Genomic DNA, 72089 nt, shown 5'->3' on the forward strand with positions numbered 1-72089 from the left:
AGCGATGATAAAACCGACCAAGTCCTACCGCACCACCCGAGGCTTCCATCAGCAGCAGTGCCGCCAGGCCCTAGGATGTGTTATTGTTTGTACTCTGCTGACCGGGTCAGCGCAATTCCTACTCGTATGTCAACCTCGCCAGAGCCTGTTAGCCAGAGCTCCCCACGGCCGGCCCAAAAGAGGTCCCGAGACTCCATTATAACGGCTCTTATCACTTCCTGCACCTCTAGCTCCGAGCCAGTGGGATACTGGGGTACACCGAAGATGACCTGTAAATGGGATTAAGCCAAATAACATCACCCTTAGTGATATCTGCTGAATGTCCCCATCGCCCGTGTAAGGGGAATGCTTGGCACGTTAAATGACTGGAAGGTTCCTTTCATTTCCGTCGCGGCCCCGTGCCACTGCTACTGCGGCCGGCAAAATCCCACTACCGGAGTATTCCGCACACCCCTCCCCCGGTGCTGTGACAGGTACGCTACCCAGGATCTATCGAGAACTGAGAACCTGCCCAGCAAGAGCCAGCGAGCAAACTTTCTACTCCCTGCCAGAATCTCTCGTCTCCTTACAGGACGTTTTGTATTTCCTCATGTCTCTTTCCGAGAAAACAAACCAGACGGGCCGGCTTGGAACGGCACCAGGCGAAACGGAGGGTTGGCAAACGCGCAGTGGGTTTGGGCTATGGAGGCCTCCGGTTTGGGTGATGCGAAGGAGGAAAAATAATCCAATTCAGGGCGAGAAACAGTCCCGAGGATTGCAATAGACCATAAATGACACACAGGTGTTGTATTTACCAAGCATCTAGTACAATACACTGCACCGAAGTGGGGACTAAGGTACATATCTGTAATTTATTTATATTAAGGTCTATCTCCCCCCTTTGCCCCCAGACTGTAAACTGATTGTGAGCGGGGAATGTGTCTATTTATTATTATATTGTACTCTCCTAAGCACTTAGTACAGTGCTCTTCATACAGTAAGTGCTCAATAAATGCAATTAAATAAATGGATACATATTACTATTACTAGGCCACTACTATTTTTCTCTTCTACTACTCTTACCATCAATGGTATATTTTGAGCACTTATTACTACCGACCTATTGATGGTGTCAAATGCTTTCATAAGGTATACGCCCACCTAGATAAGATCAATACCTTTGAAAATGAAAGAGACCTCTACAGAAGGTCTATGAGAACTCAATGATCAATGGTATTTATCGAGCACTTTCTGTGTGCAGAGCATCGTACCAAGTGCTTGGGAAAGTACAATACAACAGTATTATAGATGTTTTCCCTGCCCAGAAGGAGCTCACGGTCTATGGAGAAGCGGCATGGCGTAGTGGATGGAGCACGGGCCTGGGAGTCAGAAGGTCATGGGTTCTAATCCTGGCTCCACCACTTGTCTGCCATGTGACCTCAGGCAAGTCACTTCACTTTTCTGTGCCTCAGTTACTTCATCTGTAAAGAAAATGAGGATTAAGACTGTGAACCCCATGTGGGACAGGGACTGTGTCCAGTGTGATCTGCTTGTATCCCAACAAGCAACTCCCTACTCTATTAAATTGTACTTTCCCAAACACTTACTACAGTACTCTGCATACAGTGATTGCTCAGTAAATACTACCGACTGATTGATTGATTGATTCAATATCTGGGACAAATGATGTATCGTTGTATATTTTCTCTCATATGCAGAGCCTCATATCTGATGATAGAAGATGAATTTGGAAGAGTATTGAAGTGTTGAAGTAACTTAACTACTCATAAGCATCGCCAACAACTTTTACAAAGTATGAAGGGCTTTGATTTCTTTATCTGGATGGGGTTCTTGTTCTGCATTGATCATACATCCAAATTTCATGTTATAAGATTTCTGGATTTCACTCCAAATCATTAGAATGAGATCTGGTAGGAAAAATCAGTTTTCTAATCAAATTGTCAGAGATGTGAGCAATTTTCAGTCCAGGAATAGTTTTTCAACAGAATCTGTTTCTGCCCCTCCCTATGTGATGTACTAAAAATCACATGTGTAAGAAGTAAGGAGAATTCTGAATTCTGAACAAGTTCTACCCGGATAGACTATGACATCTATGGCATAGCAAAATAGATCTGCTTGCATTCTTTTCCTCATTTTCTCCCTTTGGTCTTTCTGTCTCTCCTTTCTTTTCTCCTTTCTTTTGCTGTCTTGGTTTTGTCTGTCTCTTCCACTCTCCTTTAACCTGGAGAATGCTTCATAGCTCATCATTTTTTTTTTTTACTTCTGGCATGTATTTTATTAACTTCCATTTTACTTGGAAACAAAACAGACCACTATTGTAAAAGAAAAAAAGATTTGCTTTAATGACAGATTTAAAGAATAATTAAGGAATCTGGGAGAACTTTATACAGAACTGGCCTGAAAGGACACTAATAAAAGCTGTCACACAAAAGTTAACTTCAAAATAACCTTATCCCCCACAGTTTGAGATAGCTGAATGATGTTTTAGTATGTGGCTGTCATCTGCTATGAAATTAAGGGGAAAACTGCAAAATACAAAATGGAAAATGTTTCCACAGTGATTATCAATCCCTTAAAACAAGTAGTAAAAGTGCAGCCAGGAACTATTTCTCTGTTCATCAGAACTGTGTCTTTGTCAGTCTGCAAATGGTGGAGGTGACAAGTTCAGAGTGGGTACCCAACATAGTCAATCATATTTATTGAGTTCTTACTGTGTGCACAGCACCGCACTATACACTGTGCACTATGCACAGAATTTAGCAATAAAAAGACACGTTCCCTGCCCACAATGAACGTATAGTCCGGGGGCTGGGGGTAGACAGGCATTATGATAAATAAATAATTGCAGATACGTACATAAGTGCTGTGGTCCTGGGTGGGGGCATGAATAAAGGGAGCAGCAATTCAGGGAGACACAAAAGGGAGTGGGAGAAGAGGAAAGGAGGACTTAGGGAAGGCCTCTTGGAGGAGGTGTGCCTTCAATAATACTTTGAAGCCGGGAATGTAACTGTTAGACAGTTAACAACAAAGAAAGGAGCCAGGAGAGCCAACTAGAAAATGGTAAGTGAAGCGTTTTCTGAGGAGAGCTGGCACTAAAGGGGGTGGGAGAGGTGGGTTGTGCGGAAGAGGAATTTTGGCTGGCTTACGAAATTGTCTGGGTGTGCTATGGATCCTACCAATCCCGAGGCGGAGGGGTTGAACTGTGGTCCAACATGATGCCACCTCCTCTGACCATAATCACGTTATGCCAGCTCACACTGGCCTGGTATCTGTCCCCCAGTGCCACCCCCAGTGGGTGGTGGGGTCCAGATTCAGAGATCAACATTCATGAAGAATCCTTCTTCCGCTCCACAGAGGATCATCTCCCCACCATGGTAAGTTCTGGATGTCCGCTGATCCTGGGCCAATTTTGTCGCACAAAGCACTGTTCCCACAAAGCACCTTAAGCGAGATGAGTGCATTTTACAGCTTGTGTCAGTCTCTTTATAACCCAAATAATCTCTCCTTCATTTCCTACCTCACCCCAGGAAGATCTGATGATTTGGAGCACTGTCCCGCGTCCTGACCCTTGAGAGCATTGACCTGCGCAAGTGTAAATGAGGTATGCTTCCTGGGAGATTGTATCGATAATTCATTCATTCGAACGTATTTATTGAGCATTTACTTTTGTTAGGGACAGTACAGGACAACAATAAACAGTACAACACAGCAATAAACAATAATAACGATGTGTGGTATTTGTTAAGCACTTACTTTATTTAAAGCACTGTTGGAAGCGCTGGGGAAAAATACAAGATAACAAGGTCGGAGATAGGCCCTGTCCCTCACAGAGATCACAGTCTAAGTATGAGGGAGAGCAAGTATCGAATCCCCATTTGGCAGATGAGGGAACTGAGGCACCTAGGAGTTAAGTGGCTTGCCCAAGGTCTCCCAGCAGGCACATGACAGAGTCAGGATTAGAACCCAGATCCTCAGACTCCCAGACCAATGCTCTTTCCACTAGGCCACCTTGTGGCTTGACCCTGGGGTCTTGCTGGTATGCGACGCTGAGAATGCAAGCGACTATCTGTTCTCCTCACCCCCAGTACTAAGGCCCCTTCCACAGGCCGTAAGATAGAAGGACAGGATGGGAGCCAGAAAATGCTACTGGCCAATCAGGAGGACGTGTCGGTTGGGTTCCTGGGCTAGGGCAGAGGGAAGACTACTGGTCTGACACCCCTAAAATATTGGTCCTGTCTCTGTAAGGTCAATAAGGATCATGTCTGTATTAGGTTTGCCTCCTGCAGATTCAATTGCATACAGAAATGAAACTTTGAGTCAGCCCAGAAAGGTTCCTGCCTATTAATGGTTTGAAAGACGTCTTCATATTCCAGATCGGACAATTCCCCTATTGTAATTTACTTTATTATAATAATGTTGGTATTTGTTAAGCGCTTACTATGGGCCGAGCGCTGTTCAGAGCGCTGGGGTAGATACAGGGTAATCAAGTTGGCCCTCGCGGGGCTCACAGTCTTAATCCCCGTTTTCCAGATGAGGTAACTGAGGCACAGAGGAAGTGAAATGACTTGCCCACAGTCACACAGCTGACAAGGGGCAGAGCCGGGATTCGAACCCATGACCTTTGACTCCCAAGCCCGGGCTCTTGCCACTGAGCCACGCTGCTTCTCTCTGTTTCCCTCACTGGACAGTAAGCTCCTAGTGAGCAAAGATAGCGTTTACCAACTCTATTGTATTAGACTTTCCCAAGCACTTCATCCAGTCCTCTGCACACAGTAAGTCCTCAATAACTATGGATTGATTGCTTTGAAAGCCATGTTTTTTGAGAGTAATACCCAATCAGTGATATTTACGTGCAGAACATTGTACTTAGTACTTGGGAGGGCAAAGTATAACAGAATTAGCTGAAATATTCCTTGCCCATAATGAACTTACAGCCTAGAGGGAGAGAGAGACATTCATATGATTAAATAAGAAATTAGAACTTGTCATTCAAAGATATATACTTAAGTGCTGTGGGTTTGGGGGTGGGATCAATATCAAATGTACTACTTGCAGAAGTCAGATGTAGTTTTCTTTAAATCAATCAATCAATTGTATTTATTGATTTATTGAGTGCTTACTGGGTGCAGAGCGCTACACTAAGCACGTGGGAGAGTATGATTGTACATTCCAAGCGCATAGTACAGTGCTCTGCACATAGTAAGCGCTCAATAAATACTATTGAATGAAGGAAGGAATAATACAACAGAATCGGTCGGCACGTTTCCTGCCTACGGTGAGCTAAATTTAACTCCCTCTGTTACCGAATACTGAATCCTCATCTCCCCCCGGGTCTCCAAATGCCGTGCTTAGTTCGATGGATCTGGGGGTGCCAGGGTTCTGGAGCCACCGGAGATTCGGGGTACCCACTCAGTCTGTCGATCGTATTTATTGAGTGCTTATTGAATGCGGGGCACTGTACTGAGCGGGTGGTAACTAGCTCTCTTCCTCTCTTCAAAGCCCTGCTGAGAGCGCGCCTCCCCCAGGAGGCCCTCCCAGACTGAGCCCTCTCCCCTCCCCATCGCCCGTACTCCCTCCGTCTGCTCTACCCCCTTCCCCTCCCCAAAGGACTTGTATATATTTGTCCATATTTATTGCTCTATTTTATTAATGATGTGCATTTATCTATGGTTCTATCTATCGATTTTGATGGTAGCGCTGCCTGTCTACTTGTTTTGTTGTCTGCCTGCCCCTCCAGTCTGTGGGAGAGCCCGTTGTTGGCTAGGGATTGTCTCTATCTGTTGCCGAATCGTACTTTCCAAGCGCTTAGTACAGTGCTGTGAACACAGTAAGCGCTCAGTAAATACGACTGAATGACTGGTAAAGTACAGTACAACAGTATGACAGACACATTCCCTCCTGCCCACAGTGAACTTGCAGTCTAGAGGGGGAGACAGATATTAATTTAAATATATAAATTACAGGACTCAGTAGGGCGCTTGCCCCGTGTCTGCTGTGTGACCATGGGCAAGTCACTCGACTTCTCCGGGCCTCAGTTACCTCATCTGTAAACTGGGGACTGAGTCCGTGAGACCCACGTGGAACAGGGAGGGTATCCAACCCACTACGCTTGCATCCACCCCAGCGCTCGTGACAGCGCCTGGCATAGAGTACGTGCTTAACCAATACCATAATTATTATTAATGACCATTAATCACTTACCAGCCATCTCACCTATTATGACACTACTCCAGTTTCAGCCTTCCTGCCCCTTAACCGGTCACTCCTTGCTCCGCATCAGATGGACCGAGCCCGAAACCTTAGCGTCCTCCCTATAAATAAAAGCGCAATAGAATTCCTCTCTGAAGTAAATCATCTTTTCATATAAAATCTTCTGAGGACCATTGCTGGAAGAGTAATAGAGCAGCCAGCCCAACACCTGCAGGGTTGGTAATAATTTACTTAGCCTTACTGACTCCTAGGCAGGTTCTTCACTTGATGAATGGTTCAATTAAACATCTGCTAATCACAACATTATCTCATCTTAAGGTGAAATACCTAGTCCTCCAGCCCCGGTTTCTCACTGAGATAATATCACAGATTCCCTGATTGGCAGAGAAAATGCATTTTATGACCGAAATAAACTTTGGGGAAACAGTGGCCTCCACACCCCATCCTGTTCAAAGATTCCCGTGCCCTTCCCCCAACAACACAACCTTCCCATAACCTCAGGCTCCTGAACTTTCTTGTACATTTTAGGCCCTGATAATAAAGCAACATCTGCAAAACCTACAAGTGCTTTACTGGAGTTAATTGAGTAAATTGAAGCAAGATGCAGTGCGGGGTTGATCTATGATCCTCGGTTGAGGACCTAGACGGGAGACAACAGATTTACTGCAAAGACATGGGCGGCCTTTTGTTCGGGCCCTGGTTCACGGGAAGTTTGAGGTCATGTGGGATTAAAATATCTTCAGAAACAAATGGAATAATTTGACTGAAATATAAGGAACACTGTGCCAGCTTATGCCAGGAGACCAGGTGTGATTTATTCATCTTCCTCCCAACACATTTTTCTGATATCTGCCCCATTAGTTTAAATTTATAGATTATCGAGGGGTTCCGTACCCCCATCTCTTTGCCTCCGTGGAGCTGGAGAGTGAATCCGATGCCGTTCAAAGCAAATCGAACAACGTGGTGCACTTCGGGGCCTCGGGAACCTGTACAGGTGGTAATCTCTCGTGAAAGCTTTAAAATACGCCAGCTAAATGTATTCAAGAATTCCTTATTAATAAAAAAGACATTAAACGGGTTAAACACTTTTCTTATAATCCGAACAAGTCATTAAGTTTAAGCACAATTCGCCACCTTGAAGCAATTGGTTACAACGTAATTTGTTTTATGGTCTCACAGATGCAAGGTATTTGCTGCACTATAAATACATAAAAGTAGTTCATCTGAACAATGTCTGGTATGATTGGGCCTCGTGGCTTGCCCGGGGACACTCCCCTGCTCTGTGTATCTCACTTTTGGTGGGTTATTGCTCCTTTTGTAGTTTCTGGGCTGCTTTATTAAATCCCAAATTCCTTACAAAACTGTACCATTCTAATAACTCAAATCCGTGCGGGCCATAAAACTGTCTAAACGTACCCGACACCCGGGGAATCGGACCCATCGACTGGAGATGATGTCACTGGGGCTGATTAGCTGGAGCTGGTCACGCGACAAGATTTTATTACGAGTGTCATTTAGATTTTTGACAGTTTTACAAGGCTTAATGGCTTTTTATTAAATACGTTGTGTGGCGAGGAAGCTGACGGTTCGGGATACCCTGAAAATGCAGAGCTGTGGAATGACCTGAGAAGCACAGTGAGGGCAGAGCAGGAAGCAGCGTGGCTCAGTGGCAAGAGCCCGGGCTTGGGAGTCGGAGGTCACGGGTTCGAACCCCGGCCCTGCCGCTTGTCAGCTGTGTGACCGTGGGCAAGTCACTTCACTTCTCTGTGCCTCAGTTACCTCATGTGGAAAATGGGGATTAACCGTGAGCCTCACGTGGGACAACCTGGTTCCCCTGTGTCTTCCCCGGCGCTTAGAACAGTGCTCTGCACATAGTAAGTGCTTAACAAGTACCAACGTTATTATTATTATTCCATCTGTACCCCCCCACGCCCCCGCCAAACCCGGGACAAAGTTCCTGGAATCGTGGGAGTCCCGGAGGTCAACCTTCCCAACCCTCTAACTCTAGCCCACAGAACAGAGTCGCCCAGGGGAGGGAGCACAGGCTTGAGAGTCAGAGGACCTGGGTTCTAATCCTGGCTCTGCCCCGTGACCTTGGACCGGTCACTTCACTGCTCTGGGCCCCGGTTACCTCACCTGGAAAATAGGGATCAAGACTGTGAGCCCACTGTGGGCCCAGTCTGTGTCCAACCTCATTATCATATATCTGTGTGACTGTGGGCAAGTCACTTCACTTCTCTGGGCCTCATTTACCTCATCTGTAAAATGGGGATCAACTGCGAGCCTCACGTGGGACAACCCGATGACCCTGTATCTCCCCCAGCGCTTAGAACAGTGCTCTGCACATAGTAAGCACTTTACAGATACCAACATTATTATTATTCCCCAGCACTTGGCTCAGTGCCTAGAATGTAGTGAAGGCTTAACAAATACCATTTTTTTAAAGGAGAAATTGCATTCTACTACTTATGCCTAGACTGACGCTTCTGACGTAGAGAAGCAGCGTGGGACTAGACCTGGGTTCTAATCCCGGTTCCACAGCATGTCCTCTGTGTGGCCTTGGGCAAGTCACTTAAACTTCTCTGGGCCCCAGTGACCTTTCCTGAAGGTGGGGATTAAGAGCGTAAGCCCCAGGTGGGACAGGGACTATGTAAAACTGGATTAATTTGTGTCTACCCCGGAGCGTACAACAGTGCTTGGCACATAGTAGGTGCTTTACAAGTACTATTATTAGTAGTAATTATTATTCTGACATTACACTGCATTCTATCTATCCAGATGCATGTTACGGGAAGACCGTTCCCTAATTCTACAACAACCTTCGATCTGAAATTCACATTTAAATCACAAGTTATGGGAAAAGTGACTGGATGGGAACAGGAGAAGTTACAAGTGATAATAATAATGTTGGTATTTGTTAAGCGCTTACTATGTGCAAAGCACCGTTCTAAGCGCTGGGGGAGATACAGGGTAATCAGGTTGTCCCACATGAGGCTCACAGTCTTCATCCCCATTTTACAGATGAGGTAACTGAGGCACAGAGAAGGTCACATAGTAGACAAGTGGCGGGGCGGAGAGCAGAATAAGTGATCTGACTAGAGCGTTTCGTTGGTTTCAGTTGCTAGAGATTCAAGCAGCCCAGTTTCACCCCTCTGCTTTCACTTAGAGTCTTAAGTTTGAAAAGAAAGTAAAATCTCAGCGTTTCACTGACTTCCAGGCATGTGAAACCAATTTGCTAGAAATAATAGTGAAAACCAAAGTGCCTGTCTGAAACCTGTACCTAATGTTCCCAAACTTTCAAAACCTTCAGCAAGCTTTTACTTCACAGTGAAACCTGAAACTGCGGGCAAACATTTTGCCGCTTTCCCTGTGACTTTCCCCCAGAACTCTGACTCGCGCCTTCTCTCCTCTACCGGGTGGAATACGTTGGACTTACTATTTCCGGTGGAGGGTATGAAGTTCACTGGGATTCTCTAGGTGATATTTCTGCCTCGAATTCTTGACACTGAACTTGAGTGTAATGATGCGATCATTTCTCCCTCTGCTCCTCCCTCGCTCGCCCCTCTAAATAATTATGGTATTGGTGAAGCACTTACTACGTGCGAGACTCTGTACTAAGCGCTGGAGTGCATACAAGCAAATCGCGTTGGACCCAGAACCTGTCCCACGTGGGGCTCACAGTCTCCATCTCCATCTGACAGATCCTCTGCAAAACTTACATATTTGGGCAGTTTATAATCCAGACTGGACATGCAAATCCCCACCTAGCAGCCCCCTAAGGTCTTTGCAAGTCCCCTTTATCATCAGATTTGTTGGACTCTGAACTTTGCTTTTCTGTTGTTTTGTATTAATTTTTTTTTAATATTTCCATCCACATTCCCCCACCTTATTTTTACACTGCAAGACCCTAGAGGGCCAGGGACCCATATCTCTCACCTGTGTATTTTCCCCAGTGCTTAGTACAGTGTTGTGTACAGAGGAAACGTTTAATAAGTACCACTCCTTTTCCTGTGGTTTGGGGGAGGAGATGGAGTCAGAAGGGATGGGCAGAGGATTGAGAGACGGACGAGAGGGTGCTGACTTTTGTTGCCCAGTCTCTTCTATAGGAAGGGAGTCAAATTTGAGATCCTGTGAAACACAACCGTATTAATGCTGTTGATATTGGTATTTGTATGTATGATTTAAGGAGCAATATCTTGAGGTTTTTAGAGTAAGGCTATGCAGGTCCAACCCGAAATTAAAAGTACCTACTGGAAATGTATTTCCCCAAAATCATGCTACCTTTTTCTACCTCTCCAACCACCGCCTCATGTCACTACTTGCCATTTGGGTATCTGAGGAAGAACGAATCACAGTGGGAGAAAGGGGACTTTTCTTTTTACCGAAATGAAAACCACTGATGTGGATGCTCGATAAGGATGCAATAATAACGATAATGTTAGTATTTGTTAAGCGCTTACTATGTGCAGTGCACCGTTCTAAGTGCTGGGATAGGCACAGGGGAATCAGGTTGTCCCACGTGGGGCTCACAGTCTTCATCCCCATTTTACAGAGGAGGGAACTGAGGCCCAGAGAAGTTAAGTGACTTGCCCACGGTCACACAGCTGACAAGCGGCGGAGCCGGGATTCGAACCCATGACCTCTGACTCCAGAGCCCGTGCTCTTTCCACTGAGCCACGTTATTCAATAGTCACCGGAAAAAAAGAGGAAGATATCTGCTCCCTGAAATCACATGGCCTGCATTTGAACGGTTACACCGTTGAACTCGGTCTAGAAGATGACCAACTGAAGGGGAAAGCTACTTCTGAGATTTATTGTGCTCTCTGATACTCCAGTCCATCCTCTAAGTGTTTATTAAACATTTAAATCGTGCAAGGCACTTACTGTGTGCTGGGTAATACAAGATCAAATTTAGGCACAGATTTAGATGAGGACATCACGTGGTAACAGAGGACCATCGTGGAAACGTAATAGATTGGCCGTCGATAATGAATCCACAGCGTTTGTGGAGAGTCTAATAATAATAATAATAATAATGTTGGTATTTGTTAAGCGCTTACTATGTGCCGAGCACTGTTCTAAGCGCTGGGGTAGACATAGGGGAATCGGGTTGTCCCACGTGGGGCTCACAGTCTTCATCCCCATTTTACAGATGAGGGAACTGAGGCACAGAGAAGGGAAGTGACTTGCCCACAGTCACACAGCCGACAAGTGGCAGAGCTGGGATTCGAACTCATGAGCCCTGACTCCAAAGCCCGTGCTCTTTCCACTGAGCCACGGGCGGAGAAGCAGTGTGGCCTAGTGGATAGAGCACGGGCCTGGGAGTCAGAAGGACCTGGGTCTAATCCCGGCTCAGCCCCTTGTCAGCTGTGTGACCTTAGGCAAGTCACTACCCTACTCTGCGCCTCAGTTCCCTCATCTGGAAAATGGGCATTAAGACTGTGAGCCTTGTGTGGGACAGGGTCTGTGCACAACCTGATTAACTTGTATCTACCCTAGTGCTTAAAATAGTGACTGGCACATAGTAAGCACTTAAGAAATACCGTAATTATTATTATGTGCTTGGGAGAGGGCAAGAGCCTTAGGAGCCTTGATCCCTGGAAGCAGCATGGCTCAGTGGAAAGAGCCCGGGCTTGGGAGTCAGAGATCGTGGGTTCGAATCCCAGCTGTGCCGCTTGTCAGCTGTGTGACTGGGGGCAAGTCACTTAACTTCTCTGGGCCTTAGTTACTTCATCTGTAAAATGGGGGTTAAGACTGTGAGCCTCACGTGGGACAACCTGATTACCCTGCATCTACCCCAGCGCTTAGAACGGTGCACATAGCAAGCGTTTAACAAATACCAACATTATTATTATGGCAACAAAAGAGGCCTTGGAGGGGATATGCCCCAGTTAGCTCCCTGTTATTGACCAACAGTTCTTACTTATAATTTCCTGCAATCTTCCCACCGTTCCAAAAGTTGGAAAGGCCAACTCCACTCCAGCATCCTGGAGAAAGCTCCAGCGTCCTGCTTCTCACCTGGAATGCCTTCCCTCCTCAAATCCTACAGATGATTCCTCTCCCCACCTTCAAAGCCTAATTGAAGGTGCATCTCCTCGAAGAGGCCTTCCCAGATGAAGCCCTTCCTTTCCTCTTCTCCCACTCCCTTCTGCGTTGCCCTCACTTGCTCCCTTTGTTCTTCCAGGCTCCCAGCCCCACGGCATTTATGCCTATATTTGCATTTTTTTCATATCCATGTCTGTCTCCCTGCCTCTGTAAGCTCACTGTAGGCAGGGTATGTGTCTGTTTATTGCTGTATCCTACTGACCCAAGCGCTTAGTACACTGCTGTGCACACAGTAAGTGCTCAAAAAATATGAATGCACTCCAGCGGTGATGGGCAGATTGAAGGAGGTTCAGCCCAGAACCATGCATATCTCTTCGTCGACCCTGGGGTCGCAATGTTGTGGGGATTCTGCACCGTAGGGTGCTAGTTTTTGCCTGTCCTTGTCTTCTTTGCCGCATTAATGCCTTTACCTCTAGCAGGACTTGACACCGTTTCCCAGTCTGACTCTACCTTCCCAATTTCCCTGAAACTCCTCTTAGGTTGAACAACCACCCCCGGTTCAGGGGACGCCACGCTGAAGCGTTGAAATTATGAAGAGGGAGAGGGATTGAAAATTAATCAGGGAAGACTTCCTGGAGGAGACGTGGTTTTCTATCCTCACCCATTCCACTCACTTCTTGCCCTCCAGAATCCCTTCCCATGTCCATCTGAGGGAGATGACCAGTTTTTTCCCCATCACCTTCACTGGTGATAGATAGAATCCCATCCCCCTTATCTCTGGACATTGGCGGAAGCTCGTTTTGCCTCGTTCACTGATAATTCTCACATCTCTAATCAACTTTGGGCAACTGCTGCTGGCTGCTTTCCGTGGAATAGCTCTCAACAGGGAGATATCAGAGCCTCAGAGGTGGTTTTAGGTTGTGCTCCTATTTTCTCCTTTTGGAGAAGCAACACAATCCAGTGAATAGAGCGCGGGCCTGGGAGTCAGAAGGTCATGTGTTCTAATCCCAGTTCTGCCGCTTGTCTGCCGTGTGACCTTAGGCAAGTCACTTCACTTCTCTGGGCCTCAGTTACTTCAACTGTGAAACGGGGATTAAGACTGTGAGCCTGATGTGGGACAGGGACTGTGTTCAACCCGATTTGCTTGTATTCCCCCCGCCCAGTGCTTTGAACAGTGCCTGGCATGTAGTAAGTGCTTAACAAATACCAGTTATTATTACTATCATTTTCCCTTTGACTATCCAAAATTGTCATTACCTATTTAGCCTTTTTTTTTCACTTTTTTTTTAAGGTTTAAGGATTTTAGAAAGCACTAATCCAAGATATGCCTATAGGTATTTTTCTATCCGCCTACATATAGTGACATCTTCAAATATTAAGACGAGCCATGCCTCTATATCCTTCCTCTTTATGTTGTCACTATTAATGGTAAAGTTATTTTTACTGTTATTTCTCTTATTTTTATAACATTTGTTTAATGCTTACAACATGCGAAGGCTTCCGCTAAGTGCTAGAGGACGGTCCAGGGATGTTGTTTCCCAATCCGACTCCCGCTTCCCAATCTCCCTGAACCTCCACTTAGGTCGAACAACCACTCGTAGTTCGGTGAACACCAGGCTGAAGTGTTGAGATGATGGGGGATATAAAGTGGGAGTCTCTAGCTCTGGGGTGGAGGAGCGGGGGAGGTGGTTCATGACCTAAAAGGGTGAGAAAAGACACAAGATGAAAAATAGCCGGGCGAGTTCAGGAAACATATAGATGAGTGCGGGTGCGAAGAGGCCAATACAGCATCAACAATACCAACAACCCGATTAACACACCAAGTGCCCTGTTGTACTCCAAGTTAGAATGCCGAAGCAAGAACCACTATTGATGGTGTCCCATAATCTTGAGAACCTTCCGGAAGCTTGGCGCCCAGAATCTCACCCCTCTCACGTAGTCATCCGGCATCAAGATACCTCCTGTCCAATGCCAGGAGTCTGTCCTACCCTGAGGGCAGAGGTCAAGTCACCTGGGCACAGGATGCTTGAGACAGCTATGGACTCAGCTCAGACTTCGACCGAGATGTCTTAAAAGATGTCTACTAGAGGAACAGAAAGTTGGTTTGCTCTCCTCCCGGGTGCCAGCTCCTCAGTTTCCACTGCCGTGTGACGTGGAGGGGGGCGCGACGGGGGATCCCAGAGAAGTCGGGCTCCTTTAGAGGCTGAGCCCACGGCTTTGTGTACAGCTTCCTGCTGGCCTCTGTGGGGCCCCACAAATATTGCAAATTTAACGGTGGAAATGAAAGCAAAAGCATCTGGGTGACGTGCCAAACCGAAATAGCAGAACCTGAGACTCAGTAATATTCCAGGAGCCATGGCCAGATAGAAATCACAGGTTAGTCAGGAAATTACTTGGGTTTAATTTGGGACCAGGGCTCTCAGGAGAAGGCTGGCCTTTTCCCGTTCTGTGGGGATGCAGCCCCTGGGCACGGTTTATCTTTCAAAAACTGGCTGCGGCCTCTGTAGGGAGACCTGGAGCTCGGGCTGGAGTATGGGTCCTATTAGGAACAAAGCAAACGCCCAAGGATCCCCCAGAGGCTTGTGGTACGGTTGACTCCGTGAAACGCAGATCCAGTGGGTCTCTGCCGCTCACACGCAAACCACTCTTCTGGGCTTTTGATATCTTCGGATTCCAGGGTTGAGGAATCCTAAATAGGTTGGGTGGTCACTCTGGTGTTGGAGACAAAGGTGAGACCAGATGGTGAGGACCATTTCTACCGAGCAGCCTAGCTTGGGAGGATCCAAGCCACTTTCCCCTCCCAAGCAGCTCAGAGCATCGCTGTTCTAATAATAATCATGGCATTTGTTCAGCGCTTACTACGTGCCAGGCACTGGACTAAGCAGCGGGGTGGACACAAGCAAATCGGGTTGGACACGGTCCCCGTCCCACGTGGGGTTCGCGATCTCGATCCTCATTTTCCAGATGAGGTAACTGAGGCACAGAGAGGTCAAGTGACTTGTCCGAGGTCACACGGTCGACCCACGGAGGAGCCTGGATTAGAACCCATGACCTGAGCTTTTATCCACTCTGTCACGCTGCTTCTCGAATGTTGTGCCGTTTGCTCTGACAAGTCGTCCCCGCAGGAGCGGCCAGAAGTCCACTTCAGGGGGTTGGGTGAAGTTAGGACAGGGCTTCCAAATTTGCAGAGCTTTCTGGGAATGGGCTGGGGGAGAGGCAAGGGAGAAGGCCGGGAAATAATGATTCTGCAGGGTGGATGTTCTTTTGGATTTATTGCCCCTGAGTGTCCACGTGCCACTCAATCCGGTTGCTCAATTCAGTTTGATTCAGTCGTATTTATTGAACGCTTAGTGTGTGCAAAGCGCCGTACTAAGCAATTGGGAGAGTACAATAGAACAGTAAACGGTCACGTTCCCCGCCCACAACGAGCTTACAGTCCAGAGACTCCCTGAGACTCGCATGGACGGGACCCCTGGCCACCAAGCTATACTTCCACTGATTGTCGGTTTAGTAAGGGCTTCTTGACTATCTACCAAACTCCTTGCCCCAGACCATCTGCAGATTTGCAGCAACGTTTTTTTTTCCACCTGAGGCAGGTCTGCACAGGACGAGCCCATGCTTCGAAGATGACTTTTCTGCCGAAAATTCCATTCGGGGGCCAGGGTAGAACAAGCCTAACATTAAACGGTGACCTGACACTGGAGGCGTTTGCGGGGTGGAAAATTGATTACTCTTCCCATCTCGGGAATGGGAAAGTACAACATATCTCCTGACCATCTGGGCCGCCCTCCTGGGTATCTGAATAACCTTTTGGACTGTTTTGTTCCTGTAGAACATCTAACTGGACTTTGCAAAAAGAATGTCAAACATGGCCATAATTTCCACCAGAAATTATTTCTCCTTTCCTTTGGTTTACTAGACTGTAAGTCCACTGTGAGGAAGAAACTCGTCTACCAACTCTATTGTGTTTTATTCTCCCAAGCTCTTAGTATAGAGTTCTGCACAAGGTGAGTGCTCAATAAATACCATCGGTTGATTTGATGTCCCATTTGCAAACATTTATTGGCGATATTTTCATCTGTAAAATGGGGATTAAGACTGTGAGCCCCATGTGGTACAGGGACTGTATTTATTTATTCATTCGATCGGGTTTATTAAGCGCTTACTGGGTGCAGAGCACTGTACTAAGCGCTTGGAAAGTACAACTGGGCAACAGATAGAGACAATCCCTACCCAACATGGGCTCACAATCTGATTATCTTGTATCTACCTTAGTGTTTAGTACAGTGCCTGCACATAGTGAGCACTTAACAAAAATAAACGATAGGCGGGTTTCCACAGCTGCTGAATTGATATTTGTCAAATGTTTACTACGTGCCAAGCACTCTACTAAGCGCCGGGGTAGACGATAAATAGGTTCCACGTGGGGCTCACGATCCAAGCAGGAGAGAGAACAGGTTTAGAATCCCCATGCTGCAGATGAGGGAACTGAGGCACAGAGAAGTTAAGGGATTTGCTCAAGGTCACATAGCAGGTAAATGGGGGAGTGGAGATTAGAACCCAGGTCCTTTGACTTAAAGGCCCGTGCTCTTTCCACTATGCCACACGTCTTCTCAGTAGGCCGCGTTGCTAGTGGCCTAGTGGGCCACATCTTTTTGGAGTAGATGCCATTTGATGGCAACGCAGATGATCTAACAGGATGTTTGGGGATGGGAGAGAGTGAAGTGGCAACAGAAAAAGAAGCGATCTGCAAGCTATTTCTAATTGTACTTGTTAAGCGCCTCACTCGGGGCCCAGCACTGTTCTAAGCGCTGGAGTAGATACAAGTTGATTCATTCGATAGTATTTATTGAGCGCTTTCTATGTGCAGAGCACTGTACTAAGCACTTGGAACGTACAAATCGGTAACAGATAGAGACAGTCCCTGCCCCGCGACGGGCTTACGGTCTAATCGGGGGGATTATCAAGCTGTGGCTGTGGAAGGGAGATGGAAAGAGGAAGTCACCTCTGCCGTCGCCACCCGTGCCACAACGGCTGAACTCTGTCACCCTGGGATGTCTCTGGGAGCTTCTGGTGTGGTCAGGACGACAGAGCGCCATGCCTGAGGATGGCATGCTCCACCTCCAGTCTGCCCCTGCTGCTTCCTCCCAGGGGCTGTGGTGGCCCGGTCAATCGATCGATCAATCAGTCATATTCACTGAGTGCCTACGGTGTGCAGGACACTGTACTAAGTGATGGGGAAAGTTCAATAGAGGTGGAAGAAGACACCCCTCAGTTTAAGCCGCTGAGTAGCCAGGAGAGGTGAGTTCAAGTTCATCAGGTCGGGCAGAGTCCCTGTCTCACGTAGGGCTCGCAGACTAAATAGGAGGGAGACCTATAATGCAATGTGTGACCCTCTTCAACTTGTGGTTCGGGGCGTGTCTTGTGTGACCTAATGACAAGACATCATCGCCCAAGCATTGTACCTCAGCTGTCAGCACAAACCCCGCCCTTCCCTTCTCCGGGCAACTTGCTGAGTTGCAATACAAAGGCTGAGTTGAATTCCCCCCCCCCCCCCCCCCGCCTCATGAAGCGGCTAATGTGTCCTTGCCACTGGAACCATTAAGATGCAGGTGAAGTCTGGGCATATTTTTAGCCTAATAATAATAATGTTTGCATTTGTTAAGCGCTTACTATGGGCGGAGCGCTGTTCTAAGCGCTGGGGGGGATACAGGGTGATCGGCTTGTCCCACGTGGGGCTTACGGTCTTAATCCTCATTTTACAGATGAGGTAACTGAGGCCCAGAGAAGATAAGTGACTTGGCCACAGTCACGCAGCTAAGTGGCGGAGCCAGGATCCGAACCCATGACCTCTGACTCCCAAGCCCGTGCTCTTTCCACTGAGCCGTGCTGCTTCTCTAACAGGAGCCTCTGTAGGTTATTTCTACTCTCGAGAAGAGATAGAGGAATCTTGGGGAATTCTGTTTTTCTCAGGTCTTCTCACAGATATTATCATTATCGAATCACAGTTCGAAGGAAGTGATTCTTTACTCCCCTTCCCCAGGAGCCCCAGATCCTCTTTCCCCTTTTTCTGTGGATTAAACACGTTCTCCTTTAGTCATTCGAGTATCATTTAGGCATATACATTTGAGAAGTAGCATGGCCTAGTGGATAGAGGATGGACCTGGAAGTCAGAAGGATCTGGGTTCTAATCCCGGCTCCGCCGCTTGTCTGCTGTGTGACCTTGGGCAAGTCACTTATCTTCTCTGAGCCTCTGTTATCTGTGAAGTGGGGATTAAGTCTGTGACATGGACTCTGACCAATCGGATTAACTTGTATCTACCCTAGCTCTTAGTACAGTGCCTGGCACATAATAAGCACTTAACTACCATAGAAATAAAAGATTAAAAAAAAAAAAGAAACGTCTGGTCTCTTCCAGCATTAGGTAGAGACTGGCGTATTCACACTCTCCTTATTTTGTTCTTCTGGGCCTCCCCCTCTAGACTGTAAGCTCGTTGTGCACAGGGAATGTGTCTGTTATGTTGTATTCTCCCAAGTGCTTAGTACAGTGCTCTGCACAAAGTAAGTGCTCAATAAATACGATTGACTGACTGACTGACTGACAGATCCTTTCTTTAGAAAACACCACAATTCATATCTTCCCAAGACCTGACTTCTCCACCGTAGTTCCGGATTCCCCTTGATGCCAGTCACTGGACTGCGTAGGCCATTCTCTTGGTTTACCCCATGTCCTGTGGCAAGAATGGGATAAGGCTTCGATGTTATATAAAATTTGGTTAATGGAGTCAATACTGTATGATGTATGTAAAATATATCATATAGAGTGTAACGATAGATTATAATTTCATACATCTAGAGAGAGATAGGTTTCTCTGTTCTATTTTAGATAGTTTTGAAGATTTCTGAATATATTCAGAAGACCTGGGTTGGAGTTGCAGCTTTGCTACTGACCTTGCATGTCCTTGGTCAAGTCACTTAAACTCTCTGGACCTTATTCCCGTATTCCCTAACCTGTAAATTGGAGGTAAGGTATATGTGAGCCCAGTGGGTGACAGGGATTGTTTCCAATCTCAACCTGGTATCTCCCCCAGTATTTAGTTTAATAAATGCCATCATCATTACTGCAATTCAGGGTTGGCTCAACTCGTTAGATCAGGATCATAAGGTGATTTGATTGACCGGGATCATATTTGCTCTTGAGTTGCAGTTCATTCCTTCATTCAATCATATTTATTGAATGCTTACCCCGTGCAGAGCACTGTACTAAGCGCTTGGAATGTACAATTGGGCAACAGATAGGGACAATCCCTGCCCCACAGTCTAAAAATCTAAAAGTTCATTGCCAACGCTTATGCAGGTGGATTCCACCTAATGAACCATCCGAATTTTGCTCCCAATAATATTGCAGATGCTCTCTCTCTGATTATCCCTAGACTGTAAGCTCGTTGTGGGCTGGGGACGTGTCTACCGATTTTGTTTTATTGTACTCTCCCAAAGCACTTAGTACAGTGTTCTGCACCTAGTGAGTACTCAATAAATAACACTGATGATTATCCCCAGGGATTCAGTTTTATCTCCCAGCCTTGCTTGCTGTCTCTTGTATGGCATTCACGAAAATGCATGTAGTCTAAGCTAACAGGAAGTGGCCATTTCAGATAGGGCAAAGGTTGTACTTTTTCCAACTTCCTATAATGTCTCTCTCTTCAGCCCAGGCCAGGAAAGACACTGAGATGTGTAGACTCTCTCGAGGCCTCTGTTCTCAGGTAATAACAACCAGGTGTCTGGGGAAGACATTTCTTTCCATGTCACTGGGGGTTGAGCGGGCACATCAGAGACAGTGGCCCAAGAACCAAGCTGGCCACCCCACTGTCACTATAGAAATGCCCACTGAAATCATTATATCAAGTTAATGGGCTTATGATTAATTGATTTGGAAAACATAATGGAAGCAACCTGAGACCAGGGATCTTGTCTTCACCAAGTGCTTAGTTTAGTGCTCTGTATCATTTGATCGATAAATCAAAAATAGTAACCATTTTTAATAAAAACCCAGTAGCCTCTAACTCTGGTTCTGCCAGTTTCCTGCTATGTGACTTCAGGCAACTCATTTAACTGCTCTGTGCCACAGTTTCCTCATCTGTAAAATGAAGACTACCTATGCTCTCCCTCCCCCTTATTTTGTCAATACCATGGGGGACAGGAAATGCTTTGGACTGTATTGTATCTACCCCAGTGCACAGTAAGTGCTTAATAAATACCACAAATATCATTAGTAGTAGTAGTATTTATTATTACTAGTAAGTATTGATGACTTTATTAATGATAAGAGCAGTAACTCCTGCACTGTTGCAAACAGATTAGCCTTCTTCCATGCTGGGCTAAAGTGTAGCAGAACTGTCCTTTGGTTCAAAGATGACGTCACTGGCAACAGAGTTGTGTCCATGTCTGTGAGTGTCGCGGGGAGAGAAGTTCAGGCTGTGTGCACTCTCTGGTCATGAAAATGTAAAGAAACAACAATTCTGGCCCCTTGCTCTTCAGAATGATCATTTCTCAGACATCAGGGAGCTACTGAAAACTAGTAATAATGATAATAATACAACTTGTGGCATTTACTAAACCCTTACTATGCGCCATGCACTGTACTAAGTGAGGGGATGGATGCAAATACTACTTGCACTGTTGTCTCGCAATATAGCAATAATCATAATATTTCTTAAGTTCTTAGTATGGGTCCAAGTACTGGGGTAAATACAAGATAATCAGATTTGTCACAGTCCCTGTCCTACATGGAACTCACAGTCTGAGTAGAAGGAGTAGGATTTTATTCCCATTTTACAGAGGAGGAAACAGGCACAAAAAAGTTCTGCGACTTGTCCAAGGTCACACAGCAGACAGATGGCAGAGCCGGGTTCAGGACCCAGGTCCTCTGACTCCCAGGACTTTCCATGAGGCCATGCTGCTGCCCAATCAATTTTATTTATCGAACACTTCCAGTGTGAAGATTACTGTGGATTTGGGAGAGTACAATAGAGTTGGTAGATACGATCCTTGCCCTCAAGGAGTTTTCTGTCCAGTCTCCTCTTTAGCACAAGGTTAGATTGGGGTTTCCTCTGTTTCCTCTGGCTTTAGTTTCAGGTTGGGAGGAGGAGGGGTGGGAGCGGGAGTACGGGGTTGGATCCTTTCAACTTCTGAAGGGACCTGAATGCCTGGCAAAACAGCATCCCGATAAAATTCCCAAAGCATCAGCAGAAACAACAGATAATCAACAATAATTTGGCAAAATCATAGAACCCCAAATCACCGTTTTATACCTGAAAATTCATTCCCTCGAGCTAAGATTGGAAAGGAAAATCCCCAGGACCTTTTCACAGCTACAGAACATGATTTTTTCTATTCAAAGAATAAATACCTAAGGTTTTGATGCTGCATGTGGGTGCTGTTGGGAAATAACCTGAAGCAGGGAAAGGGGAAAGAGAAAAGATAAAGCAGGGAAGCGTGGTCTCTATTGAGCTGTCTTCATTTTTTTTAAAAGACATTTTTTCCACTACACCATGGCACACTAAATCCCTAGGGTTGGATCCACAGATGACCCTGCATCGTTTGCAAAGCCTTATTATTAATCGTATTTAGTGAGTTCTTACTATGTGCAAAGTACTGTAGTAAGTGCTTAGCTGGGTCAGGGATTGTGCGGGGAGAGAATGAGGAGGGGAAGGACAAACAGGCTGTCACTTAAATGCGTCTCAGGCAGCTCATGGAAGATTGAAATAGTTTGTAAGCCCCTCAAGGACGATGCCCAGTAGAGCACTCTGCTCAAAGTGGGTGCCTACTATAGTGCTCTAACATGAGGCGTTCAGTACATTGTTCTGCCGGTAGTAGGCACCCAGTATAGTGTTCTCACACAGTAGGGAAGCAGCGTGGTCTAGTGGAAAGAGTGCAGCCCTGGGACCCAGAGGACCTGTGTTCTAATCTTGGCTCTGCTACTTGCCCATTTTGTGACTCTGGGCAAGTCATTTAACTTCTCTCTGCTTCCGTTTCCTCGTCCGTAAAACGGAGATTTAATAAAGATGGTATTTTGTTAAGCTCTTACTATGTGTCAAGCACAGTTCTAAGCATTGAGGTAGATACAAGGTAATCAGGTTAGAATCAGTCCCCTGGGGCTCACAGTCTTAATCCCCATTTTACAGATGAGGTAACTGAAGCCCAGGGAAGTGAAGTGATTTGTCCAAGTTCACACAGCAGACACGTGGTGAGTTGGGATTTGAATTCAGCTGCTTCTGACTCTCAGGCCTGTGCTCTATCCACTAGGCCAGGCTGCTTCCCATGGGGATTTAAAATATGTATTCTCCTTCCCACTTAGACCACGAGCTCCATGTGGGACAGGAACTGTACCCAACCTGGATATCTCGTATTTACCGCAGCATTTTGTATAATGTGTGGTGCAGAGTAAGTGTTTAACAGAGACCCCAATCGTGATTTTTATTTTTTGTAGTATTTGTCAAGTGCTATGTTCCAGGCACTCTACTAAAAGCTGGAGTAGATACAAAATAATCAGGGTGGACACAGTCAGTGTCCCACATGGGGCAGCAGCCTTAATCCCCATTTTACAGATGAGGGAACTGAGGCCCGAAGTCCTACAGCAGACACGTGGCGGAGCGGTGATTGGAATCCAGGTAGGTCCTTCTGGCTCCCAGGCCCGTGCTCTAACCACTACCTAGTAAATACCGATTTTGCTGCTGCTGCTGCTGATGATGATAAAAGCCACCCAATCTCTTTCTCAGCCCAGACGGAATTGCACAAAGTAAGGTTGGTAAACGAGTGATCTCCGGGATGATCCTGTCTCCTTCCAAATGCATACGCCATGGAATTATTCAATTCCCCGTCGGGGCGAACAGAGAAAACCGCAGAGACCTGAAGAACGGTTCACGGAGAGGAGCTTTAAGAGTGAGTGGCTCTGGCTTTGTTTTTAGAGACATTCAGGAGGGGGAAGACAGAAGTTAGAGAGGAGGAGAGAAGGGGAGGGCTTGCCGGAGCAGACCACGTTACCAGGAAAAGCGGCCGAGGGAGAGCCCCGCTTTCAAATCTACGCTGATTGAATTAAACCATTCGAATTTTATTGAGCGGAGGGGAAAAGGGCAAGGAGAACGAAAGCCTCTCCGTAACCTCTAAAATGGGCTTTTACCAAACTTTTGTTGAAGCTGGTTATTAGCGGTAGATCCTGTGATGCGTATTAATAAAACAATGGAATTTTTTATTTCTTTTTCTCATAAATTACATAATTCAAACCTTAAAACACCTTTAATGAACACTGACTCGGCATGTGGCACTTAATAAAACTAGGCTAAACTCGTTTTCTGCTTGACAGGCTACCAGTGGAGAATGTGCCTTACAAGTCAATGATTAAGAGGCAGAAATCTTTTCTGGACTCTACTATTAAACACTTCAAAGATTTTCAAAGTCAGATAAAATGAAAAGCAAATGTGTTTCACTGCCTCTCAAATACCTCAAATGTTTTAGCAGGTGCAAGCAATGAAACCTTCTGTAGTGACAGCGTTTTAGGGTCTGCAAAGTGCACCCAACTGAATCATGGGAAATCCATGCCTACTTTATAAAAATTCATGATTTTCGATGAGGAAAGATGTTTGTCCTTCATATCCATCTACATATGTAGCGCAGAAGGAAAATACTGCTGGGCCTTTGTGGGTCACAGTCCTGTCTTAACCCCTCCGGTGCTTGTGTGGGATTGTGAGATGGTTTTATGATGCAGCTTTGGGTTCTCACCCTTTTGGGCTTTATTTTTATGGGGGTATTAATTTAATCTATGCCAGCACTGTCCCTTTTAGCTCCTTTGGTGTCAGCCTTGGGCAAACAAATAGAGGCGAGAAAGTTGTTTCACCTGGTCTTCCTGAAGAGCGCAGGAAGTGAATTAATGTTGTTATTATCGTTGTTATTATTAGTATATTTGTTAAGGGCTTATTATGTACCGAGCACCGTTCTAAGCGCCAAGTTAGATATCAGTTAATCAGGTTGGGTATAGTCCCCGTCCTACGTGGGGTTCACAGTCCTAATAGGAGGGAGTCCCCATTTTACGGTTGGGGATACTTAGGCAAGGAGAAATTGAGTGACTTCCCCGAAGCCACACAGCAACTAATTGACGGAGTTGGGATTAGAACCCAGGTCCTCTGACTTCCCGTGATCTTTCCACGCTGCTTCTCCAACCCAACTCACCGCTTTGAGCCCAGCGGTTCGTTCATCGGAGCGGCGTAATCAGGAGGCTGTATCACCCGATGTAGTGGGAACCATCTTTTGATTAGACTTGTTGAATACTTACTGTGTGCCGACCACTGTAGCGCCTGGTACATAGTAAGTGCTAAATAAATATCATAATTATTATTATTATCATTACTAGATGCTTGGGAGAGCACGATATAAAAAAGTTGGAGGACATGTTCCCTGCCCAAAACCAGCTTACGGTCTAGAGGGAGAGACAGACATAATATAAGACTGGAAAGCAGCGTAGCTTAGTGGAAAGAGCACGGGCTTGGGAGTCAGAGGACCCGGGTTCCGCCACTCGTCTGCTGTGTGACCTTGGGCAAGTCGCTTAACTTCCCTGTGCCTCATCTTTAAAATGGGGTTGAAGACTGCGAGCCCCCTGTGGGACAACCTGGTTACCTTGTATCTACCCCAGGGCTTAGAACAGTGCTCGGCATGTAGTAAGCGCTTAGCAAATGCCATAATTATCATTATTAATATAAATTAATAAATGAATGAAGAATACGTACAGAAGTGCTGTAGGATGTTCTGACTTTGAAATACACCGACTGGACAGCGCACTGAAGCAGGCTTAAGGAATCGTGTGGGTGAACAGAGCAGATTTCCACCTCTTTCCAATTTCCTACGTGATCCTGAATGAGTCATTTCATGTCTTGCTTACCTGTGTTTTCTCTTCTGGGAAAACGATTCAGGATTTTGTCCTCCTTACTGTGGTTGGGATGAGGAGTAAGTAATGGAGGGAAGTCTGAGCAAATCGGAAGTGTACCAAAAACTCGTGAAAAGAGGTCTTCATGTCATACCTTTCATTAGGAGAAGCAGTGTGGCTTAGTGGAAAGAGCATAGGTTTGGGAGTCAGAGGTGGTGGGTTCTAATCCCGGCTCTACCACTTGTCAGCCGTGTGACTTTCGGCAAGTCACTTAACTTCTCTGGGCCTCAGTTACCTCATCTGTAAAATGGGGAGTAAGACCGTGAGCCCCACGTGGGACGACCCGATTACCCTGTACCTACCCCAGCGCTGGGAACGGTGCTCGGCACATAGGGAGCGCTTAACAAATACCATTATCGTTATTAGTTTTCATTCATTCAGTCGTATTTACTGAGCACTCACTGTGTGCAGAGCACTGTACTGAGCACTTGGGAGAGTACGAAATAACAATAAACAGACACATTCCCTGCCCACAACGAGCTTGCCGTCTAGAGGGAGAAAAGATTGCTATTTTTCTTCTCCCTATCTCACAAATGCCAAAATCGGGGAATGGTAATGAGGAGCCAAAGCCAGAGTTCCAGAGTCGAATTATACAAGAAGCTTCTTTCTGAAAAGCCACTGATGTAAGAGACTGGAGACGTGCTACACTAGCTTTCCCTCCGCTAAACCTTCATTCCGACTCCACCCTTCATCCCAACTGGTATGAATTTACCGTCACCGTGCAACAGCCGCATCGAGTCAGAGGACCTGGGTTCTAATCCTGGCTGGGCCGTATTTCTGCCGCCTGATCTTGGGCAGGTTACTTGGTTTCACTGTGCCTCAGTTACCTCATCTGTAAAATGGGGATTAGGACTGTGAGCCTCAAGAGGGACAGCAACTGTGTCCAACCAGATTATCTTGTATCTACCCCAGTACTTAGTATAGTGTCTGGCACGTAGTAAACCCTTGATAAATACCACAGTTATTATTATTGTTATCAGCCCAACACTGACACTTAGCCCTCATTTACTTTACTCCTGCTTTTATCCCTCTTGCACATATACCAGTTTTTAATATATGCATTTATCTCTACCTTCGGTAGCTCAATGTGGGCAGGGAATGTGTCATTTCATTGTTACACTGTACTCTCCCGAACACGTAGTACACAATAGCGCTCAAGAAATCTGATTGAATTGATGAATTAATTCTTTCTTCCCTGGTGAGTTTGTACTTCTTTCGGCTTTATCCTTGCTCTTTCACCAGTTTTTGCTGTCTGTAACAACTGCTTGTCTCTCCCATTAAATCGTAAGCTTCTTGCGGGTAAGGAATGTATTAGTTCAGTGTCTAGCTCTCAGTAGGTGCTTAATAAATACCACTCATCCTTTAGGGGAAGGCATTGTGGCCTAATGGAAAGAGCAACAGAGTTAGGGAGTCAAGCGACCTGATTTTCAAAGTCCCAGCTCTGTCACTGGCTACCGGGTGACCTTGGGCAAGGCAACACTTCTCCAAGGCCTCAGTTTCCTCGTCTGTGCAGTAGAGATAAGATTGATTTTGAGTTCCCTGTGGGACAGAGACTGCGTCCAATCTCCTAAACGTAGTGTTTTACACATTAGTAAGTGTTGAACAAATTCCATGATGATTATCGTCGTCATTTTTTCCGCACAGACCAATTGATTAAAGCAGGTCATACTCACCTGCAGAGTCTCCCCAGTTCAGTTCACCCAGCCCTTTTACGCCGCTGGATTAAAGGGACTGAGGAGTTTCTGTGAGTTTGACAAATATTGTTATTTTATAAGCTCCTATTAAACGGTAAAACAAATATCCTGTAACCCTCCGGGCTCAGCTAGGCCAGCTATGGAGTTAATGAACAAGGCTGCTGAATGAATGAGCTGAGATTGGATCTGTCTGGGTAAAAAGAAAAAGAAGTTAAGCATTTACCCTTTTTCATTCTCATCAGCCATGACTCAATCACTTAGCAATTCCGGAGAACACTGTGGCTGCCAATTTCATTAGAGCAATTGTTCAGCGGAAAAAAAGGAAATAACCGCCATCTAGACAGGTGAGGGTTTTTTTTTTTGTTTTCACTTTGAATGAAGTGGATGCTCATTGCTCGAGCTAAGAAGCGGCTAAACATATACGTGACAGCTTGGTGGATTTGGGGTGGCCTCAGGGACCTCTCTGGGAAGGGGTGCATCTGAGAGAGATTGTAGGACACGGCCCTGACCATAACTGCTCTTGCAGGAAGATGCAGAAGAAACCCTAAATCTTAGGAATATGGCCCGCGAGAAGCAGCATGGCCTAGTGGATAGAGCAGGGCCTGGGAGTCAGAGGACCTGAGTTCTAGTCCCGACTCTGCCATTTGTCTTCTGTGTGACCTTAGGCAAGTCACTTGACTTCTCTAGCCCTCGGTTACCTCATCTGGAAAATGAGGATGAAGACTCTGAGACCCATATGGGTCACGGTCCGCGTCCAACCTGATTACCTTGCATTTACCCCAGTGCTTAGAACAGAGTCCGGCACGTAGTAAGCACTTAAGAAAGACCATTAAAAAAACAACTGGCTTTTTATAAAACATACCACCATTTGAGAAGCAATGCGGTCTACTGTAAAGTGCACGGACCTGGGAGTCCGAAGACCTGGGTTCTAAACCCGGCTCTGCCAGTTGTCTGCTGTGTGACCTTGGACAAGTCACTTAACTTCTCTGCTCCTCCATTTCCTCATCTGTAAAATGGGGATTAAATCGTATTCCCTCCCACCTAGGCTGGGAGTCCCGGAGGGGACAGGGACTGTGTCCAGCCTGATAAACTTGTATCTATCCCGGTGCTTAGAACGGTTCTTGGCACCTAATAAGAGCGTAACGAATACACTACTTAATTATAGTTACACCTGCTCACCATCAGTCAATCAATCAATGGTTTTTACTGAGCACTTACTGCGTGCAGAGGAATATACTGAGTGCTTGGGAGAGTACAAGATAACAGAATTAGCAGACATGTTCCCTGCCCGTAGCGAGCCGGCCTGCATTGCCGGGAGGAGGAGCCCAGCGGTTCTGAGCGAAACTCTTCAACGCTTTTCAGGATGGGGGGCTGGTGGACATGATATTTCATATTATCTTTTTAGTTGTTTGGCTTTTTTTCCTCCATCACCTTTCATAGGTACAGTGCTTTGCACATAGTAAGCACTCAGTAAATACGAATGCACGGATGTGTCTGTCACCAAACCCTCCCTGCCTTTGTATTTTAGAGTGGGATCCTCTGAAGGGCCTGGAACCCTAGCTAACTCCTCCCCTGGGCATTTTTTTCCAGTGCTTAGTACAGTGCTCTGCACCGGTAAGCCTTTAACAAATGTTATTACAATTGACCTTCACCTCCTTTACCACTGGAAGTCCTCCTGAGGGGAGGATGGTTTGGGCTGACAGTCAATAGATTCAGAATGAAAAGCGAAAAATCAATCAACTCGGGGCACGTATTGAGTGCTTACTGTGTGCGGGAGACTGTGACACACTACACTAATAATAATAATAATAATGTTGGTATTTGTTAAGCGCTTACTATGTGCAGAGCACCGTTCTAAGCGCTGGGGTAGACATAGGGGAATCAGGTTGTCCCACACGGGGCTCCCAGTCTTAATCCCCATTTTACAGATGAGGAAACTGAGGCCCAGAGAAGTGAAGTGGCTTGCCCACAGTCACACAGCTGACAAGTGGCAGGGCTGGGATTCGAACTCATGACCTCTGACTCCAAAGCCCGTGCTCTTTCCACTGAGCCACGCTGCTACACTAGAGCTAGTATACGCAATTGCTGCCCTTGGGGAGCTTAAAATCTCGTGAGGAGTTTGCGGCCTAGTGAGGAGCCATGTTTGCCTCCAAGAACTTGGCAAACTTGAGAAGTAAACCAGCCATGAAAAGGGAACTTATCTAAAGCTAGAAAGTAAGCAAGTGAATGTCTCCCATCCTTAGGACAACACACACTAGAGATGTCCAAGCTAATCTGTGGAGAGAACATGAATCTGGGAGTCAGGAAACCTCTAGACTCTAAGCTCGGTGGTGGCAGGGAATATGTCCGTTAAACTGTTATATTGTATTCTCCCAAGAGCACACAGTAAGCGCTCAATAAATACTATTGCCTGACTGGCTGACCTGCGTTTAAGTTCTGGCCCTGCCACTGACTGCTGGGAGACCTTGGGCAACTCACTTCTCTGTGCCTCAGATTCCCCATTTGCAAAATGGGTATGAGATGCGTCAGTTGTGTTGTCGTGTTGTACTCTCCCAAACGTTTAGAACAGTGCCCTGCACACGGTAAGCAGTCGGGAAATAGGATTGATTGATTGTTCTCCCTCCTCCGAAGACTGTGAGTTCTATGTGGGACAGGGGACTGAGTTTGATCTGCATATAAAACATAAATTATGGTATTTGTTAAGCGTTTACTATGTGCCAGGCGCTGTTGTAAGCGCTGGATATGATGTATCTGTCTGTATCTGCTTGGCACGTAGTAAGCACTTAATAAATATCGTAGTCATCATTATTATTCTTAGTGATATTAGTCTCACTACTTGGTCCAGTCTTCCACCTTCACCGGATTCATTCATTCATTCGATCATATTCATTGAGCGCTTACTGCGTGCAGAGCACTATACTAAGCGCTTAGGAGAATACAACAGAACAATAAGCAGACACATTCCCTGCCCCCAGCGACCTTACAGACTAGATGATAAGCCCCTATATTTTGTTTTTGCTGCCCTTGGAGAACCTGGAAATCCAGATTCATGGAAATGAATGTTTCCAGTTTGCTTTCCCTAAAAGAGTTAGGTAAGTCTGCAGAGGGAAGTCGCATGGCCTAGTGGACCTGGGTTCTAATCCCAGCTCCGCCACTTGTCTGATGCATGACCTTAGGCGAGTCACTTCACTTCTCTGGGCCCCTGTCACCTCATCTGTAAAATGGGGATTAAAATTGTGAGCCCCATGTGGGACAGGGACTGTGTCCAGCGTGATTATCTTGCTTATAACAGTGCTTGACACATAGTAAGCGCTAACCAAATACCATCGGTATTATCGGAGAGAGGAGAGAGCCGGCCAACTGGTGACTGGATGTCCCTCGCTCTCCCCGTGACCCCCAAAAAGCTAACGGTGCTGCCACAGATGCGGTGTGTCCGGGACGGCTGGGCCGGGGCTTTTCTCCAGAGCGGGAGGTACGTGTCCCTCCTCTCACAGCTGGTACCAGCATATGGCAACTGGTAAAAATGTCTCCCGGGAGCCCGGAGGCTGCATTTAGTGACTTTTCGAGGGTGTTTCATTTCAGACATTATCTGGGCCTGTTTGCGGTGATGTTAGAAATTCATTACATACACAGAGTCCAGAGGAAGAAAAATAGTTTTGCTGTTTTTTGCGGGGCGGGGGAGCTTATTTTGAAGGCTCGGCAGTGCAGGCATAAGATTTCACTTCTCAGACCATCTGGACACCTGCTGGAAGGGATTTTTTTGTGTGTGTAAACACGGCGGGAATTGTGGATACTTTATTTGAGGTGGTGGCCTTTGTGCCATCATTTGATTCATCTCACCTCCGGGTCGTCGTTTCTCTCCACAGGGAGAAGTGGGGAAACGTGGACTCAGTGTTTTTGTAAGAAAAATCCGGAAAGCCGAGTGAAGCGTGGACCGGAGTGGGTAGAGACGGGAGGCAGGGAGGTCAGCGGGGGTATAGGAATCAAGCCTGGGTTGTATTTAACGTGATAGGAGTTTGGATGGAGAGGAAAAGGTGGATTTTAGCAATGTCGTGAAGGTTGAACCGACAGGATTTAGTGACAGATTGAATAGGTGGGTTGAGGGAGAGAGAGATGAGTCAAGGATAACACCAAGGGTGTGGTGAGACAGGAAGGGTAGTGGTGCCATCTACAGTGGTGGGAAAGTGAGAGGAAACACAGGGTTCGGGTGGGAAGGTAAGGAGTTCTGGTTTTGACAAGCTCAGTTTGAGGTGATGGTTGGACATCCAAGTAGAGATGTCTTGAAGGCAGGAGGAGATGCAAAACTACAGAGAGAGAGCAGGATTGGAGATGTAGATTTGGGTATCATCCACGTAGAGGGGGTTGTTGAAGCCACGGGAACGAATGAGTTCTCCAAGGGAGGGGGTGTAGATGGAGAATAGAAGGGGACCCGGAACTGAACTTCGAGGGACACCTACAGCTAGGGGACGGGAGGCAGAGGAGGAGCCCGTGAAAGAGATTGCGGATGAGCGGCCAGAGAGGTAAGAGGAGAACCAGGAGAGGACAGTGTCCAAGAAGCGGAGACTGGGTAACGTTTACGGGAGAAGGGGAAGATGGACAGTGTCGAAGGCGGCCGAGAGGACGAGAAGCGGGTGCCAAGAACCGTACTGAGCTCTGGGGTAGATGTAAGATAATCAGGAAAGGCAAAATCCCTCACCCTCTACTGTTTAAGTAGAAGGGAGAGCAGGTATTCTATCCCCATTTTTACAGATGAGGAAACTCAGACACAAAGAAGTGATTTATCCAAGGTTACACAGCAAGCAAGTGCCAGAGCCAGGATTAGAACCAGGGTTTCCTGACTCTTTCCACTAGACTGCACTGCTTCTTAGGTCTTTTTAAAAATTTTGAAGTAACTTGTGTTTCCCCAAGAAAGCGGGAATCCCCCCTGCTAGCGGGTTCTGATGCACACAGAATACACCAGAAAGAGTAAGATTCTGGGGAGTTAACATTTGAAGAGCCGAATAAAACTGGGTTTGGTGATTTGGAACAAGCAGGCCGTCTGGGGAAATAGCCTGTTACAGTGGCTTCCCAGACTTTTCCCAAGCTCTTTCAAAAGGAGTCCTGGCACAAGTAACCGATCAGCAGATAACCAAGCTTCGTCTAACGCACGTGTTATTATTCCTGCCACTTTTTGGTCTCCCTGTGGAGGATTTTGTAGCTGAGAAGTGTTTGGCAATACGGACTAAGATGGCTGCATCTAGGCCAAGGAAAACTACACAGCTTGTTTCCTGAATAGATGGCCTAGTCACTCCTGGTTTTTTTTTTTCTTTTCGAGTGCGAATTGAAACATTATTGTAGTCACTCTTAGTTTCAAGGAAAAATCGTAATTGCTTCTAGATGCCGCTCTCTGTTTTTCAAGAACGCTTTAACCTTTAACTTTTCTAGTACAAAGGAAGTCTTGCTGTTCGGTGAATCTAACGAGACCATCATTTATAGTTGGCAGAGTTCATTAGTCAATTGTAACAGTTTAATTATTAGCATTTTAATGCATGAGCGTTTAACCAGACAGAACAACGGGCTTTTAGGTATGGCATGAGGCTTCTTAAGAGAAGCTGAATTAATCAGCACGGTTGTTTATACTGTAGCCGGTTATTTAAAGCAGGATGATTAAAAATGCAAGAAATGAATTTACCTATTTATTTAGCCAACAAGGCAAGACGGAGTTGAGGTCTATTGAGATTGTTTGGTTAAAAGAGCTGAGATATAAAAATGTCTTTGTGAGCTTTTCAAAGAAATGAGTGAGTGGGACCCCTTTAGGAACCACCAATCAGATAATATGCACGTTTAAAGTGGGCTGGGGGGAACTACAAAGGAGGAGGCCTGTTTAGCCTGTGTGTATGTAGCCCAAACATTTTACTCTGTGCACACCAATTACCCACCTGAATCAAACCTAAACAAGTACAATTAGTGAAGCTTAGTTAAAGGCCCGGTCCCTTGACTCACAATCTATTTTCTCTCTGATGTAATTAGAGTATGACTTTCCTAAGTTGCCAGGAGCTATTTCAGCCTCTCCTTTGATTGGGAGGCAGGAGACATTGGGTCACTGCAAGGGAGGATGGAAAAAAATAGGCATTTAGCATTTAAAAAAAAAAAAAAGCCCAGATTCTAGGTCAGATTTTCCCAGCCTCTCCAAAAAAAAAGGTATCATTTTTGCACAGAATTGCTTTTACAGATAACTGCACTCACCACTTGGGTAAGTGCAGCTAATGTAAGACGAAACAGCAGAGAGGAAGGTTTTTCTGAACGTTTTGAACCAGACTATCACCCACCAGGTATGTGGGAAAGTGGAGTCTTGGCCCGAAATACTATTTTCAACACATCAAATGCTGCCCACTGTATGCATAAAAATGGAAGTTTCCGGAATTTCAGATATGAATGAATGAGAAAGTATTGACCTAAATAGAGAGGGTCATGGGGTTTAGGGTTGTTGAGGTCAGGGGATGAGTCTGTTTATTGTTATATCGTACTCGCCCAAGGGCTTATTAAAGTGCTCAGCACCGAGTAAGCGCTCAATAAATACGATTGAATGAATTGCATGACTGAATGAAGTAGGAGAGCGAATAGGTATCGAATCCCCACTTTACAGTTGGAACACAGAGGAGTTAGGTGGCTGAATTAAAGTCACAGAGCAAGCAAGGAGCAGAGCCTGGATTTGAATCCAGGTTGTCCACCTGCCATGTTCTTTCCACTAGAACAGTTTGCTCAGGCGGGTTAGGATCGAAGCAGCGAACAGTGTACGTCCTCAGTCCCCCCACGCTACTCTTGACCATACTGTCCCTTCCAGTGTCTCCCTCTGAGACACCTATCATGACCCCAACCCTGGCTAGAAGGTCAGGAGCAGTGGCTACTTCCACAAAATACGTAACGCTGGGGAAGCTAGAACCGCAGCTGTGATTCTAGGATTCGATGCCACAAGGAGCCCCAAACCGTGCTCCTCTATTCCCAGTGCCCTTCTGCTTTTTTTGTTCTTATTTTGTGTATTTGCCCTTACGTTGTTTTAGTGTTTTTAATCACAATCTTTCCTCGTGTGTGTCTCTCAAGTCCTCCTTACCCCTTTACCCTTAGATTACGAGTCCCTTGAAGTGTGGGAATCTAATCTGATTCTCACCCATGTATTCTTTCCCAGCACTTAGGACAGTACTGTGCACACAGTAAGCACTTGATAAATACAGTAAACTACTGCTACTATGAGGAAGGGTTCTGTATTGTTGTCCCGTACTCTCCCAAGTGTTTAGTACAGTGCACTGCGCATAATAAGTGCTCATTAAATGTAATGAATGAATGAATAAACAAATGCTTTGCAGTTCTCCGCCCTGAGCAGCCAGGATCCTGGAAAATCAGACATTACTAGGGCTAAAATGGAAATAACTCACAAGCTTTTCTGGAAAATGTGATTTTTATCAACTTCCATAAAAGGAGGAAAGCACAGAAGAGCTCCATGAGTCCTCACACTTCACCTTATTGGCATCCTGTTCTCCTCTGGTGTTTACTCCACGGAGCTCCCTAAAATTTCAAAATTCTCGGGAGAGATTCACCTCTTTGAGTACCCCCTTACGAGGCAAATTTATCCTTGCAAACAAGTCATAGATGTTCTCTGAAAAAAAGAGTATATTTTTTGCTGATATCCCTCTCAGTAGACCAGCAATCATTTTAAAGATTGCCCTCCGGGATTTAAGAAAATGTCCGAAAATGTGGAAGCATCAGAGAAAGGAATTTCCACAGGGATGGTCATGTCAAAAGTTTTTGGTGGTCCTGGCTGACTGATCCATATTGCAATGGCATCCAGAAAGCATGAAACAGCTGTTTCATCTCATTTTCAAACATGCCCAAACAATAACTATCCACATCCTTCAAGCTGAGCTAGATTCTTCTATTTTAACTTGAGGTTTGTAGTCATATTTTGCCCCTTCATCTGGAATCCCTGAATGGTAGGAGGCGGCTCTCCTATAAACCTAGAAAATAACTTGACTTTTTGAAAGAGAATTCTATCCATCAGTAGTCCAACAGCATTGGACCCCGGGAACCTTCAGCGATAACAAAGAAAATTCACATTTAACTCTAAGTTCAGACAGCCTAACCTGGGCTTAAAAACGGACTTGGGTTTCAATGATCCAGAATCAGGATTCCAGGAAGTAGATTTTTTGGACTGGTGTACAGCTGAGTGTAAAGAAACGTAGTGGAGTGGAATGTCGAGACATCTAAATAATTACATCGTGTCTAAATTTCGACTATTGGTGGAAATTGAATCAGTCAGTCATAAATAGCAGCTATTGAGATCCCACTGTGGGCAGAGCACTGTACGAAGCGGTTGGAAGAATAGGAAAGATTTAGAAGACACAAACCCTGCCTTCAAGGAGTTTACAGTCTAAAAGGGAGACAGACAGTTAATTAGAGATGGGGGAGTAATTGAGTGCATAAAATATCTACATAAGCGCAATAAGGTTGTGGCGACAATATTAGACATTGTGGAATTTGTTTAGAGCTTACTAGGTGCCAAGCACCATACGAAGCCCTGGGGTCGATTACATAATAATCAGGTCATTCCCAATCCCAGTGTCCCACAAGGCTCACCATCTATGGGACACGCTGCTTAGGAAATGCTGAAGGGCTGAAGTGGCATTTAGGAGACATAAAGTGAGGCAATTCGTACTGGGAACTGCTTCCCGAAGGAAATGTGATTTCAGAAGGACTTTCAAGATGGAGAAGCCTAGGGTCCATTGGCTATGGAGGGGAAAGAAGATCCAAACAAGGTGGAGGCGTGAGCAAGGGAGGTCGCTGGCTAGAGAGATGAGATTTGATCTGTTGAATGGGAGGCAATGGGAGAATGTACCCCATGATGCAACCAACCACGCTACAACCAAATATCTGAGGGTTCGTCTGCGTAGACACCCCCGACAGTCGGAATCTATAGTGTTAACGGGGCTGTTTTCTTTCCTTAAACACACAAATTCCCAACTGGGGTGGGTGGTCGGTCCATGGCAGAGCGATGCCGTCTAACCTTCTGAAAAACAGAACTTCTCCAAATGCCTTAATTAATTAACTGCGGTATTTGTTAAGCGCTGACTGTGTCTCGGGCACTGTTCTGAGCACTGGGGTAGATACAGGGTAATTAGGTTGTCCCACGTGGGGCTCAGAGTTTTAATCCCCATTTTACAGATGAGGTAACTGAGGCACAGAGACGTGAAGTGGCTTGCCCAAGGTCACACAGCAGACAAGTGGCAGAGCTGGGATCAGAACCCACATCCTCTGACTCACAGAGCTCTTTCCGCTAAACCGTGCTGCTTCTGCCCTAGACCGGACTGAGTCTGTCTCTAAGTGTCCGTACCACTCCGAGGAAACGCCTCCCAGAAACAATCACTTCGGTTTCTGGCTATGATTTTCCAGAACTGTAAATTCCAATTCCCTTGGTGCTGAGACCTATTTTGTGGACCTTGTTTACCTCCTTCAAGGAAGGCAGTCGCAAGAAATCACGTTTTAGGGGTGAGAATTGATTATCTTTGTAGCGGACACAGTGTTTTATCACCAGTTAGTTCTGAAACGAAGGCAGCGGAAAAAGAAAGACAGCTGTAGAGACAAAACACTATCCACCTAGATAAACCAAGAAGTCAGGAAAATAAGAGCCTAGGTAATACTGTGAAATGTCTGCTTCTTTCTTGTCATGAACCTCTGGTTAGCATATGGTTATCATTCATCAAATAGTTTTGGCAGGGATATTGAAAGAGACAACAGATTTTCTGAAGGGATAAATGGTAAGATACCCAACAAATGTCAATTTTTGACTACGGGGATCATTTTGAAGAGGAAAGTATAGACATGTAATGCCTGTAATTTTTCAAAGAAGTTACAGCAGCTTTGTCTTTTTTTTGGTGTTCATTACTAATTCTGTAATTAAGCTCTGTCAGAACCTGTTCACTCTGAATGTATCAACATTTTCTGTTGGATGTTTGGAAATTAACCACCTTGCCAAGACTCAGAATTAACCAAAAAAAAAAATAAAATAAAACACCATGCGCTTGTAATTTCAAAGCCCTGGGATTTCGGTTCAGCTTTCTAAACTGTGATTTCCATGGTGGCAAACGAGCAGAAGCATCTAAAAACCTCAAATGAGTCTGCCTTTAGTTCCCACTGTATAATGAAATAGCCAAGATATTATGATGATTTGAGAGTACATGGAGATAAATCCTAAACTGGCCAAGAAGTTAGCAAATGCCTACAATCATACACTTGAAGTGAAGTTTTATTTTCCCTAAAGTGCAAGCTACATGTCATCACAGGTCTACAGTTCACTAATAAAACATTTCACATCTAATTCCATCGCATATCTCTTTCCACCAATAAAACATTCTCTGAAATAAAACTGTCATCTCTATGATGAGTAGCTCAGTTTTGGGTTTTTGTTTTTTTAATCAGATTCCTCTAGCCCAGATACTTGGGAACTGAAATGTGATTTAGATTTTTTTTTAATCTAGAAATAAATGATTTTGTTTTTCATGCTTTTCTTCCTAATGAAGGAATTTTTAAGATATCAATGGGCAGATGTCTCGTATAAAGCCCGTCAATTTAATTCTTCTTTTCGTATTATCTAAACCATCCTTAAAATATGTAGAATCCCCAAGAGAGGAGACTTCAAGCCATTCAAGACATTACAGAGAGTGGCAAGAATAAAACGTGGAAGACAGAGATAGTGAGACGGAAAAAAAGCAGGGAAGGCTTAGAGCCAAGGGACCGTCAATTATTTCCATCCTCTAAACTGTAAGCTCCTAGCGGGCAGGGATCATGTCTACCAACTCTATTGTATTGTAACTCGCCCAAGTGCTCAGTACAGTGCTCAATAAATAACATTGATCGATTGATCGATTGTCCATTTTTTCCAATGGAAACTAAGTCTCTGGTTCCTAAATTTCTTAGAAATGGGATTCCAACAAAGAAGATCAGTATCCATTTCCACATAAGGCAGGGAGTAGGAAGATCGCTGCACATTTCCATGTAAGATAAGGGGTCTTTAGCTTCTGCGTCAGGGGATCTCGGCCGGCTAAGCAATTCGAAATGAACGGGCACATTGACAAAGTCAGCCAATCTAAGATGGAGTTCAGCCGCCGTTCAGCCTCCGAATGGTGGATCTTTTGCCTCCACCGAAGAGTAGGAAAAGATCTGTGAGAAAATTAACTCGTTTAAAGAATGAAGAAAGTTTCTTTAAGGTGTGTCTAATGTGTAATTTATGAAACTCATATTTTGTCCTCGGTCAATCCAGTAGTATTTTTTAATGGTATTGCTAAGGGCTTATACTAAGCGCTGGGGTAGATACAAGTTAATCAGATTGGACACAGTCCCTGACCCTCATGGGTTTCACAGTCTTAATCCCCATTTTACAGATGAGGTAACTGAAGCACAGAGAAGTGAAGTGACTTGTCCAAGGTCTCACAGCAGACAAGTGTCAGAGGTGGGATTAGAATTCAGGTCCTCTGACGCGCAGGCCCAGGTTATTTCCACTAGGCCAGGCTGCTCCTTATTGAGCATCTATTGTATGCAGAGCACAATATTATGTTCTTGGAAGAGTTCCATGGAGGTAGAAACGATCAGTAGTACTCACTGAGTGCCCACTGATGAGCAGAGCCCAGAACTAAGAACTCGGCCTAGTGGTCTCCTGTGCCCGAGGAGCTTAGCATCTAACTGTTCTACTTTTCTATACACCCGTTGACATTAATAGGATTTAAGAATGGAACATCTGAAGACAGAATTTGAACGTCAGCGTCAGAAACAAAGATTTTTACCACGTGGATGAGGATCTACAGAAGAAAATTCAGAAGTGGGCATTTCCAGCTGCATTTCTACCTGCTCTATCGAGCTCCTGGAGATGCCCGAAGGGGAAAGGTAAGCAAGAAACCTCCGCGCACACAAACTCTGGGGTTTTGAATGCCACTCCTCCTTTTCTGTGAGGATTCAGTGTCTCCCTGTTCCTCAGAGGTCCACTTCCAGGGTAACAAAACTTTCCGTGGTTGCATTTGCTTGAGAGCAGGATGGCACCTGCTATTCTAAAAGATTCAGTAGCTTCATGAGAAGCATCATAACCTAGTGGAAAGAGTCCGGGCCTGGGCTTCCGAGGACCTGGGTTTTAATCCTGACTCTGCCACTTACTTGCCTACCGTGTGACCTTGGGCGAGTCACTTCCTTTCCTCTTTGTCTCAATTACCTCATCTATAAATGGGGCAAGTCAATAACAATAATAATAATAATGTTGGTTTTTGTTAAGCACTTACTATGTGCAGAGCACTGTTCTAAGTGCTGGGGTAGATACAGAGTAATCAGTTTGTCCCACGTGAGGCTCACAGTCTTAATCCCCATTTTACAGATGACTGTAAACTCCATCACTGAGGCACAGGAGGCACGGTGCCTCCATCACTGAGGCACAAAGTCCGAGCAGAACAGGGTTTCTTCAATGATGAAGAACACATTCTTTGGTGGATTGCACCCAAAAATGGTTACTAGGGAATTTTTTTTTAATGGTATTTGTTAAGCACTTACTATTGTGCCAGGCACTGTAATAATAATAATGTTGGTATTTGTTAAGCGCTTACTATGTGCAGAGCACTGTTCTAAGCGCTGGGGTAGACACAGGGGAATCAGGTTGTCCCACGTGGGGCTCACAGTCTTAATCCCCATTTTACAGATGAGGGAACTGAGGCACAGAGAAGTGAAGTGACCTGTTGCCCTCAGTCGCACAGCTGACAAGTGGCAGAGCTGGGATTCGAACTCATGAGCCCTGACTCCAAAGCCCGTGCTCTTTCCACTGCGCCACTGTACTAAGCGTTGGGGTACATACAAGATCAACAGGTTGGACACAGTCCCTGTCCCACATGGGGCTCACGATCTTAATCCCCATTTTGCTGATGAGGTACCTGAGACATAGAGAAGTTAAGTGACTTGTCCAAGGTCACACAGCAGACAGGTGGAAGAGCTGGGATCAGAACCCAAGCCCTTCTGACTCCCAGGACGGCCTTCAAACTCCCATGTTTGGGGGTTTCATGGTCCTAACTGTGGGGAATGCATATGTCAAGAGGTCAGATGCCCTGTTTTAAGCTTAGTCACTGTGTGACATCCTTGTGCCTCCCACCACAGATCATGTCCTGTCCCAGCCTGGAATTCCTTTCCTCTTCATACCTGACAAACCACTGTTTTCCCCATCTTCAGTGCTTTTCTTAAATCCCTCCTCCTCCAGCAGGCCTTCCCTGATGGATTTCTAATTTCCCCACCTTATATCTCCCCTCTGCCACTTCAGTATTTCTGCCACCCCCTAAGCCTGTAGATACTCACCTCTCCTGACCCCAACTAGTACTTAGGTAGCTAACTTTTTTAAAAAAAAATCATATTAGGGGTTTACTGTGTATCAAGCACTGTTCTAAACACTGGGGAAGTTAATCAGGTTGGACACAGTCTCTGCCCCACATGGGGCTCCCAATCTAAATCAGAGGGAAGAGGATTTAATCCCCATTTAACAGATGAGGAAGCTGAAGCACAGAGAAGGCAAGAGACCTGTCCAAGGTCACACAACAGACGAGTGGCAGATCCGGGATTAGAACCCAGGTGCTCGGATTCCCAGGCCCAGGCTGTTTCCACTAAAGCCACACAGCTTCTCGGGGCTGGAGTATCTTTAGACTCCCTATCACTTTCTCCTTCCTGTAATTTATTTTAATGGCCGTCTCCCTCTGTAAATCGTATGCTCCTTGAGGACGGGGATCAAGTCTACTCGTTCTATTGTACGTTCCTAAACACTTAGAACAGTGCTCAACACAGAGGAAGCGCTCAATAAATACTACTGATTGTTTGAATGATGCCCCAAATATTTCTGGTAACAAGGTCCTAGCGGTGCTGGGGCAAATTTCCCAGAAATGTTCAAGGCAGAAGAATTCATAGCAATAGCGTCTCGTAACACTGGAAAAGTGAGATCCGTTTCCACTGAGATTTGCCCTTCATTCATTCATTCAATCGTATTTATTGAGCGCTTACTGTGTGCAGAGCACTGTACTAAGCGCTGGAAATGTACAATTCGGCAACAGATAGAGACAATCCCTGCCCAACAACGGGCCTTCCATCCACAGAGGCACAGAGTTTCTTGCAAGAACAGGTCGCTGTTTGTACAAACCAGATGAACGACCGGTTCAAAAATCTAGTTTTTAATAATAATAATCGTGTTATTTGTTAAGCACTTACCATATTCTAGGCGCTGAGGTAGATATAAGATTCATTCAATAGTATTTTTTGAGCACTTACTATGTGCAGAGCACTGTACTAAGCGCTTGAAACGGACAAACCGGTAGCAGATAGAGACGGTCCCTGCCCTTTGATGGGTTTACAGTCTAATCGAGGGAGACGGACAGACAAAAACAATAGCAATAAATAGAATCAAAGTAATCAGGTCCCACATGGGACTCACAGTTTGAGTAGGAAGGAGAATAGGTATTGAATCCCCATTTGACAGTTGAGGAAACGGAGGCACAGCAAAGTCAAGTGACTTGCCCATGGTCCCGCAGCTGACAAGCGGCAGAGCCGGGCTTAGAACGCAGGTCTTCTGACTCCCAGGCCCGTATTCTTTCTAGCAGGCCACGTTGCTTCTCTAGGAAAAGCAGAGTTTTAAAGTCTTGGTCAAAATAGTTAATAGTGACTCCTGTATCTCAGATTCTAGGAAAGGTCCTTGGGAATTCTTTTAGAAGAGCTAAAGCTCTGTCAGTGTCTGATACTTCATAGATAACGTTCTTCCCCAATATTCTCTTTGTTAGAAAAGGCATCCTTGTGACTATGTACCGAATTCCTTTTGCACCTGAAGTTAGAGACCTCACAGGACGTGTTGGATTTTTTAATCGTTTCAAAAAAAATCCCTTACCGTGATTTTTGAGAGTTAAGAAAATGAGCATTTTTCGAACCAACTAGCAGTAGCTTTGGGTGCTTATTCATGGCATAAAAAATAATGAGCAGAGTCAGTACGGAGTGTCACGGGTACGGTCTATTAATATTGACAATAAGGTGCATTATGTTCCGAGGGTAGGGTTTTTTCCAGGGACCAAATAGCAAGGTGACAGCTTTGTGTGTGTAGGTCTCAGTGTAGCTGGCCTTGGATTTACTCTGTACCCTGGAAATCTCAATTCCATTTCAGGCAGGACCATCTAGTGCGTTGTGCAGTTGCAAATTCTCCAGAAGCTTTCACTTTCGGTCCTCATATTATACAGCAAAATGAATCCATTACAGGAAATCAATTCTATAATTATGGTAACTTCAACGAAGGTCTTGAACAGAAAGTTGAAAAAAAAAAAAAGTGTTGCCCCGTACTTCATTCCAGCAGCTTTCTCCAATAATGAAGAAGTCGGCTCAATAATACCGAGTGTGAGTTATCTTCTCACGGTGAGAAATACTCCCCCAACCCCCCAACCCCATCCAATCAGCACAGAGGAGCTCTTCTCAGAGAGCCTGCCATGGTAGTTGATAATAATTGTTGTATTAATTGGTGCTGTCCAGACTAGACAGAATGTAAAAGATCCCACTGAGCCCAATAATTAATGTTTTTCCCTCACTGCCATACCATTAATAAGGGGTTTTTCCAAGAAACTAGTAATTGGATGGTTCAGCTTCATTAGAGTATTTATAGATAAGGTTCGGGCTAGAGACGCACAGGAAAGCATATTATGTTTATTTAGACTCTATTATCCGCTGCTAATGTGTTATACTGCTTTTGTATCTTCCACATTCTCTGGGATAGTAATGATAAAGGGAACCTTCAAATAATAATTTTAAATGACCTAAAATATGGATTTCATTTAGTTTCAGGGAAAAAAAAAAGTGTTCACAGGTCCTCGCTTAATATCCTTCCAACAAAACACTTGCCTTCCGCTCTGGGAAATTTACAGCTCCTCTCACAGAAATACCAAAAAGACAGTTCATGGTAATTAGACCTTGGAGGAGTGCGAGTTTCTGCGTTTTGTGATTATCTGAAGAGCTTTGGAAAACATAAATCTCATTTTGAAAAATTGGTGTTCAAGGAATGAAAGCAGATTTTCTCATTTCTTCAGAGGCAGTGTTTCTTCCGTCGTGTGAGATTCCATTCTTGAGCAGAGATGTTGTGCTGAATCGCCCAAATATGTGGTTCATTTGTTTTACCCGGGAAATATAAGTAGCTGCTCAAAACAACCCCATTTCAGCATGTGCGTCGAAATGCGTTCTCTGAAATGATTTCTGTAGAAGCATATTACCGAAAACGTGGCACACAGTTACACCTTCCCTAAGCAGATTCAACTTTCATGGGTAGGGCAGAAAGGAAGAGGAGCAATGGCTTCCTTTGAAATCCTCAAAACGTTACGGTTAAATAATAACAATGATGATGGTATCTGTTAAGCGCTTATTCTGTGCCAAGCACTGTTCTAAGTGCTGGGATAGATACAAGGTTATCAGGTTGTCCAACTTGGGGCTCACAGTCTTAATCCCCATCTTACAGATGAGGTAACTGAGGGACAGAGAAGTCAAATGACCGGCCCAAAGTCACACAGGTGACAAGTAGCGGAGTCGGGATGAGAACCCACCACCTCTGACTCCCAAGCCCGTGCTCTTTCCACTAAGCCATGCTGAAATCAATAAATCAATCATTATTTACTGAGCGCTCGTGTGCAGAGTACTCTACTGAGCCCTTGGGAGAGTATAAAGTAACAGAGTAGGTAGACATGTGCCCTGTCCACAAGGAGCTTACAGTTTAGCTCCGGGGCCCGATTACCAATAACAGATTTACTCTGGATAGTCATATCTGGGGACAAGTTTACTGTTGACCGTAAGGGCATATAAATGGATTTGAGGTATCCAGAGAAATCATCTTCAGCCTTGAAAGTGGCCAAATGGGTGCTTCAAGCTCTCCAGTTTCACTGAACCAGTTCTTCTTGAGGTCCCGCCCTAGATTATTCAGTTTACTGCCTCCCTTCTCCCATCTCTAATCAGCCAATTAACTGCTCTAACAGCATTAAGTTATAATGAGGACTCTTGATTTTTCTCTTTAGAAAAATGTGCCCAGCTAGGTTGATCTGGGAGTTTATATCCAGCAATGTCACTGCTTTCAGATCTAAACAACGGTTCCTTTCTTCTCACTGGGACAAGATCAAACAGTGGTACATAAATTCTAGCAGTCAGAAAAGATTAAGATGCCGAGTTGACTATCCAAAAACGAAAAAATTTGCCCAGATCACAGCTCTTATTCCATGGATTTAAGACAAAAAGTGTGACCCTTAATTTAATAACCAAAAAAAGGCTCTTATTCCGTGGACTTTAAGCAAAAAGTGTAAACCTTAATTTAATAACAAAAAAACTAATAACAAAATTTAAAAATAACAGAAAGATGGCTGCATGCCCTCAAGTTCTTAGGAATCAACCACTATGGCAGATGATCTGGGAAGGTTGCTAATTTAATTTATCTTATTCCCCGCTCGGTATAGTGTGTGGAGCCGGGAGGGAAAGTAGATAGGTGATATTTGGAAGTAAAGTTTCCATCCTTACCTTCATGCAATGCTGAAGTTGTATGCCCGACTCGGGGTCTCTAGGTGGACCCAGCAAGATGGTCTTGGGATGAGGCAGGTGGCACATCCGCCCCTGGATTGACCAACTCGCCCCCACCGTTACCCTCCTATCGCCCCCGCTAACATGGACTCAGGAAGTTTTTTCTCATATCAGAGCCAGTTCTACCCAGTTCTGGCTTCTGCCTAATTCCAAGTTACTTCCACACTACTTTCAAACTGACATTTCTGATTTTTTTAAAGATGAAAAATTCTCATTATTTAGGGCCTCCCTTGTTCCAAGTACTGGGGATGATATAAGGTAATTATTCCCTGTCGGGCATGAGGCTCACGGTCTAAGAAGGAGGGAGAAGGGGTATGTATTTCCAATTTACAAATGAGGCACAGAGAAGGTGAGTGACTTACCCAAGTTCACACAGCAGACAGATGGCAATGGTCTCCTAATTCCTAATCCTGTGCTCCTTCCACTTGGCAATTCCGTAGTTTAGCCTTACTCTGGGGCCTTTAATAATAATGTTGGTATTTGTTAAGCGCTTACTATGTGCAGAGCACTGTTCTAAGCGCTGGGGGAGATACAGGGGAATCAGGTTGTCCCACGTGGGGCTCACAGGCTTAATCCCCATTTTCCAGATGAGGGAACTGAGGCACAGAGAAGTGAAGCGACTTGCCCACAGTCACACAGCTGACAAGTGGCGGAGCCGGGAGGCGAACCCATGACCTCTGACTCCGAAGCTCAGGCTCTTTTCCACTGAGCCACGCTGCTTTATTAAAGAGGCTGATTAAATTATTTTTTTCCGGTTGCCTGGCAGATTTTTTCTTGTCATCTTTCACTCACCTAACCTCAAACATCAGAGATGCAACATCCTTACAGAAGGAAAAAGCTATCCCGAGCTCTATTTCCCTCTAAAATTTAGTATATTATGGGTAGGGAATGTTTCGGCCAACTCTGTTGTACTGTACCCTCCCAAGCACTTAGTACAGTGCTCTGCGCACAGTAAATGCTTAATTGCTTATTATGAATGATGATGATGGCATTTGTTAAGAACAAAGCATTGTTCTAAGCACTGGGGTAGATCCAAGATTATCGGGTCAGACACAGTCCCTGTCCCACACAGGCCTCACAGCCTTAATTCCCACTTTACCGATGAGGTACGTGAGGAACAGACAAGTTCAGTGAGTTGTCCGAGGTCGCTCAGCAGGCAGGTGGCGGAGCTGGGATTAGAACCCAGGTCCTCTGACTCTCTAGCCTGTGATCTTTCCCATCAGTGGCATTCATTGGGCAGTTCTTACTTGCAGAGCACTATACTAAGCGCTTGGAAGAGTTGGCAGTCACATTCCCTGCCCACAGTGAGTTGTGTAAAAAATAAATTGTGGAATTTGTTAAGCGCTTACTATGTGCAAAGCACTGTTTTAAGCGCTGGGGGATACGCGGTGAACGGGTTGTCCCACGTGGGGCTCACACTTTCAATCCCCATTTGACAGATGAGGTAACTGAGGCACAGAGAAGTTGCCCAAGGTCACACGGCTGACTAGCGGCAGAGCGGGGATTAGAACCCGTGACCTCTGACTCCCAAGCCCGCGCTCTTTCCACAGAGCCACTACAGTTCTAAGCGCTGGGGGATACAAGGTGATCAGGTTGTCCCTCGTGGGGCTCACAGTTTCAATCCCCATTTGACAGATGAGGTAACTGAGGCACAGAGAAGTGAAGCGACTTGCCCACAGTCACACAGCTGACTAGCGGCGGAGCCGGGGTTAGAACCCGTGACCCCTGACTCCCAAGCCCGGCCTCTTGCCACTGCGCCTCGCTGCTTCTCCAAAATGCTAATTGAAGGTTTGATTTCTAGAAATATCCATTCTGGAAAGTGGGTGAGGGGGGCAGTGGATCAATGGATGAATGGTCCTTATTAAGCTCTTACAGTTTACAGAGCACTTGGCTAATCACTGGAGAAAGCGAGCACACGATACAGTAGAACTGGTGGAAATGTTCCCTTCCAACAAGGAGCTTTCGGTCTAAAACGGGGACGGACATAAAAGTCAAGTACATATATCTGGGCGTGTTTGTGTAGAGAGAGACTGTAAGCTCGCCGTGGGCAGGGAATGTGTCTTTTATCGTTATACTGTACTCTTAGTACGGGGCTCCGGACACAGTAATCACTCAGTAAACCCAGTTGAATAAATGAATATAACTCTAATTGCCGTCAGGAAGAGGGTGGGGTATCAAGTGATTAAAGGGTACTGATCCGCTGTAGCACAGGGAAAACGGCACAGAAAAATCAAATGAGGCTTCAAAACTTCCCCCTAAAGACCTGCAGAAATCAAGCAAGCACTGAGTGCTTTAAATGGGTAAGCAAAAGAGGCTCTACCTAAACTTAATGTTGCCATAAAGAGTCCTCACCTCCATCATATCCTAATAGGGGTTTAATAATAGTGATAATAATAATATCATCCCAATAAAGATTTATTATCGCCAAATAATAATATCCCAATAAAGATTCATTATTGACAATAAGAATAATAACAATCGTTTGTTTAGATACTTACTCCTTCCCAAGAACTGGGATATTACAAGACAAACCAGCAGATTGCAGTTCTTTTCCCATACAGGGCTCACATTTTCCAGGGAGTGGGAGAACAGGAATTGAATCCTTTATTTTTTTACGGACGAGAAAACTGAAGTACAGAGAAGTTAAGTGACTTGCCCAAGGTCACACAGCCCACATGTGGCAGAGCTGAATTGGCCCGGGCCCGGGAGTCGTTAGGACTTGGGTTCCAGTCCCAGCTCTGCCACTTGACTGCTGTGTGACCTTGGACAAGTCATTTAACCTCTCTGTGCTTCCTCAACTGCAAAATGGGGATTAAATATCTGGTCTCCCTCCTACTTATACTGGGAGCCCCCTACGGGACAGGGATTGTGTCCTATCCAATTAACTCGGACCTACCCCAGTGCTTAGAACGGTGTTTGACACATAGTAAACCCTTTAAAAATACCTTCAAAATAAGATTACACGGTGAGAAGGAAGAAATCGTGTTTCTTGTTGGATCCTGCACTGCCAGAAGAAGTGGAGAAATCATTTGGTCAATCCATGGCGTTAACAGAGAGCTTAATGAGTGCAGAACACTGTACTAAGCGTCTAGGAGAGTACAAGCCAGCCGAGTTATTAGACAAGTTCCCTGCCACTAGGAGCTCACAAGTGCTGATTGCAATCGTGGATGATCAAAAAAAAGAAAAAAAAGGAAATGGAGACGGGGAAACTCTCCCTTTGAAATGTAAACTGTAACAGATTGACTTTTTCAAATGAACAGGTGTTTTTGAGATTACTCTACGCAACTCTGTGTGGTGCCTAATATTTTAGATTCTTCCTTGCTTTCTTCCCAAAGAAACCTCTCGGTTTTTCAGGCCTTCCAGCGATCAGCTGAAGAGCTCCAAAGATTTCTAAACAATTTGCCGATTCAAACGTCGGGATGCGGTTTTCCGAATTGAGTTGCTGGAGATCTCTCTCATAAGATGTGGACTTAAATAGCTCTCGGCTCCCCACCGCCATTTGGCAGTGCTATTACTTGCCTTCCAGAAAGAAACCAATGGCCTTGATATATTGATATATACCGAGTGGCTTTTCCCTGGCAAATTCTGTACGGTGGAGTATTTTAAAACCCCGCTTGAAGACGTCAAAACTGGTTCACAGTTCAAGCAGGTTATAAACTCATTTGAACCGGCCGATCCATAAGGAGAGTGAGACGTCAAGAAAAGTAGGCACGAAAAATTCTACCTCGCCACATTTTTAATGAGTAAAATCCTCTAACCGCTCCCGGAGCCCACAGAGACCGCCTATTAATGAGTGCTTAGAATAGATGTGCCCCTTTTATACATGTATGGTGACATGGGAGAGACACTTTAATTTGAATTTTACATCTGCTGCTACATTCGAGTGCCCACTCGAGGGGAAGAAAACACTTGGAGAATTTTGTCTTTAAAGAGACATTTTCAAATAGAGCTTTAGCACTTTTCAGCCATATTCTATATGTGAAAGCTTTTCAATTTTCAAAGTATATATTTAGATTCTGGAGCACGCAACTGGAAAGGTGCTGGCTCGAACGATGACTGGGGCTACCCGTTCTTCTCTCGTCCTCGCAGGTCGAAAGGAGTTGCATGTTCAGTTGGCCTTCGGCGTTCGACTGAAAAGCAGCCCGGCCTGGTGGATAGAACACAGGTCTGGGAGTCACTACGACCTGGGTTCTAATCTTGTCTGCTGGGTGACCTAGGGCAAGCCACTTGACATTTCTGTGCCTCGGTTACCTCACCTGTAAAATGGGGATTAAGATCGCGAGCCCCGTGTGGCACGTGGACTGGGTCCAACTTGTTCAGCTTGTGTCTTAGCCAGCGCTTAGTACGGTGGCTGGCACGTAGTAAGCGGTTAACAAATACCACAGGAAAAAAAAAGGCCTCGTTGTTAGGAGAGTCAGGACACTCTCTTCTGCCCCATCCAGAATAGAAAGGGAACTTTCTAATATTGGCCAGGAGAAGAGGAACGTTCTGGAGTGAAAGCCCCCATATTTTTCAGATCTAAACTGTAAGTTTGTAAACTGTAAGCTCCCTCCTTCTCTTTCCTCTCTCTTCCTCCTCCTTCCTCCCTCCTCTTTCCTTCCTCCTCCTTCCTCCCTCCTCTTTCCTTCCTCCTCCCTTCTTCTCCTCCCTCCTCCTCCTAGTCTTTCCTCCCTCCTCCTCTTCCCTCCTCCCTCCTCCCTCCTCTTCTTTCCTCCTTCCTCCTCCTCCCTCCCTCCTCCTTCCTCCCTCTCCCCTCCTCCTCTCTCCCTCCCTCCTTCCGACCCCCGGTCCCTCCCCTTCCAGGGAATTTGCCTGTTTATTGTTGTATTGTATTCTGCAGGTGCTTGGTACAGTGTATTGTACTGCATCTACCCCATTGCTTAGCACAGTGCTTGGCTCATAGTAAGCGCTTAACAAATGACTACTATTTTGGATGAGGAGGAGGAGCAATGAGAAGTAGAGTGGCCTAGAAGAAAGAGCCCAGGCAGGGGAGTCAGAGGAGCTGGGTTCCAATCCCGGCTCCACCACTGGCCTGCCGTGTGACCCGAGGCAAGTCACTTCATGTACTGTACACGGTGAGCCTTCGACAAATACAGCTGAATGACTTTTTTTTTTGTTGGTGGTATTTTTTTAAGCGCTTACTAGGTGCAGAGCACTGTTCCAAGCGCTGGGGTAGATACAGGGTAACCGGGTTGTCCCACGTGAGGCCCACCATCTTCATCCCCCTTTTACAGACGAGGTCACTGAGGCTCAGGGAAGTGAAGTGACTGGCCCACAGTCACACAGCTGACAGGTGGCGGAGCCGGGATTCGAACCGATGACCTCTGACTCCCGAGCCCGGGCTGTTTTCCACTGAGCCGCGCTGCTTCCCGGGGATGCTTCCCGAAGTGGATAATCATCCCTAACAGTGACCATAATTACATCCCGATACTTCTGACTCGCATGCAGCCAGGCAGAAGGAAAGGAAGACAAACGCAGCAGTCAGTCCGTCGGTTATCGGTATTTTTTGAATGCTTACTGTGTACAGAGCACTGTACTAAGCACTCGGGAGGGTACATGAAGTGACTTGCCCCGGGTCACACGGCAGGCCAGTGGTGGAGCCGGGATTAGAACCCAGCTCCTCTGACTCCCCTGCCTGGGCTCTTTCTTCTAGGCCACGCTACTTCTCATTCCTCCTCCTCATCATCCAAAATAGTAGTCATTTGTTAAGCGCTTACTATGAGCCAAGCACTGTGCTAAGCGCTGGGGTAGATACAGTATGATCAGATCGGACACAGTCCCTTTCCCACATGGGGCTCACAGACTAAGTGGAGGAAGAGCAGGTACCAGAACCCCATTTTACAGATGAGGAAACTGAGGCCCCAGAGTAGTCAAGCCACTTAATAATAATAATAATGTTGGTGTATTTGTTAAGCGCTTACTATGTGCAGAGCACTGGTCTAAGCGCTGGGGTAGACACAGGGGAATCAGGGAGTCCCACGTGGGGCTCACAGTCTTCATCCCCATTTTACAGATGAGGGAACTGAGGCCCAGAGAAGTGAAGCGACCCGCCCACAGTCACACAGCTGACCGAGCCGGGATTCGAACTCATGACCTCCGACTCCAAAGCCCGTGCTCTTTCCACTGAGCCACGCTGCTTCTCACTTGCCCCGAGGTCACGCAGCTGGCACGTGGCGGAGCCGGGATTAGAACCCGGATAGAGGAATCAGACCACACTTGGTTCTACTGTTGGGATTCCCCCCTCGTGTGGATAATAATAATGATAGTGTTGGTATTTGTTAAGCGCTTACTGCGTGCAGAGCACCGTTCTAAGCGCTGGGGGAGATGCAGGGGAATGAGGTTGTCCCACGTGAGGCTCCCGGTCTTTCCCCCCCATTTTACAGATGAGGGAACTGAGGCACAGAGGAGTGAAGTGACTTGCCCACGGTCACACAGCTGACAAGGGGCACAGACTCATTCATTCAATCGTACTTACCGAGCACTTAGCGTATGCTGAGCACTGTTCTAAGCGCTTGGGAGCGTACAGGAGAACAATAAACAGACACAACCCCTGCCCACAACAAGCTTACAGTCTAGAGGGAAAGAACGTGCACACACACGTATACACCCCCTCAAATCCCCCCCACCAAACCTCTCGGTCAAAAGTATTTATCGAGGGCCTACTCTGCATAGGACATTGTACTGAGCTCCTCTCTCCCTCCCCCACCACCCATGGGAGTTAGGACGAGGTGGGGAGATGTCACCCTATATAAGGCCGCAAAATACAGAAAATTCCTCCTCACCTCCCCCTGAGTCTCCAAGTGAAAAACGTATTAGGAGCCGTAGAAAAATTCCACGAAAAGAAAATTGGCCCGGTCTCTAGAGGGGGGAAGAAAGCAGATATTGTAATACGCATTACAGTTGATTTCATCATCTTTGCTTTCCCTGGCACAGCCAAGGAAAAAAAAAAGGATTAATAGAGGCTGCACGTTTTGTGCCTGAGGTCAACTGCAAGTCACAATTTGTGACCCCTGAGACCTGGGGCCTGAACTGAGAAAAGCCCAGGAGGATTCGCTAAGTGCGCAGCTGGAGCAGTTAGAGGGCTTGGCTCTTGAGGTTGGCAATGGGTGAGAACTTTATACCTTCCCAAACCCCCCATCCTACTCCACTTTCCTTCAGTGGGGAGTCAGAGGACCTGGGTTCTAATTCCGACCCTTCTGGTTGTCCGCTGTGTGACCCTGGGCAGATCACTTCACTTCTCTGTGCCTCAGTCGCCTCATCTGTAAAATGGTGGATCAAGAGAGTGAACGCTACGTGGGACAGGGGCTGGGTCCGACCCGATCATCTTTTATCCACCCCCGTGCTTAGTACAGTGCCTGGCACACCGTAAGTGCTTAACAAATACCGTTAAAAAAAAAAACAAACAACTGCAAGTGGCAACACAAAAGGGTTCATGACTTCTGTCTAGAGTGTAAACAGTAGATTGATCTCTACAGTGCCTTGACCTGAGGGGAGAGACCGAATTTTCCTCCATGGTTTTTGCAAGAAGGCCTTTTGCTGAGGCTAAACGGCGATCGTTGGACTGTTTTGCTTTGTATTATTTCCACGGTAACAATGGAAATGACTCTAATGACTGGGGGAGGGAGAGGGGTGGGAGGAGAAAGAGGTGGGTAATGAGGCCACAGTCCCTTCACCGCCCCAGCTAAAATCTGGCCGGACAGGCAGCTGTTTTCATTCCCTTGATGGTTCCAGAGGACGTGCCCAGAGCGGCCTGCCCGTCCCTTCCTCCACCCTGCAGCCTGTCTGCACTGGAATGAGACGCCCCAAATCAATCCATCAGTGGTATTTATTGAGGGCTCACTACGTGCAGTGCACTGTACGAGGCGCTTGGGAGACTACAGAAGCGGCGTGGCTCAGTGGAAAGAGCACGGGCTTAGGAGTCATGGGTTCTAATCCAGGCTCCGCCACCTGTCAGCTGGGTGACCGTGGGCGGGTCACTTCACTTCTCTGCGGCTCAGTTACCTCACCTGTAGAATGGGGACGAAGACTGTGAGCCCCACCACCTGATCACCTTGTATCCCGCCCGGCGCTCAGAACAGTGCTTCGCACGTCGTAAGCGCTCAACTAATACCATCGTCATTATTATTACAAATGATTCAGCTTGGGATAGCTGGTCTGTGGGGACCGGGGGGGATTCAAAAGCTGCAGGATAAGATCCACAGAGCTGCATCTGATGATGCCAAGTCGATTAAAATCCAACTGGGGGAAAGGTTTCTTCAAAGAGGGTCCTTAGCCCTCATTTGGGAGCAGATACCTCTTTGCCCTGTGGGCCCACGACACCCAGAAGAGATGATATTTTGATGCTGACATTGTTTACCTAAATAGATACAGACTTAACAAAGTGCATAAGCAGGAATGTGTGTGATTTGGGGAAAAATGGATGGAGTTTCTAATTTGGGGCCAAATTTCTCTACCTATTTATAGACTTCAACAACAAAGCTGTTTCTCTGAGGCATGAGGTCCCTCACTTTAATTACATGTTTATTTGCATTATATATGCAGCGTCAAATGATGTAATTGCTTGATTGCTTCTTATTAGGCTTTTGCAATGCATATAGGGTATTGTGGTAAAATTAAAGGGCCGAACAATTGACATTAGAACCTTTTCCGATTCACAAATGAATCTAACACTAAGGTGTTGCCAAAAGCATTTATTGTCTCCTAATTTGATTTACTTTTTTCCAGGCTGGTCCTGGTGGCCAAAATGGCTGATGTCTAGAAATGCCTGAAAGGCTAATGAAGCTTGCTGCGTTCCCAGCATGCTCTCTGCTGTCAGAAACCGGCAATTAACTTAATAGGGTTCTTGAAATGCCGCAGATCCACGAAATGTGGCATGTGTTGACATATTCCCGCCGATCTAAACAACCTCCTATCACGGAGGAGCGGGATGTGTTTGCTATTTGAATTATTTAGGGGCTTGTTATGTGAATTAAAAAGCAGCACTTTGCAGTATTAAGTCTAATATTTTATGATCTTCAATTGATTAGGTGGGCTTTCGGGATTACACGTAAAGGTTAAGATAAATCAGTCTTCATTCCGGCAGAACCTCCGTGAGCTATTATTTCAAAAAATCGAAGGAAGGGAGCCGGTCTTTCTCTCTTAAATGCGTTTCCACGGAACATATTTTCAAAACCTAACGAAAATCTTGGACACCCCTCGAGGGCCCCAGTCATTTTTAAATTTGTAAAGTTAAAAGGCCATTATCCCGTTTAACTTAATCGTGATTATTTCATCATCTTTTTAACTCCACTTGTCTTTTCCCTTTAGCAAAAGAGTGCTGACCTGATGCTAAGATGAGAATATCCACAAGTTCAGACCAGGGTGGTTGGGGGGAAGTGAGAAGTGGAAATCTTCCTGGAAACAACAGGAGGAAGAGAAATTTAAAGCAGAGTTGAGAGTACCAAGGTAGGCTCGGGTTGGAGAGGACGATATGAGCGGTGTGAAGAAAGGCCAATAACCAGAAGAAAATGGTTGAGGAAAGAAGGAGAGAAAGAAGGAAATTTGGTGGGAAGAAAATGTAGAAGAAGACTTTTAATGTCTTTATCCTGACTCGGTTTACCTGCTCTATCTGGCTCGTTTGTTATTTTCAGTGGGAGATTTAACCAGTAGCAGACTATCTGACTAGCAAGCATAAAATAATCCAATATGATATCACATGCAATAAGATATACTCTAATAACTCAAATATACTGTGAAGGATAGGCTGGATTATAATGCACAACATAAGCAAGCTTTATGTCTGTCTTCCCCTGTAGACTGTCAGTTCGCTGTGAGCAGGGAACGCGTCTCTTATACTGTGCTCTCCTAAGTGCTTAGTACAGAAATATGATTGACTATTTTTTTTGTTGTTTTTTTAAAGCCATGCTGCTGCTTGGACCACGCAAAGAAAATCCTCCAGTGAGTATTTGCTCTGGAGAATAATTAGCTATTTGAGATCACAGGTCTTTTTTGGTAGAACTAGAGCTCATCCAAGAGGATCGCCTCTCTCCTGATCAGAGTCATTCCTGGCCATCGAAAGACCAAGCCTGAACCGTTCGGGCGGAAGCTACCCACGGAACGGAGGGGCTGATATAAAAAGAAACGAGACCCAGCTGTGGCCATAAAACCCCATCTGAAATGAAACACAAAAAGCTGAGCTACCGAGACTCCTCGGGTAGGCTGACGGGCCGGGATCGGATTTCCATTCCCCGCAGACCGCCTCCACGGCTTGTCCACCCGAGGTGCTGCGGCGAAACCCTGAAAGGTGTCGGAGGTGAGCCTCGGAGCTTGTTCTCGACGGGGATCTTGAATTCGCTCGGGGCCTGGTCCGTTAAGCCCTTTGAAGAGAACAGCCAACCCACCGTCAAGGCAACCGGCTACCGTAGAGATCCCCAAAATAGAGAGCTCTGAGTGGTGTAGGGGGAGGATGGCCACTCGGACAAGTCCGCGTGGGATGGATGACCCCAACCTGCAGACCCGGTGAAGGGAGAATGGGAGTAATGGAATCGTGTGGTCGGGGCATGAGCTGCAAATCTGGAGTCAGGGCTGAACAAGTTGCGGAAAAACCTACAAACTGGGCAGCTAAGAAATGCTGTAAGGTCTTCAGGTACCTCGTACTTGCGAGACTACCAGCCCAAAGTGACTCCAAGATTCTAGAGGTTCACTCCTCTAGAAAGAAGTCTTTCTTAAAAAGAGTCCAAAGGACACAGAGTCATCTCTTAGCAGTGCCGTCCTGCAGTGTTGCTTTTGAGAAGCAGCATGACGTAGTGCATGACCCCGGGCCTGGCAGGCAGAAGATCATGGGTTCTAATCTCTGCCACTTGTCAGCTGGGTGAACTTCTCCGTGCCTCAGTTACCTCATCTGTAAAATGGGGATTGAGACCTTGAGCTCCATGTGGGACAACCTGATTGCCTTGTATCTACCCTGGCACATAGTACGTGCTTAAGAAATACCATCATTATTATTTTGGCAGCTGAGAAGATCTCCCGACTGGCCCTCTGCGATCATGATAATAATAGTGGTATTTGTCAAGTGCTTACTATGTGCTAAGCACTAACTGCTGGGGTAGACACAAGGTAATTAGACTGTAATCTATTATCGATTAATAATCTGATTATCTAATCTCATTATCGATTAGACCGTAAGCCCGTCAAACGGCAGGGACTGTCTCTGTCTGTTGCCGACCTGTTCATCCCAAGCGCTTAGTACAGTGCTCTGCACATAGTAAGCGCTCAATAAATACTATTGAATGAAAGTAATTGGGTTGGACACAGTCGCTCTCCCACATAGAGCTCACAGTCTTAATCCCTATTTTCCAAGTGAGGGAACTGAGGCAGAGAGAAGTTAAGTGACTGGCCCAAGGTCCCACAGCAGACAAGTAGCAGAGCTGGGATTAGAACCCAGGTCCTTCTGACTCCCAGGCCCGTGCTCTATCCACTAAGCAGCACTGCTTCTCACGGATCGTGCGATTCCAACCGTGGACCAGATTCTCAGCCACCGGGGTAGTGAACCTCCGTCAGAGACGGGTCCCTCACGCGATCTTTCATGACTGCAGCGTGGCTTAGTGGAAAGAACCTGGGCTTGGGAGTCAGGAGGACCGGGGTTCTAATGCCAGCTCCGCTTTGGCAAGTCACTTAACTTCTTTGTTAAGTAATGATACGACAATGGCGAGTCACTTAACTTCTCTGTTAAGTAATAATGTAATACGTATTAGTAAATAATAATTAATAATCATTATTGGGGTATTTTTTAATTGGGTTCTTTCTATATGCCAGGGTCTGAGATAGATACAAACAGATAAGACATAGTCCCTGTTCCATATGAGGCCTACAGCCTAATGGTTCATCCCCATTTTACAGATGAGGAAACTGAGACACAGAGAAGTTAAATGACTTGCCCACGGTCACCCGACAGGCAGGTGATAGAGTTGGGATTAAAACCCGGTTCTGAGGACTCTCAGGCCTGCGCCCTTTCCACTAGGCCACTTGGCTTCTCAAGACACAACATAAAGGGAGCTAAAGACAAAAGAGTGGTAAATCTGCTTCAAGCCCAGAGCGTTACTGGCAGATGTGGGTGCCAGACAGAGGGCATGTCAGATGACTTTCTCCACTGCAGCACACGAGAGGAACATCCTCCTTCTGTTTGGACTGAATAAGAGTCTTCCTCTCGTTGTCCTTCAGGGTCCTCGGGTAACTAGGGAACCCCGGGTCAAGTCGGACACTTACCATTCCCTTCTTGGCAAGATTGGGCTTTGGAATGCCTTTGCAAGGGTGGCTCTTACGCCAGGGTGTAAAACTAAGTTCCAGAGACGTACATTCAGAAGTAGGCGGCCGTCTCTTTCTTGCTAAATACCATATAAAACAGAGTCCCAAGACTTCCTGTATTTCCCTTATCTTTTCCCAGCTCTGCCACTTGTCAGCTGTGTGACTGTGGGCGAGTCACTTCACTTCTCTGTGCCTCAGTTACCTCATCTGTAAAATGGGGGTGAAGACTGGGAGCCTCACGTGGGACAACCTGATTACCCTGTACCTACCCCAGTGCTTAGAAAAGATGCCTAGGTAACATCGTACAAAAGATGAAAGATAGTAATTGTGATATTTGTTAAGTACTTACTATGTGTCAAGCACTGGGGAAGTTAGAGGATGATGAGATCAGACATGGTCACTGTCCTTCACCGGGCTCACAGACTGTTTAGGAGAGAGACCAGCTATTGAATCTCCATTTTGCAGATAAGGTGACTGAGGCACGGAGAAGTTAAAAGACTTGCCCGCGGTCACACAGCAGGCTTGTGGCGGGTCCAGGTCCTCTGACTCCCAGGCCCGTGCTTTTTCCACTAAGCCATGCAGTTCCACTGAGTCTCCCTGCTCCAGAGAAGTCAAAGAAACTCTAATGTCCCTTCCCATTTCAAAAAGAATCAAGCGGTGTTAATCCATTAATAGCGATTTCCCAACGAGTAGCTTGCAATAGATTGGCTTTACCAAGGAATTAGTTTACTTAATAAACTCAACACCTGTAGCAAAAGCAATAAATATAAATAAATTCATACCATAGTATTTATTGAGTGCTTACTATGAGCAGAGCACTGTACTAAGCGCTTGGAAAAACAAATCACACTCTCAGAAACAAGCCTTCATCAATCAATCGATCGATCCTATTTACTGAGCGCTTACCATGTACCATGTTTGGAAGAGTCGGTGGACCCATTCCCTGCCCGCGGTGAGCTCACAGTCTCAAAGAAACTGAGGCATTTTAAGTGTTGGCAACATTGCTTTAAGAAGGACAACTTCAATGGACGGCTCAAGTCCCAAAATGCAATAAGAGGTCAGAGAAGGTCATAGTCAAACACCTTGAAGAACAGCACCATGAGCACTTTGATTCTGCTACTGGGTATGTATGGCGCAGGGGAAGTGTTGTTTTCAATCGGTTCCTTTATTACTGCTGTTATTAATTCAGTAATCGACAGGTAAAGCCGTGGCTTGGCTTGTCATACAGTCCCTGGCAATTTACCTTAATGAATTAAATCACACTTGTTTAGCGTTCATTTTGCATAAAATGAGATATAAGTAGCCCTAATCACACAGCAATAGAAGGGACAACGGAACTATTGTTACTGTTTTTGAAAAATATTTCTAAATTGAAACTAAAACAGAATTAGCAGCTTTGTTTGACTAGCGTAGAAGCAAGATAGGTAAGACTGACATCTCTAGTTTGATTCCTGATATTGCCATTAATAAGCGCAATTTTCATTCATTTAAGGCCAGACCGATTTTTTAATCAGTTTATGCACTGTAGAACGGGAACAGTTATAGAAAGTTGGGTATTTATGGAGGAAACAATCGCCTTTTTAGACGTCGTTTTGCCCGGCTGATTAAATATCTAATAAGGTGGCAATATCTTGAGCGAGGGCCAAAATCACAGCAAGTTGTAATCAACATGAACATTTTTAATGCTCAAAGAAATAATGTCCTGACTCCCAAATAAAGATATCTCTGTTCACATTTTATCCATTTCCAAGAATCTTTTTGTCATGTAAATTTGAACTGATTCGTTTTTAATTTGAGTTTCTTAAAATGTGCCCTGAATACTAAATTCCTACAAAAGTACCTTATTGCTGCTATTAGTAACAATAATCATAATCAGCAGATGTGGAGCAGGGCTGGATATTTGGTAATATCTAAAAAAGTAAATGACTTCAGCAATCTGTAGTTTCCATGAAAGGCGTGCTAATAACAATAACAAACGTTCACTGCTGAAACAAGTTGGAAAATGAAAAAGAACCAAGTTACTAAGTAAACATAGTGATTCATGGAGAATCAGTGCAGGCACTAAATACAAAAACACAATCCTGACATGACATTAAGTGTAGCATGGATCTGCGGGGTGAAACTAAACAGATGAAGTAGGAGTGATGCTTTTAAAGACAAATTAAAAATGAAATAGATATCAAAGTAATATGCTTGTTTATTGGAAAATTGAAGAATGGACTAGGACTGTAAATAAGATGAAATTATATAACCAGACCAAGACACTTAGATCTGCAGAAGTAGATATAAGAAAATGCACTGATTACATCTTTAGTTATTTTGCTAGATAATTTTATGCCTTCTAAAGAGGTAAAAGGTGCCAGTTCCATGCTTCATGCAATGTTAGCGCTCTTAAGATTTTTAGAAAGGTCCAACATTTTTGACAGATGTTGTAAAATGTGTAAGACAGCTTTTTCTTTGCAGGATAAGTCCTATTTTTTTCTGCAAAACACTCATGAAAATCAGACTGCTTATTTTTTCTATTTTTGAATCATGTTAATTAATTTTTTTCAAAGCAACTGAAGACTTCCTGTCCCTTCTAAGAGAAAACAGATGAAATGAGATATTGTTTCTTCGGCAAAAACAAATCGTATTCGTAGCAATCTATGGACCAGAACTTTGTTTCTCCTGATTGTGTTATTTGAACAATAATTGGAGGATATTCAAGGGTGGAAACTATTCATCTGTCTGATGAAAAAAAAAAAATACCTGATACGTAGTTCTATTCAACTATTCTTACAGGGAATATTGGCAACATTTTATGTTTCAACCTAAGCTGTACATTCCTTCAGAACAAATCAAATGTCTTTAAAGAATATTTCTGTTTGAAAAGGAATTAAGCTTTCCTGAAAGAATTTTAAAGGTTGCGATATTCACAGTCTGATAAAGCAGCACCTTTAATGAAATTCTAATTAGCAATTTCATGCACTTTGCTATTAGTCATATCAGATTAGTGCACATTTTCACAGCCTTGCTTTAATTAAGTGCACTTATTCCAAGTTTCAAACACTTCCCTTATAAGATGAAAACTGTGCTGAAATGTTATTTAGTAAACAGAAGAAGTGTGAAAGTGTAGGTGTGTGCACGACTATGTGGATGGACATTTTTAAATGTCCAGAATGTTTTGTATCTATAGCGCGGTCCGTAGATTTTCATCCTGGCTCTTCGTTTTCTCTGGAAAAGAAAACCCACTACATTGAGAAATGAAGACGTCTGAGTCGTAAGATCCTTGAGGACAGGGATCATGTCTCTCAACTCTCTTGTATTTTCCCAAGTGCTGAGTACGATACTTCACGCAGACTAAATGCTCAAGACTTTGGGTTGATTGATTGATTGGTTGTTGGTATCATCTTTGAATTGCTAACCCATCTGACCGTAACCCCACCCAGTAATTCCGGGGAGGTACCGTGCACTTCTTCATTAAAATATCCTTTTCATATTTTTCCTGCCTAGAATATTCTCACTACAAAAAAATCATTTGAAAAATCACGGGGCCAGTGGGGCGTTGGTGTTAAATCCAAGAATTTCGGTGTAGGATTTCGTTGTTTTGGCTCTGTGGCAGTGAGGCTTTCCTGAATGTTTACATTGCAAGTGGCCATCACAGTGTCTTGGAACAGAGACCTAAAGCCAGAGAGGCAAAAGATGAATGGCGATGACCACTGCCTTCTTCCTTCTAAAGAGGCTTTTCAAGAGCACAGCCAGGCAACCCAAGGATCGATTTTTCCACCCAGGCTGGTACTGGAATCTCTGAAATGTCCAGCATTTCCAGTAAGTTTTGACCCCCAGAACTTCTGTGTCCAAGACAGGGGGAGAATATGGGTCCAAACAGCTCCTCAAACCGAGTGGAAGGGATTTTCTTCGACTCCCCTCTACCTTGATTTAGCCCCTTGCCAAATAGAAACGCCGCCGCTCGTTTCGGGTGAGGTTGAAAGTTGCAACATATTAACTAATTGCTTGCATCTCTAACACATGTTCTCTTGTTGATGTCATTCATTTATACTGTAACATTTTTGACATTTTTAGATAGTCTCTCGGGGCTCATCGGCCTCTTAGCAGTTTGGTTCCAGTGAGGAGTGTTTGCCTAATGATTACTGACTGACATCTCAATAACTTGGAACATACGAGGAGTGTGTATCTATTGAACAGGCTCTTTTTTTCTCTTAAATTCATGGGCCACTTTGTCAAGTCATGTGTGAGCCATAATTTAAGCTAATAATTACCAGACACGAATGCTCTGAAACATTGGTGTCTACACTTGGAAAAAAAGGAGTCCTGAATTTTAATGCATTCAGAAAACATTTTGCCTAGGGCATGATAGGTCCTAAAGCCATATGGAAGCACTTTAAAAGTGATAAATGATTTGGAATCTACACTGTCTACTGCTGTGCCGCTCAGGAAAGAAAATTAGAGCGAACAGGTGCTAGATAGGGAATGGAGGAGCATTTTAATAGAATTGTCAAAATGCTGGTACCAGATGTTGACATTAATGCATCCAACTAAGGAATGGCATGTCATGTGGCCATTTCAGTGATTATTTGTTTAAATTTCAAGTCTCTAGCAGGAAATCCTTACTTAGTTCAGCACCTTTCTCTACAGACCATTCCTCCTGCACTTTCCTCTAAGATTTGCATCAAAGTGTGCTGGCTCTGTGGCTCACATCTGCATGCTTTAAATAATCCATGCCTGTCAAATTTCATTTTTGCCTTTTAGATCAGAGGCCTTCCATCCCCTTCCCTACCAGCCTTGAAGTCTGCCTAAATGTATTCGTATATTAGAAAAATGATTTAAATACTGTGAGTTACAGGATAATTAATCTTTGAACTACTCGGTAACTTCAAATGTATTTACCAAGTAATCTGCATGAACTTGTAATTACTATGTATTTATACGATATTTTCCATGTCATCGCAAAGTAGTTACATGGCTATATGAGCCCTGTAAATTACGGTGATCTGCAAAAAAGGTAATCTCTTCTGTGCCGCTAAAGGGCTGGTTCAGAATCTGTCGGCGTTCTTTACGGTCAGTTGATCCGAGGATGCAGGAGAAGAATACGTTCTTTGGAGAATTCTAGAATTTCGGCCAGCACTAAGAAGGCTCTGCATTTAAGAAGATGTGATAATAATAGTCATGAGAATAGTAATCGTGATAGTTGGCACCCAAAATGCCAAAATAGTCATAATAACAGTGATAATAACTATTATTATTATTATTTCGGTATTTTTAAGTACCAAGCATTGTACCTAAGCACTGGAGTAGCTACAGGATAATCTGGTGGGACACGGTCCCTGTCCCACATGGGCCTCCCGGTTTAAGGGGGACGGAGAAGAGGAAACTGAGCCACAGAGAAGTTAAGTGATTTGTCCAAGGTCACACATCGGACAAGTAGCTGAAGAAGGATTCGAATCCAGTCCTCTGGAGTTGTAGAGGAGGGAAACAGTTCACTGAATACTGTTTTTACCAAAACCGTGATTTAGTTTGCAAGTTATGTACTGTTGCAGCAGAATGCAAATACCTAAGCGACGTGAACACCCAAACCAAGCCTCAGTGTCTCACGCCTTATTCTTAGAAGCCATTGGGTCAGACTCTGGGTATTGGGTAAAGTCCTGGGAGAACTGCAAAATGGCATGTAGGAGCAGAAGTTGGTTTGGGTTACTTATAGTTGTGCTTAAGGAAAAAGAAGACACTAAATCTTTCCATCAGCTCTCTCTGTATCGGCGGCCGTGCCTTACCTAGGGTGACTCCCTATAAAAGAGGTCTTCTCATGATGTTAAAGTTAATCCATAAATTGTCTTTTTCCAAGTACTGAAACAGGACATTGCCTATTTTCTTTCTTGGGGCTCCTGAATGTGTCTCTCTTGAATGTGTCCGTTATATTGTACTCTCCCAAGCACTTAGTACTTGTTGTCTGCGCACGGTAAGTGTTCCGTAAATACGATCGACTGACTGACTGATTGAGGTTGCTTTAAATTGTCTCTGACCTTGTTTTAGTGAGGTTTTGGAGGCAAAGTGCTTCTCTGGAAGATGGAGCAGAAAAGTAAGAAAGATACTGTAAGCTTGTGGTGGGCAGGGGGCATGTCTTCCTGTTGTATTGTACTCTCCTAAGTGCTTAGCACAGTCCTCTACACAGAGTAAGCGTTCAAAACCTACTATTGATGAATATGTAAAAGAAGGTAAAATCCAGTCTGGATTCCTTCTTGGTTGGAGATGATTCTCTTTTTACTGCCTCGCTGAGGAAAAAAAAACAAAACCCTCCCACAACTTTTATGCAGCCAGTTTTACAAAACTCAATATTTATACATTCTTCTTCTCATGCAGTAGCTAAAAATACTGGACCTGGGGCAGAGGCAGATTTTATTATTTATTTAATCTCTCAAAACTAACTGTATCCCCCCACCTTTTAGTTGTGCGATTATTTATAGTTGTCAAATTCTTTATTATAAAAACGAGCAGCTTAACATATAGGTACATCATGTGCCTGTCCTATTATGAACTTACCTTGAAATGCACACGACTCACTTTTCTTTGCAAAGGAATCACTGCGGTGGCCCTGTAGATCAAAGGCAATTCTGTCACATTACGTCACTTTTGTTCCTTATGGAGCACCGCTTAAACTTCTTTATTCCACCGTTCGGCAAAATTGTTTTGTAAAAATGTCCTGCCTGTCTTCCTATGACCTACCACTGCTCCTGAGGCAGGCTTACTTCTGGACTGCCGTCGTCATCAAGAGATTTCTGCTGCAGGGGTTTCTGTGTTTCAATTTACTCGCTTTGTTTCGTTCTGTTGTCTGTCTCCCCGCTTCTAGACTGCGAGCCCATTGTTGGATAGGGATTGTCTCGATTTTTGGCCGCACTGTACTTTCCAAGTGCTTAGTGCAGTGCTCTGCACACAGTAAGTGCTCAATAAAAAGAATAAATGTGCTCAGATATGTTGTAGAAGGCAAACTGCACCTGAAAAGCTATAGAAGTTGTCATAGTATTTAAGTAGATACACCTCCAAGAAGAAGCACGGCTCACCGTGGGCGGGGAAGGTGTCCGCCAACTCCGTTGTATTATATTCTTTCAAGAGTTTAGAGCAGAGCTCGGTTCATAGAAAGTGGTCCCTACAGACCCTTCATGATGATGATGGGAACACCATGAGCCTGGGAGCCCAAGGACCCTGGTTCTAAGCCCTGTTCCACCATTTGCCTGCTCTGTGACTTTGTGCAAGTCACTTCACTTCTTTGTGCCTCAGTTTTCTCAGCTCTAAAATGGGGGTTCATTACCTCCTTCCTAGTTAGACTATGAGCCCCATGTGGCACGGGGCCCGTGTCCAATCTGATTATCCTGTATTTATGTCTGAACTTAGAACAGCGCTTGAGACCACAGTAAGCCCTTAACAAATACCGTAATTATCAGACCTGACACAGTCCCTGCACCAAATGGGATTGACAGTATCAGGTGGAAGGGGAGCAGGTACTCTATCCCTGTTTTACAGATGAGGAAACTGAGGCACAAAGTGGTTAAAGGACCAAGGTCACACAGAAGGCAGTGACAGAGCCCAGATCTGTGGATTCCCAGGCCCGTGTTCCGTCCACTACCATATTTATAAAGTGCTTTCAATGTTCCAGGCACTATACTAGAAGCTGGGGTGAATACAAGATACGACAGTTCAGACACAGTCCCTCTCGTACGCGGAGCTCACAATCTATGTCGGGGGTGGAGCAGGGACAGAAGAACAGAAAAGATAAAGTAGAGATGATGGGAACTTTTAAAATACAGAAATTAAGTAATAGAGGGCAAAAGAGCCCCATGCTCTCCTCAAAATATAGCTGCCTTGCAGTAAGACGGGAACAGTAAAGCATTTAGTTCTTTTAGTTTTGCTTTTTTTATAGGTGAAAATTTGCCACCTCTGCCCCCCATCCCCTGCTAGGGGTTGCTAGGCTAGACAAGAGGTATAAAACTTATTGGAAAGCCAACCAGACCAGGCAAGGATCAGACTGAGCCCACCTATTCCTTGTTCCTGGAATAGAGTCCGGTACGGTAGGGACATCCGTTCGCTTATGACTCGGTCTTTAACGTCGGACAGCTTTCGAGAGGAACCTCGGGTCTCGGTGAGCCATTTCAGTGAAACTATCCGACCTCTCACCCAGTGCCTGGAGAAATCCCTCCCGAAGTGGGAAAATATTTCCTTCTTCCATTTTATAAAGCCGACCAGCTTTAGTCTCCTCCAAAAATGAAACAGCATCTCCCCTGACCGGTCCTGAGTGGAAGCTCTCCAAATCTGGTCCCCAGATTGTATGTGTGTGATTAATTTGGGAAGAATCTGTTCAACACTCATTCCCCCCAGCCCAGTAGAGACTGCCGGACTCCTGCTTGCCAGTATCTTGAATGCCGGCGTTGAAACCGCTTGCTGTCGGGATCTCGGAGGATTCGGTCATTTCTCTGGTGACCCACCAAATAGATCTCCACTTGCCTGGAGTGAAGAGAAGCAGAGGTGACCTTCAAATCCCCCCCCTGCCTCTGCCTCCTTCTCCTCCACCCTAAAATCACCGTTTCCCTTAGCCCGACCCCTAGACTGTAAGTTCCTCGTGGGCAGGGAATGTGGTCCGTTTTAACCTACTCTCCTAAACGCTTAGTACCACGCTCTGAACACAGAAAGCGCTCAAAAAATATGATCGATCGACTGATTGACCTTCCGAATGATTTCCCGCAAACCACAGTACTTGGGACTCTGTGCCTTGAAGCGCTTAACGCTCAGCACGGTGTCCCGTACGTAGTAAGCTCCCAGTAAATACCGTTGTTGGATTGGGCAGCGAATACATCTGTTATATTGTTCTGTCGTACTTTCCCAAGTGTTTAATGCAGTGCTCTGCACACAGCAAGTGCTCAATACACATGATTGATCGATTGAAATGTCTTCCGCCCGGCTAGCTGTCTAAATGAGACTAACTGCGTCTCGTGGGCCTGGGAGTCAGAGGATCTGGGTTCTGATCCCAGCTCTGCCACTTGTCTGCTGTGTTTGCTGTTTGCCTACTTACCATCTGTGCCTGGCCCTGACCCCATTCTGAGCCACAGTGACCGATCGTGAGATGCTGGGACATTCCACCTCATACTCTAGTCCGGCACCCAAAGGAGCTTCCCTCCCCGCTTGTCCTGGGGAAGCACCTTGAAAATCCCTGCTTGCCTTACTTGAACACTAAAAAGTCAACTCGAAAATTTCTATGAAAGAATTTTCTCTATCTCCTAAACCCATCCTATGCTTGGATACGGCTTTGTTCAATTTACTCCTGAAATCATCATCATCAGTGGAATTTATCGAGCCCTTACAGTGTGCAGAGCAGTGTATAAAGCGCTTGGGAGAATCCGGTACAACAGAGTTGCTGGACACGGTTCCTGCCCAACAGTGAGTTTATAGTCTAGATTCTAGTCCTATTTTGGTTTTTAATCCATCTAACCTCCCATGTTCTTCCTTTTTGATTCAGTTCTCATATGAACTGGGTTAAAGTTTCCTTTCAATATCCAAAACCATATAAACTTGGCCGTGTTACGTTATATCCAGAATCACTAGGCATTTTCCAATACCCTCTCCCATACTTGTGCTACATTCATTGGGGAGTTTATTGGTTTCACTTCAAAAAGGAAAAATTGTCAACCCTTTCTGGATAGGAGATCCTGGATGAATTCCCCTAATACAGCTCCAGTTTCTGCAAAAACCACAAAACCTCCCCCACCCACTGTGACTCCCGCTGCCTTTTTTTAATTCCATAGCCAAACGCATAGAGGGGGAGATTGTTTTAACTCAGACGTTTATCGGCATTCCTTAGCCCCCGGTGAGAACCGCACACCTCATTGCGACTCGCGGCACTGGAAACAGGGATTCCAACCCCGCAGACGTTCAGTAGGAAACTCAGGCAGGAAGCATTAGCTGCCCTGAGGGTAGACGTCGTTCTGCCGAGCCCTCAGACGGTAAGTTCTTTCGTTTCTGGTGACCCGAGAAGGCTCCGTGACACATTTCTCTCCCTCGCAATCCCACATTGCCTTGGCCACTCCATTCTGACACTCTTCCCACAGTCCCTGGCTCGAGCCCCTATTCCCCTTAGTGCTATCCCTTGGTCCCCATTCTCCCCGTACGTCTTTAAAGCATCCCATTCCCCGTCCCTGTGCTCGCCCCGTCCCTCTCCGCTGAACCCACTCTCCCCACCCCTCAGGCCTCATCCTCACACCCCTCACCCCCAGCCACCATGGCCAGTTGATTTTTTCAAACTACCTCCATCCGTTTTCCCATTTTACATCCCCTGGCCCCGGGCCTGCCCAAACACAGGATGCGGAGTAGGGTGGGCTGGGCTTCCTCCCCTGCCCCGTCCGATCCTTGCCCCGTGGCTTTGGTAGGCCCAAGAGACGGGGTCTGAAAGCCGTGGAAGGGGATGGCTGTGAAGGAAGTTTAACCGTGCGGTTGGAAGCCACATTTTGACGATGAAACCCGTATCCGTAGGACACCCAATTAAAATGCCAACAGGCCTATCCGGGGAGGTGTTTCTCGCCCCCGTGCCATGGCCCTGACCTCAGTTTCCCCTTCACCAGTCTGCATCACTCCCTCACCCTTCTGCACACTTACGGGCCCCTTCTTCTGGAGCCTAAACTGAGCTCATTTTCAGGAGGAGCACGTTGCGCAGTCACTTCAAACTGCCAATTACCGCATCGTCACGGTATTGAGGGAAATTAGGAAATTCACCGGGCCGTTGATACAGGGGAAAGAGCACCGGAGACCTGGGTTTAGTCCTGTTCCTGCCTGGACTTGGCGAGCGTGGATGGAGACAGCGCAGCCATTAAACAACGTCCAGCACCCTGGCCTTCCTGCTAGCTCATTGCACTCCTTGCATCGGCCTCCTTCCTGGTCTCCCTGCCTCCAGCCTCTTTCCCCTCCAGTCTATACGCCACGTTACTGCTCAGATCATCTCTTTGGAGTGGCACTCGGGCCTCATCTTTCCACTCCCTGAGACCCTCCAGCTCACTGTCTTCACTCCTCTCAAGCTAACGTTAACCTCCCTCTCGCCTCTCTTTGTCCCCTTGTAACTGATCCGCCAGCTGGGTTTGCTGAGCACTTACCGTGTGCAGAGCACTGTACTAACTGCTTGGGGGAGTTCAATACCACGGAGTTGTGGGCACGATCCCTGTCAACAGGGAGTTTATAGTCCACCGGGAGAAACTCAAAGCACCTGATATTTGCACGACCCGAATCTCCCTCCCTCTGCAAATCCAACAGACCCCAACTCTCCCTCCATTCGAGGGTCCCACCTCCTCCAACGAGCCTCTCCCAACTAGTTCCCGACACCTCAAATGGTAACAAACTCTCCAGCAATCTTCAGCACTTGTGGACCTACTTTTCCCAATCCTGAGCACGTTTGTGTAGGTGATATTCGATTGGTCATTTAGTTATTTATTTTGATTACTCCTGTAAAATATTTTTATGTTTTCCTTTCTTTAGAGTGTAAGTGTCCAGGCAGCGTGGCTCAGTGGGAAGAGCCCGGGCTTCGGAGTCAGAGGTCACGGGTTCCACTCCCGGCTCTGCCACTCGTCAGCTGTGTGACTGTGGGCGAGTCACTTCACTTCTCTGGGCCTCAGTTACCTCATCTGTAAAATGGGGATTAAAACTCTGAGCCCCACGTGGGACAATCTGATCACCCTGAATCCCCCCAGCGCTTAGAACAGTGCTCTGCACATAGTAAGCGCTTAATAAATACCAGATACCGGGGAATACGTTACTTCTTTAGTCTGCCCTTCCCAGGCGCGTAGTACAGTGCACTGCTCCAAGTGGGCAATCAAAAAACCAAACCGAATCCAACGGAACAATTGCTGCTGCTACTATTAAGGCACAGGCCTGGGAGTCAGAAAGCCACGGGTTCTAATCCTGGCTCTGCCCCTTGTCTGGTGTGTGACCCTGGGCAAGTCACTTCCCTGCTCTGGGCCTCAGTTACCTCATCTGTAAAATGATTAAGACTGTGAGCCCCATGTGGGACAGGGATTACCTCGTATCAACTCCAGTGCTCAGACAGTGCTCGGCACATAGTGTTTGACCAATTACCGTAATTATACTACTATTTCCACTGCTGCTTCTGCTGCTGCTATTACCTGTATCACTACTGCTTGATTCTATTTAGTTGCCATTGTTTTTACGAGACGTTCTTCCCCTCGACTCTATTTATTGCCACTGTTCTCGTCTGTCCGTCTCCCCCGATTAGACTGTAGCCCGTCAAACGGCAGGGACCGTCTCTATCTGTTGCCGACTTGTTCCTTCCAAGCGCTTAGTACAGTGCCCTGCACATCGTAAGCGCTCAATAAATACTATTGAATGAATGAATGAAAGCCAAAGGAGAGAGCTGGTGATCCAAATGTAATGAGCAACATATTTCTCTCTTCTAATAAATAACATGAAAACTGGGTCAAGACTGTCGGTGCAGCAGCGAAACTGCACTTGAGAAGGTCTTGACTTTGACCTCACCATATGCACTGATCTTTCCTTCCTTCACCCTTGCATTCTTGGTTTTCCGCACATGAGGACCCCAAGATTATTCAAGAAAATTGTCTTGTTTTCTAGCCAAAGTAAAACTTGCGTCTTCCTTCCTCTAACTTCCTCTTCCTTAATTCTCTTTTTTCCTCTTTTTGAATTTCTTCTTCTCTACTCCTCAGGTTTGCTCTTCTCTTTCCCCATCTCTTATCGATCAGTAATAATGACGACGACTGTGGTATTTGTTAAGCACTTTCTGTGTGCCAAACACCGTACTAAGCACTGGGGTAGGAACAAGATGATCAGGTCCTGAGTGTTTACTCTGTGCAAAGTACTGTACTAAGTGCTTAGAGAATACAGTAGGTAGACTCTGGTCCCGCTCTCAAGGAGCTTCCACTTTAGTGAATTATAATCTTCTTCTGCTTATTCCCACCCAGGAACTTGTCGCACAGTAGCCCCAAGCTCTAGGGGTTATGCGACTTCGGGGCAAGTCGACTTCTCTTCTGGCCATTCGCCACCTTGGCTCCCAGAGGGAGTGTGTCCGTCATATTCTCATACTGTACTCACCCGAGCGCTTAGTACTGGACCCTGGACGCAGTAAGCGCTCAAGGACCACGACCGGCGGACTGACGTCCCTTGCCGTCTCCACGTCCACTCCGACCCTGGCTGTCAGAGGAGCAGGGAGCGGTTCTCACCCAGATGGGGTTGCGAAGGACGAATTAAATCCGATCCTTCCCCCCCCCCTCTCCCCACACCCCTTCCTTGAGTCCCCATCTCCCCGGGGCCCCCCCTCCCCATTCCCCTGTATCCTTGGACGGTCGAGAGAGGTGGCAGGCAGGGGGAGAGCGATGGAACTATTCCCTGATTCTGCTCTCCACTCTTCCAGCCCAGTTGCAGAGCCAGGATCAGGACCCAGGTCTCCTGACTCCCAGCCCCAGGCTCTTTCCATTGGTCTGAGCTGCCAGGCCGGTTGACTGCCCCAGTTCTTTCGCATTCCTCTGTTGCTATTTACAGCTTCCCCTTTTCATGCCCAGTGGTTTTCCAAAGGGCCTCAGGCAGGATACCTTGGCAGATAGGCATCAGTATGTGGATATATTGCCAGACAGGAGCCGGAGAGTTGGAAGGGCACAGGCCATGCCCAGCTGGCTGGATGTCTCTGGCCCCAAAATCCAGCTCGAGTCACCCCAGGATGAGGATGGCCTTTATTAAGCTCTTACCACGTGTCAAGTGACATTCGTCGGGCTGGGGTCGATGCAAGCTAATCAGGTTGGACGTGGTCCCTGTCCCCCTCGGGGCTCACAGTCTTGATCCCCATTTTACAGATGAGGTAACTGAGGCACAGACAAGCGAAGTGACTTGTCCGAGGTCACGTGGCAGACAGTAACAATAATGATGGTATTTGTTAGGTGCTTATTATGTGCCAGGCGGTGTTGTAGGCACTGTGTGGATCCAAGCAGATCCGTCTCAATCCCCATTTTACAGATGAGGTAACTGAGGCACAGAGAAGCGAGGTGACTTACCCAAGGTCACAGAGAAGCCAGGTCCTGCTAACTCCCAGGCCCATGCTCTATCCACTAGGACGTGCTGTTTCCTCATATCCTAATCAATCAATCAATCAATCAATGGTGTTTATTGAGTGTTTACTGTGTGCAGAGCACTGTACTAAGTGGTTGGGAGAGCACACTGTAACACGTAAGTACACCATGGACACATTTCCTGCCCGCAGCAAGCTTACAGTCCCGAGGCGAGTCTAGACTTGCCCCAGAGATCAACTCCCTTAATAAGGCCCAGCTGACCGAGGAACCGGCTAAGGAACTTCACAGTCCCTAGCAATGCAGATGAAGTTACAGAGTTGAACCGTCCGTGGTGGGCTGTAGCTACAGCAGGGAACGGGTCTACAACCCTGTCGTATTGTATTCCACCACGTGCCTCAGTGCCGCGCTCTGCTCACCGTGAGCACTCCGTAGATCCCATTAATTGACTGATTGCTACAGCAGGATCCACTAAAACGCTCAAAAACAGTCGCTTACCGTCGTTAGGGGCGTGGCGTTTATGTGAGGGAAAGGGTTAAAGGGTGGCGATGGGTTAAGGGGTTTGGAATTGATGATGGAATCGCTCATCAAGAACAACTTCAAGAACCGTCAAGAACAAATCTTGTCTAGCTCCTCTAATAAATATGATTGATTGATTGATATCTCTCCAATGATCTCTTGCCCACTTTCTGTCTCTGGTCTGGAACATCCTCCCTCTTCAAGTCCAGCAGAGGATTACTCTCCCAACCTTTACTCTACTAAGAGCTTGGGGGAGTATAATATAAGCAGCGTGGCTCAGTGGAAAGAGCCCGGGCTTGGGAGTCAGAGGTCATGGGTTCGAATCGCCGATCTGCCACCTGTCAGCTGTGTGACCGTGGGCAAGTCTCTTAACTTCTCTGTGCCTCAGTTACCTCATCTGTAAAATGGGGATTAAGACCGTGAGCCTCATGTGGGACAATCTGATTATCCTGTATCGACCCCGGCGCTTTAGAACAGTGCTCTGCACACAGTAAGCGCTTAACAAATACCAACATTATTATTACTATAAGCAGACACATTCCCTACCAACAAGGAGCTTACAGTCTAGAGGCCTTCCCTGAATGAGCCCTCATTTCCTCCTCTCCCCCTCTCTTCTGCATCACCTTTGCACCTTTATTTGCACCTTAAGTCAAGTAGGTCTGGACTGAGTGGTCCAGTCCACACCCT

The 72089-nt window shown here is 45.7% G+C and overlaps 1 long non-coding RNA gene across 1 annotated transcript; it reads left to right on the top strand.

Annotated features, from left to right (window-relative positions):
• Positions 1 to 23044: 23044 nt before the first annotated feature.
• Positions 23045 to 55352, top strand: LOC114817442. Its single transcript, XR_003765301.1, has 3 exons — positions 23045 to 23196; positions 38672 to 38835; positions 54446 to 55352. It is a non-coding gene; the product is annotated as an uncharacterized LOC114817442 (long non-coding RNA).
• The last annotated feature ends 16737 nt before the right edge of the window (positions 55353 to 72089 follow it).

The sequence above is a fragment of the Ornithorhynchus anatinus genome, chromosome 16, assembly GCF_004115215.2.
Source record: "Ornithorhynchus anatinus isolate Pmale09 chromosome 16, mOrnAna1.pri.v4, whole genome shotgun sequence".
Lineage (NCBI taxonomy): Eukaryota > Metazoa > Chordata > Mammalia > Monotremata > Ornithorhynchidae > Ornithorhynchus > Ornithorhynchus anatinus.